This window comes from Lampetra fluviatilis, chromosome 69 (assembly GCF_964198595.1).
Source record: "Lampetra fluviatilis chromosome 69, kcLamFluv1.1, whole genome shotgun sequence".
NCBI lineage: Eukaryota > Metazoa > Chordata > Hyperoartia > Petromyzontiformes > Petromyzontidae > Lampetra > Lampetra fluviatilis.
In genome coordinates, this window is record NC_136343.1 from 3,451,171 (window position 1) to 3,512,118 (window position 60,948).

The 60,948-nt window shown below is 49.1% G+C and overlaps 1 protein-coding gene across 3 annotated transcripts; it reads right to left on the reverse strand.

The window, feature by feature from the left end:
* Positions 1–3,974: 3,974 nt before the first annotated feature.
* On the reverse strand, positions 3,975–56,946 carry LOC144952710 (uncharacterized). Of its 3 annotated transcripts, XM_078883196.1 has the most exons (4): positions 56,777–56,946; positions 46,162–46,251; positions 36,616–37,550; positions 3,975–4,043 (listed from the first exon to the last, which is right to left on the reverse strand). In XM_078883196.1, the coding sequence occupies exons 3-4, from the start codon at positions 37,507–37,509 to the stop codon at positions 3,984–3,986; spliced, it is 954 nt and encodes a 317-aa protein (XP_078739322.1). In that variant the 5' UTR covers positions 37,510–37,550; positions 46,162–46,251; positions 56,777–56,946; the 3' UTR covers positions 3,975–3,983. The 3 variants fall into 3 exon arrangements, with proteins under 3 accessions (XP_078739322.1, XP_078739320.1, XP_078739321.1); XM_078883194.1 differs by lacking the exon at positions 3,975–4,043 and having other exon boundaries at positions 34,971–37,550; XM_078883195.1 differs by lacking the exons at positions 3,975–4,043; positions 46,162–46,251 and having other exon boundaries at positions 34,971–37,550; positions 56,777–56,814.
* Positions 56,947–60,948: the final 4,002 nt, after the last annotated feature.

Here is a 60,948-nt window from a genome sequence, read left to right on the forward strand (position 1 = left end):
GAATGCGATCGAAACCGCTACCTAGCGTGTCCCAGGATTTAACAAAAACAAAAATGAATATTCGCCGTAGTTATGATGGATGAGAACCGATGTAACATGTAATATCGATGTTTAACGTTTTGTTTTATTTTCTTTGCTCATTTCAAATGTAACCATGTTAAGATTATGATACGTGCGCGCGCGTTGTAAGGAAGAACCACCGAAACCGCTACCTAGCGTTTCCCAGGATTTAACAAAAACAAAAATGAATATTCGCCTGAGTTATGATGGATGAGAACCAATGTAACATGTGATATCGATGTTAACGTTTTGTTTTATTTTCTTTGCTTATTTCAAATGTAACCATGTTAAGATTGTGATACGTACGCGCGCGTTGTAAGACATAATCGCCGAGAGTGAGGGCGGCTGATGGGATTCATAATGAAAAAAAAAGGGGGCATTAACTTTGTTTGAAAATTCGCCAGTGGCCAAATCGACCCCTGATCATTTTCAAAAGGGCGGACTGTTGTGTCTATACCCCCTTTTTATTTTATTTTATTATTTTTATTAAGAATAATTCTGCCAACATATATAATACATTTTTTTTAATAGACAAGGGGCAACTTGGGAGCGAACAAAAACCCATTCCCACTTCCACAGATGTGCGCGCACTTCGCCTCAAAGGCCAGAAAGCATGAAAGAGGGCAATAAAATGTCATAAAACACAAGAGGAACAAGGGAGGGGGAAATTGCAAGCGGGGGTTAGGATGACACCCATTCTTTAGAAAGCCTTTTACAAAAAACCAGGCCACGAAATATATAATTATATTCTTAACAAAGAAAACAACATTGACAACAAGAAGCACAGACGGGTTTTGAACCATGTTAGAAAAACAAAGTTACCAACTTAGCCATGAAGATTAAGCAAACATTATCTATCCTCACTCCAATTGGAAACCAGACTACAGTCTGCACCAGGGTCACGATCCATCATTTGTTAATTAAATACTGACATTATTTACCTTTAAATAATTTCTACACGGCCGGGCTGAAGCATCAAAGAATAATTATGGCATCAGGGTCGCTCCAAAACATAAAACAAATTCCCTAGCCCGGGATATCAGATTAAATAATCACAAGAAGTCAAATAATAAGTACGAAATTAAAGTGGATCTCCTAGGAGAGTTAAGGGCGGAGAAGTCTCTCAGAATTAACCAACACGCAACACTCCATGAGAAGCGAGCAGCTCACAGCCGTCTTTGTCTTCCCGAGAGGAACGACCACGGAGCAGGCACAATGCCAGGAAATGGCCCCATAAAGATCGTAGTGCGCGGGCGACAACTCGAGAAAGGAAATTAATAAATAAACACACGCGCAGGGTGTTCCGACGACAAAGCACAGCCGTCTTTGTCTCCCCGCAGCACGGACAGCAGGATTCTCGCACGCAAGCAGATAACATTTCCCATGGGAAGATCAAGTCACAATGAAACTGAGCGATAAATGGGTCGCATTTCAAATTCCAAACAAAGAACAACTTGAGCTGTGTGAGACAGAAGATATAACGCCCAGAGCGAGGGAGGGGATCATCAAGCTCGCTTAACGTGTAGGTTTTCGCGACAAATATTATTCATAATCAAAGACATGGATTATGATTTATAACTCGGTGCGAACGCGAATCGTCGGTCTGGTTAATGGATAACTTAGGTGTCGCTGTCGCAAGGAAACCCCACCCCTCCTTTCAGAATGATTACACAGCTGGTCTTTAAAGCTCCCATAAACACACACACGACACACACGGACGGACACGCACACAACGCACACGAACAAAGAGAAAAAGTTATATGACACAGCCTTTGAACAACTCGGAAAAACTGAGTGGATTTTCCCGATATAAGCCGAGGAAAAATCCATTCAACTCAGATCTTCAGGGCTACGGCCCCACCAGAGATCTTCAGGGCTACGGCCCCACCAGAGATCTTCAGGGCTACGACCCCACCAGAGATCTTCAGGGCTACGGCCCCACCAGAGATCTTCAGGGCTACGGCCCCACCAGAGATCTTCAGGGCTCCGGCCACCATTACGTCTCCGGGGCTTCAGCCCCCACCAGAGATCTCCGGGGCCCCTCTCATCTCAACGCTGACAACGAGGAAGCTCTTCCGTCATCCGAAATGACGATGTTCGCGGGGTAGCGACGTGCAACGAAAGCTGAGGTCTGCACCACCTAGGAAGAATCGCTACCCTGATTCGCCGAGCTGCGAGTGAAGCTGATGGAGATTCCAGCTATCACTCCCGAGCCAACAAAGACACCCAACGTCCACCCTGCAACGAACGAAGCATCGCTCATCGTCAGAGTGACGACCAGCGAACAACCCGCTGGAAGGGCGGAAATCGCCAAGTGAGCAAAACAGAGAGCGCGAAGCAGTGGAGAAAGCCTGATCGAACGGCTGTGAGGAGGAGGACTGCGCCATCGAATGCGCCGTGTGTTTAAACACACACCGACCAACAACCAGTGAGAACAGACAAGACGTCCAGAGCGACGGCGAGCATCGTGCCGACTCAACAATCGTGCAGCAATGGAGAAGCCGGGGGCTGCCACCAAGAGAGAGAAAGAGCTAACGAATGCGCAGTGTGTTTGATACACACACCAACACCCAGTGAGAACCACAAGACGTCCAGCAGCGAAGACGGAATCATCGCGCAACACGATGGCGAGCATCGTGCAAAAGCAATCGAGCAGTGGAGAAAGAGAGTCAAAGGCTTCCGAACGAGCGCCGCCAAGCGCCGCCGCTCACCTCGCAGCGGAGAAATTCTCGGCTGCAACCCGCACGGACAGAGGAATCATCCGGGTCGGTCGTATCACTTCCCCACACACAGACTCAAGGAAGCACCCAGAGAATATCTTGTCAAACTGGTTTCTTTGTCATAAGAGTCTCGCCGAAGAATTAATTAAAACAGAGCCAGATTCTCTCTCCCACCAACACACACGCCCTCACCCACCATTGTCTCAAACATTCCGTTAACAGATATAATCTTGCCAACGAATCAATTGAAGTATGCTTCGCTTTCGGGGTACAATAAGTGTTTTTATTGCCGCCATATGAATATTGTGTCATGCTTGTTTTCAAACTCGGCCAGTCGCCGATTATGATCGATACATGGGGGAACTAATGAGATGTTTGGTGGAAAGGTAGAGGTTACATGTTTGTTAGAATTAAAATTGCTTAACACCAACTGTTCGAGTGCTTCTTTCCAAGTCCATGCAAAACTGTCTTATTCCTAAGAACTTTATCCTGTGATGAGATATGAAACTGGAGACCTAACATAACATAAACACACTAGGATAATCAGTAAATGTTAATCAATGATAATCGTGTTATCCTGATTGATACAACTCTGGATAAACGAAACTAAGCCTAATTATCATAACTGCTCACATTAACATAATCGCAAGCATCCGCATAAATTACTACGATTATCTCCGTGATTATCATAATTTATGCATATAATTACACACACTATCATAATTTATGCATATAATCACACACTTTAACATAATTAATGCGATTTGCGCATTTTTCGGAAACTTATTAATTTTTATTATTTTTATCAAAATTTCATAATCCAACACATACAACACTGAACGTGACGAGACGATGTGGCGGGAACATTATACGCACGGTAACAATGTAACAGCATGGCTGAGAGTGAGAGTGCGGAAGATCCTGCCTGCCTTATGCCTCACTCAGCGGTATTCACCTACGTGACTTTACCGAAAAAACCTAAGAATATGAATCCTTGCAGTCACGAAAGCTTCCAATCTAGAATTCATCCACAACCTCACCGCGCTGGACTACTTGTGCTTAAATAACTAAGGCAAACATTTCCGCATGTTGATTTTTTTTACACGATTTATGGGAACATTTCCAAAAGGTTGGACTTCCGTAAGTCGGGTTTTCCGCTACCCGGGGACTTACCGTAATGTATGTGGCTAGAAGGAATTCCTGTCACACGCCAACTTGAACAGGAAACGGCTCCGAATCCTTGTCAAGCAGCATTTGCCGGACCTGCCCAAAATCACAAAAATCCTTAACGAATGTGAGCAGAGGGGCAGGGATATCAAAAACAAGGAAAAACCAAAACCCTAAGCCTCTTCAAGGTACTGAGGCCTTGATTACATCAATGAAGCAGGGATCTAGTTTCTGGAAGAAAAAATCTATACACCTGTGCTGTAGCAGATGAACAGAAAATACAGGAGACCTTTGAATATCGCAAGGGTTACTTTCTTGGAACGTGCCGAGAAAGCCAAAATGGCAATATTAAATACTTAAGCCTTACCTAAACAATAGGGTTAGGTAAACGGCAACCAAAAACATGCATCACAATTGAAATAAATAAGTAGAAACTCGATAGAAAAAACATTACAAGACAATAAATAGGATTATAAATACTGAAGAAAAACTCTACTTACAATGATGATGATGTGTGTGTGCGTGAGTGGGGAGTGGTCGTGCTTCGCGTGCTGCGCTATGAACCCAGTGACCCGAGTTCAATTTCCGCTCACGCCCAAAACCATGACAAATATCTAAAGTGGCCCTGGGCCTTCCCAGGTCGACTCAACCTCAAATAAGTACCTGGTGTGATGTGTAAACATCGCCACTGGTGAGAAAAAGGCGGCCGGGAATGGTGCTGGTAACCTATCCCCTTTGTGTGCCGTGCCGACCTTTATAGGTGCTACTTGCGAACAGCACTTGCCCTAACAGTCTGTTAAGGCTAAATGCTTGCATGGCAAAGGTTGAGGTGCCACCGATTTCTTCGCGTTCCTCACCCACCCCGCCCTCCTTCCCAGAACAGTATTACCCACTCAAGTGTAAATTGGAATGCTAAGAGGTTGCCCGTGCTAAGTCGAAACCGCAAAAAATAAACCCGTGATATTCAAGGGTCCACTGTATGACATTTGCGCAGAACTGCCCTGGCCTGAAACCACAATGGGGCTTTGCAAGCTTCTTGTCTGCAGGTCTAGCAAGCTGAATATTTATTATCTGGCAATCAGTGTGGTCGAACGATAGATCTTCAGTTTAACACGTAGGCTTTCGTGACAAATATCATCCATAAGAGGTTTTTGGGTTAGATCGCGTAAATATGTCGTTAAAACACGCCACCACCAGAAACAGCCAACTAGTAAGGGTTTTCACGTAAACAGAACATGCCAATTCATCACTAGTACAGCACACCGGTGTTGGAGAGCCAAGCCACAACATTTACAAACGGAGTACGACGTTTCGCCAGTAATTACAACTAGCTTCATCAGGCGACAGCCAGATTTGTGGAGAAGTCTTACTGTTTCGTTCCATATATAGAGGTGTAGATGTGTTGACCACCCTTCTGCACTGAGCAAAAAACCTCTATTACGTTAGATCTTCGTCCAATCCAGCAGAGATCCTTGTTCAGTCCATGTTGTTGTAATAATGTTCTGTACTGGAACCTGTGTAAAATCACCACCCTCCCTCAGCACCTTCCTATGGAAGTCCATTATGCCCGGCACTAAAACTGCTCTTAGACTCTGGGTTGCCCAAGCCGTGCAAATGTCACCAATCACAATATTCTGGGTTCACACTTTGTCACAAGATATTGCACTAGCCAACCACTGACAGAGTGTGCTTACTTCCTGGAATATTTAAGGCATAGCCAAAGCAACAAATACATATACACAAACACACGTTAAAATACAGAAACCCGTGTGCTAGCTACCCAGCACGTTAACACACTCCCAAAACACGCTCTACAAAACCAGTAATACTTAAGAGGCTAAAAATGCAAATAAAAAAACAAGGTTAAGTGTTAACTTACACTCGCAGTCAAATAAAATATATTAACACACATGAGCATATTCCAATGCACACACATACACACAGTTACCCGCAACAAAGACCCCCAATATAGCCTTAACAATAAGTTCAAGAGTGGGTGTATGGCCAGCACCACACCCGACCGCTTTTGTTTCCCCAGTGGCGATGTTTACACACTGCACAAGGCGCTCATATGAGGCTTTGCCGATCTAGGGATCGACTCCAGTTGGGACGGGTCAGAAAGTTACAAAAACAAACATGGTTGGTTACGTACGGTGTGAACGAAGTTCAAATGACATACAAAAAACGATAGGAGTGCAAATTAGATTAAAGGTAACCAATTCACACAAAAATGTATAGAAATTAATAAAGTACATAGTCCAATTTTCAAACAGATACCTATTCCAAGGCAAAATTAGGACTGCATTAACCACACATTCTTATGGTATATTTTACCACAAACATCAAGTCTGTATTTATCTTCTTGGTTCTTTCGGTAAAGTCACGTAGAAGGGAAGTAATAAAATAATAAAAATAAAACATAAAATAATTCTCACGACGTTTCGGCCACAACGCAAGCAGTTGTCCTCAGGTGAAAACCAGGTCTGTCGAGGCGACAGCGTCTGAATGAAACAGCACACGAGCTTGGAGCATATATATGACTTTACCGAAAACCAAGTAGATGAATCCCTGCAGTCACGAAAGCTTTAAATCGAAAAAGTCTGTATTTACCACGATATATCTATTTACAAGGCGATTTTTTCCGTAGAGTTGCTCTTTATTTGACCTGTTATTAAACCATTGGACTATCCGAAAAATGTGCGACGTGCATCTGATTGTCTGTGTCGCGTGTTTATTTGGAGTTTGCGTGTCTCTCTTTCTGCGTGGTTGCGTGGATTTGAACTCCGCTTTACCCCTCCAAATTTAGAAACATGAGTTTAGAGCATTTGGCTGCTGTAAATTTCCACACGATAAGCCACTTCGTTGTGGGCAGGTCGCTTCTGAAATATATATAGCTCAAAATATGAGAAATCTAAAAAAAAATGGTTTTAAAGTAGTCAGCCAGGTGAGGACAAATTAAAATGAACAAAATTAAAGCAAATACAATCAGGCGATGGCAGGAGGCAAGGCCAGCATGGCTAGGCCACACTTTGTAACGTTCCAACCTGGACATCGATGCCATTACTCGCTGCTATACTCAATTAATATCCCGAGGAGAACAATAGAAGACGCGAGGCTGCACCTAATTAAACAAAAACCACGACCACCACCACCACGATTTGAACTTCTCACCTCGGATCTCAGTTGAGTGGCGAGCAGCTTTCCGGGATCTCGTGACGTCACGATGAACCGCGCGGCGGGGAGATGACATGACGTCATACCTAGCTTACCCCACCGACTGAAAAAATTATGTTAATGAGTCAGGCCCTGACGTTGAGTGATTGGCCATGGCTGCTGAACAGGACACAATGAACTCGCAACAGATTTCATGGAAAATGTTATGAAGCAGGCCCTCATATGGAGTGATTGCGCGTGGCTTTGCCCAAATTATGATTTTACTGGTGACGTGATGTCACTAGCGGGGTACACACCCCCTAGCGTCTCGCGACGATGACTTCACGTGGAGTGGTAAAGTGCGAGAGCGAGCACGGTGAGGAATGGTATTAGAGTATAAGTTGATTTAGATTCCTTTTACATTTCTTCCTCTGTTGCACAGTTATCCCTTGGGTGGGTAATCTCAGCTACAACAACAAGAACGTGAACATTATTGCGTGTTAGTGTACACTGTGTGATACCACTACCATCATAAGCATCAACATAATCGGCACCATCATTATAATCATAAGCACCACCATCAGCTTCAGCACTATCATTATCAGCACTATCATTATCAGCACTATCATTATCAACACCATCATCAGCAGCACCATCATCATGAATCCCATCATCAGCACCACCATCAGCAACACCACTTTAATAATCATCAACACGATCATCATCAGCACTATCGTCATCACCACCACCATCGTCATCAACACCACCATAATCATCAACACCATCATCAGTATCAGCACCAACAACAACAACCGCAATTCGTCACTAAATGGCACTTGTTCCAGGCTAAGGCCACGTGAAATATCAAACGCCCGCGTGCATACCCAGGTGTCATGGGTTGACTGATTGAGATGACTGGCCGATGCACCACCTTGTGCCCCCTACTGTGCCAACTGTCTGTGCTTTAGCCACCCAGTGCTCCGCTCGTTGTGAGCGTCGCTCTTCCTTCCGTTGTTGCTGGAGGGCGACTGCCTCCAACTGCCCAGTAGTGTTCTTCACGAACCTCTTCCACAGAGGTCGATTTTGACACTACTGTTACCAGTCATGGGCAAGTCCACTCAGCTCCACATCCTCTATGGGCAGTATTGAATCTATGGGCAGTGTTGAGTCTACTGGCAGCGTTGGAGTGTATGGGAAGCGTTGAATATGTGGGTAGTGTTGAGTCTATGGACAGATTCCAAGAACACAGGATGAGATGTTACTATCCTTTGTGCAAGCACTTCCAAGAGTTCATGAACAGTGAGCCTGGTGAAATTTAGGGAGCGCATCGTCAGTAGTGTACCTTTGGTTCCTAGAGTGTTTCGGCCTTTCATACTATACACCCTCACCAAAGGCGGCCAGCGACAGGGTGATCAATCCTACGCTTGCGTCCCATTCCCAATTAGTCATAGGAGTTGCCTTGTTGTTGATAGCCAACATCCCATGGGACTATGCATGGTAGGGGCGTCCTCCTCCCTGAGTCAAGCATTGTTGACCGCATACCTCCTGGCCCTCTCACTTCGGGGCCCAGCTGGGGTCTTTCCTCTTCATCCACAGCCACTGACTGCTGCCTTCTGCCGCTTCCGATACAGCTCTGATTGCCGAACGCTGGCTCTGGCCCTTAATTCCCAGGTCTCTAAGCAGTCTGGTTGTAGATGTTGCCACAAAACCTCTGCAGCCCACCTCCACTGGTCGGACTTCTGTGTTCCAGCCATGATGCCGTGCTTCGGCAGCTAGATCGGCATAGCGCAGATGTTTTCGCTCATAAGCCTCATCTACTGAGTCCTCCCAGGGTACTGTGAGCTCGATGATGAAGACCTTCTTGAGCGAACGGGACCAGAGCACCATGTCAGGTCTTAGGGTGGTGGTTGCGATCTCCGGAGGAAACACAAGTTGCCGGCCAATGTCAGCTAGCATTTTCCAGTCGCGGGCCAAGCGCAGCTGGTCTCGCCCTAATGGTGTAGAGCCGCTCTTCGGTGGTTTAGCCCCTTCGCGGACAAAGGTCGTCCGTAAGGGGTGTGATGCTGCTGGGGGTGATAGGGAGTTGGTGGCAGCTCACTTGTCCTCCAGGGCGGACGCAAGGTTTTTAAGGACTTGGTTGTGACGCCAAGTGTAGCGTCCTTGGGTGAGGCTTGTTTTACACCCTGTGAGAATGTGCCTGAGGTTGGCTGGCATGGAACAGAGGGCACAGTCCGGATCTTCACCATACCATTGGTGAAGATTAACTGGTGTTGGAAGGACGTCATATGTTGCTCTGATGGAAAAGCTCAACCGCCTCGCTTCCATGGCCCACAGATCCTTCCAGCTGATCTTCCTCTTCTCCACACTGCCCCATCGAGTCCACTGTCCCTGTTTGGCAAGAGAGACTGCCTTGGCCCACCTTGCAGCCTCCTCCTGATGGCGTACTTCCTGCACTACCATCTTCCGCCGCTCTGGTGCTGTGGCCTTACTCCAAGAAGCACGGCTAGTTAGCCCAAGGCCTCCTCTCCCTTGTTGAACATGACCCACAATGTCAGCATGTCTGAGAGCTGCTCTTGCCTCCTGGACTGCTTTTCCTGGCCTCTATTTGCGCCCAGTTGCCAAGGTCGGCGCGTTGTTGCTCACCACTGAGTCTCGAGATTCATTCAGTGTCATCTGGAGCCTGGTTTTTGCACACTTGAATTCCTCTGTTAGACTGGTGAGGGGCAGCTTGAGGACACCATCTCCATAGAGGCCTATGGTGGTAAGGCATCGTGGAACTCCGAGCCACTTCTTTAAGTAGCCTGTGACTCCTTTTTCCATCTTCTCCACTGTTGAGATTGGAACCTCATACACTGCTAGGGGCCACAACACCCGGGGTAGGAGACCAAACTGCAGACAACAGGCCTTTAACTTTCCAGGTAGCTGGGTGTTGTCGATGGACTGAAGGCTACTACTGATGTCTTTGCGCAGCTGTTGCACCTGGTCTTTGTCCTTCAGGCTTGCATCATACCACCTTCCAAGGCTTTTTACCGGCTGCTCAGACACTGTTGGGATTTGGTCATCTCCGATGAAGAATTTCAGGTCAGAGAGTACTCCCTTCACAGTATTAAGTATATGGGCAGTCTTGAGTCTATGGGCAGTGTGAGTCTATGGGCAGTGTTGAATCTATGGGCAGTGTTGAATCTATGGGCAGTGTTGAATCTATGGGCAGCGTTGCGTCTATGGGCAGTGTTGAATCTATGGGCAGCGTTGCGTCTATGGGCAGTGCTAACCCTATCAGCAGAGTTGAGTCTATGGGCAGTGCTGTTTAATGTAAAAGAGAAGTTTATTCCAGTGGAGGTGTACAAGGAGGGAGAAGAACCAAATGGGATTGTGCACACGGATATTGTTATATAGGGTGGCCCAAAAGTCAGGAGACAGGGTTATTATTATACAGGGTGTGGCAAAACTCAAGGCACACATAGCTATTATACAGGGGGGCCGAAAAGTCAGGACACATACGGTTATTATACTGGGTGGCCCAAAATTCAGGATATACATGGTTATTATACAGGGTGGCCCAAAAGTCAGACACATTAGGTTTTTATTATATTGGGTGGCCCAAAGTCAGGACACATGGTTTAGTGTAATACATATTGGCCCAAAAGTCAGGACATATACTGTTATTTTATAGGGTGGCCCAAAGTCAGGACACATAGCGTTATTATTATACAGGGTGGCCCAAAAGTCAAAACACATAGGATTAATATACTGGGTGGGCCAAAATTCAGGAGACATAGGGTTAATGTTATAAAGGGTGGTTTAAAGTCAGGACACATACGTTACTGTTTATAGGGTGGCCCAAACGTCAGGACACAGGGTTATTATACTGGGTTGCCCAAAAGTCAGGAGATATAGGGTGAATGTTATACAGGGTGGCTCAAAAGTCAGGATACAGAGGGTAATTGTTTTACAGGGTAGCCCATAAGTCAAAACACATAGGGTTATTATTAGACAGTGTGGCCCAAAAGTCAGGACACATATGTTACTGTTATACATGTTGGCCCAAAGGTCAGGAAACGTACAATTATTGTACAGGGTGGCCCAATAGTGAGGTCACATAAGGTTATTATACAGGGTGGCACAAAAGTCAGGACACAAGGTTATTGTTACACGGATTGGCACAAAAGTTAGGACACAGGGTTATTGTTATAAAAGGTGGCCAAAACATCAGGGCACAGGATTATTGTTATATAGGTTTGCCCAAAAGCTCGGACACATAGGGTTATTCTACAAGGTGGCCCAACATTCAGGACACAAATATAACTATTATACAGAGTGGCCCAAAAGTCAGGACACACGTGGTTATACAGGGTGGCCCAAAAGGCAGGAGACATATGGTTATTGTTATACAGGGTGGCCCAAAAGTTTTGAAACATAGAGTTGTTGTTATACAAGTTGGCTTAAAAGTTAGGATGTAGAGTTATTGTTATACAAGGTGGCCAAAACGTCAGGACACCCAGGGTTATAACAATAGGGTGGCCCAAAAGTCAGAAGACATAGGGTTATTGTTCTACAGGGCTGCCAAAAAGTTAGAACACATAAGGGAGTTGTTATACAAGGTGGCCAAAAAGTCAGGACACATAGGGTTATTTTACAGGGTGGCCCAAAAGTGAGGACACACGAGAGTCGTTATACAGCGTGGCCTAAAAGTCAGAACACAGGATTTGTATACAGGGTGGTCCAAATGTAAGGACACACAGGATTATTATACAGGGTGGCCCCAAAGTCAATACTCATAACGTTATTATGCTACAGGTTGGTCAAAATGTCATGGCACATAAGGTTATTATTCAGGATGGCTCAAAAGTCAGGACACATAGGGTTATTATAAAGGGTGGCCCAAAAATAAAGTAACATTGGGGTGTTGTTATACAGGGTGGTCCAAAATTCAGGACACAGAAGGTTATTCTTTGACAAGGTAGACCAGAAGTCAAGACACATATGGTTATTATACAGTGTGGCCAACAAGTCAGAACACACACAGTTATTTTTAAAAAAGGTTGGTCCAATGTCAGGAGACATCGGGTTATTGTTATACAGTGTGTGAGAAAATTCAAGGAATACATAGCTATTATACAGGGGGAGGCAAAAGTCAGGACACACAGGGCTATTGTTATACAGCCTGGCGCAAAATCAAGTGTAGTGACATAGAATTGGTCACTACGTAGCATAGCGCTGTTTGTTGGCAGAGAAGGGGATCTGCAGTTGCAGCAGCCCTGGCTGACAGCAGGTCACGTGACAAACCAGAGAGAGGGATGTAGGGGAAAGGTTACAGAGGGGACACGTGAGGGAAGCCCGGGAACCTGCTAGTAGGTTCTAGAGGAGGGCTCGCGAACAGCAAATGTTGGGCAGTGCTGTGAACCTATATGAGTACATGAGCAGTGCATATCGAAGTCATCGAGTCCATAGACTCTTCAAGCTTTATAAACGCACTCCGGCGATTCTTTGCCATCAGAGGGCCAGCCAAGCAACTCCGTTCTGATTGTGGAACCAATTTCACTGGAGCATGTAAAGAGCTTAAGATCAATACGGAAAATGTTAAATATGATTCTGTAGGCAAATACATTTGTGACCAAGGCTGCACGTGAATCTTCAATCCTCCTCACTCTTCGCATATGGGAGGAGCCTGGGAACGCATAGTCGGGAATGCTCGACGCATTCTTGTCTCCATGCTGTGTGATGTCGGGTCCACAAGTTATCTCACGAGGTCTTGACCACTCTCGTGGCCGAGGTCTCAGCTATAATTAAAACCACTGATTCCCATCTCAACTGACCCAGTCACCATTCATCTTGACTCCTGCTACACTTCTTACCCAGAAGACATGCTCAGAGCACCCACCGAGGAGGTCAGCACAGCAGGCCTCTACAGACGCCAATGGAGACAAGTGCAGAGCTTCATCTACATGTTCTGGCATCACTGGAAAAACAAGTACCTTGCGACACTTCAAGTGCGCAGCAAGTGGCAGTCGAGCAGACCAGACATCCAAAAAGGTAACCTCGTCCTACTGAAGGACAACCAAGTCAAACGGAATGAGTGGCCAATGGGCCGCATCCTCAAGACGATTACCAGTGCCGATGGGGAAGCTTGAAAGCTTGAGGTTATGGTAGCGAAGCAAGGTGTCGCAAGAACTTTCGTTAGGCCTATAGGTGAGACAGTGCTACTTTTCGCTCGCAAAGATATGGACAAATAAGTTAACCCATTGAAGTTTGTTGCACATTTGTTTATGACATTTGTTTATAAATAGTGGTATCTCCTAGATACCAGACAGGGAGTGTTCTGCCCCACGGCAGATATGGGGGTGTGTTTACACAGGAACTTCCTGATATGATGGTGTTGAGTTTGGTCACGTGACCAAGAAGTTACGAGTTAAGGGTCTCTAAGTCATGAGGCCAGGCAGGGGTGTCAGCCATTACAGAGTACAAACAATTAACGTATCAGTGAAGACCGGTGCATTTTTGTCTACCAAGTGGCAATGCTTACACATCACACTAGGTACTCATTTGAGGCCGAGTTGACCTAAGAAAAGCCGAGAACCGGTTCAGATAATCGTCACTGGTGTTGACCAAACTCGGGTCTCTAGGTTCATAGTCCAGCACGGTACCCACTGCACTACCGCTCCCCACATTACACACACACAGTCCTCAGTAAACGTTCTGGGAATATACTTACTGATTTTATTCATGATTTTCTACAGAAATTAAAATCCAGTGAAACCGAGGCTATTATGAAATCGGTCATATTTTCACATTCTTGACCAGATGTGAGCTTGTTATTTATCTATCTCTCCAAAAACAAAAACATATTTTTACACGAACCTCTAGTCTTAACGGGTTTCTAGTCTCTCATAAGCAGCCAGGTTTCAACGCTTCCCAGATAGATGTGTATCAGCAACTACCATTTCTATTTCACAATACGTGGGTCCTAGTTTGATGCAAAACTATAGAACTCACTAGGAGGAAGTACCCAACTTTGCCCGGTGGAAAAAATATATAAATTTCAAAACTTGTCTTCACTTAAAAAAACACAACATAAACATACACAAATCCGTGAGTTTTTTTTGGGTTAGATCACGTGAATATATAATTATGCCATCCGACAAAGCCAACTAGTAAGGGTTGTGACTTAAACAGAACATGCCAATTTGCCAGTAATTACAAATAGCTTCATCAGGCAACAGCCAGATTTGTGGAGGTGTGATGCCGCCGCCACGAAGCCGCTCGGCGGGCGCCCCATCTACGACCTCACCACCACCAAGCGACGGAGCCAGCCCCGCTTCCCCCTCACCTCACGTAAACACACCCGCACGCATTTCCCCCCCCCCCCCCCCATAGAGCTCCGAGGGGAGGTCACCTGGCTGACCGGTTTTCACCCGAGAAGCCCTTACCGGGATAATCTTCACGGTTTCCTGCGGCCAGGGAATTGGACGACCTCCCCCGATGCTGATTCGCACCGCGGCGCTGTGACCGGCATTAAGATTGCATGGTCGCGGCGAGGGGCCACTCGGCCCCCGCGGTTGAAACGCACCCCACGCACGCATGTATCGATGGGGCAGGCAGAGGGGCATAAGTATAGGACTAATTTGAATACGCGCCGCGCATAAGCATTGTGATGGAGGAGCATAATTAGAATAAGCGCTGCGCATAAGCATTGTTATGGAGGAGCATAATTAGAATAAGCGCCGCAACACGCAGCGCATCTTATTAGCATAGCAAAGGTGCCCCGGAACCGCCGCACGCGCCCTGACTGGCGCACGCCTATTGTTAAAGAAAAACTGGGAGGGCACAACAACAGGCGGGGCGGCATCTCTTTGATGTAGGGACGATAAAAGGGGGGCGAAAACGGGTAGATCGCTCTCTTGTTCCAGAATCAGGCCACGAGACGCTCTCCAGCCCAGCGACCCGGACGTCCGTGCGACGCATCGAGGTACGCAGCAAGGACGGGATCAGCGGACCGCCGTGGGCACCTAATCGTAAGTGGAAAGGGGGTATTGGGAAAGAGACTAGAGAGTCTAGAGCCGCCTAGAACATATCCCTCCGATAGATCGGGTACAGACCCAGGGACGATAACGTAGGCCTGCCACGCCAATCGATACCGACCCAACAGTAAAGCGTAGTCGCGGAGAATAAACCATTAATAACCCAGCGCAGCCTCGAGTGGTCTTACGAGTGAGTGAAGCGCGTGGTGCTGTGTGCAGGTGTGTGCGCTCGTAGCGTGGGGGGGGGGGGGGGGGGTCGGTGCGTCCACAGGTACCCGCTCCGTCTATCGCCGCAGGGACTCGCACGGTGTGAGGGTAGCGTCATTCGCCCTCCGACCCCTGACCCCCGTTCAGAGCGTGGGATTGGTGGAGAGAGAACGCAGCGTTTACAGGTGAACGAGAGCGGGCGGCGAGCTATGCCTCTCACACGAGCTCACGGAGGGGCGGACCAGGGAGGGGAGCCGTTGGGCGATGAACCCAGCGACGGCAGCAGCTGGTCGCAGACCAGCGAAGGGTCGGTAAACGGCGGAGCCCCTGTCATCAGCACGCAGCCGGGAGGGACCTCGGGGACCAGCGGCCCCAACAGAGGTCTGTTTCGTTCCTTATATAGAGGCCTAGATGTGGTTGGTGACCACACCACTGCACTCTTGCGCAAGGTCGGGGAGGGGGGGGGATTACTGAGTCAATGTACATTATGCATATGCATTATGCGAGGTCCTTGATCTTGTCCTATTTTGTGTATTAAAATAGCCGTACCAACGGTAATCCCTTTTGAAGTATGCTGCCCTTTATAGGCATGCATTTAAATGTTTGATTTGATGATTCGCTTCCACGCAGCACTGAGGCGGTAGCTATCTGATCAAAGGGCTCACATAATGCACGTGCATAATGTACGTTGACTCAGTAATTCCCCCCCCCCCCACTTTGCGCAAGAGCGCAGAAGCGAAGTCACCACATCTAGGCCTCTATATAAGGAACGAAACAGACTTCTCCACAAATCTGGCTGTCGCCTGATGAAGCTAGTTGTAATTACTGGTGAAACGTCGTACTTAGATTGTAAATTTTGGCGGGTTTTAACGACACATATATTTACGCGATCCAACCCAAAAAAACGCTCTTTTGAATATTGGTCACGAAAGCCTATATGTTAAACTGACGTCCACAAATACTAAGCTATTATTAAAGCCCGGCGTTCCGTTTGTCTATTTGTCCATCAATAAAATTATAACAGCCTTTCTGAAGTCCTGAATCAAAAAGTAATATAAAGTGAGTGTAATTATTTTATTACGTTTTATTATTATTATTTTATTATTTCCCTTCTACGTGACTTTACCGAAAGATCCAAGAAGATGAGTGTAAAGAGTTTATATAAAGGTTTCCAAATGTTGTCGACACCCCCCCCCCCCCCTGCTCATTTTATTTATTTTGCAGGCATATATAGCTACACACCCTACATATGTAATAAAGGTCGTTGAGGCGACTTCTGGAATCCGGTCTTTTATTCAACTTGCATTACAGCTTTCCTTCACGCTGCTGACAGGCAGCGTGAGAGGGATAGATAGAGAGACGCACTGCCACGTGGCAACCCGGAGCCCTGCTCACACGTGGCCCCTTCCTCCGTTCGTTCCCGTTCTGACCACGTGTCGTTCGTTTCCACCCATATTTAATACCCGGGTCACATGGTACGTTTCCACCAATCCTGGTTAGCCTCCATGGAATATTCCAGGCTCCCTCGTAGGCTCCCGGGACCACGCCCCTGACTCATCTCCCCATTGGCTGTGGCCAAAGCCAGCAGAACCAATCCTCTACTTACAGCTGTCACCTTTCCATTACGTCAGGGCCACACCCCTAAGCTTCCCCCCATTGGCTATAGACCAGGACTGGCAGAGCCAATCATCATGACGAGTTGTGATACGTCATTGAGCCGGATAGATCCTCACATTACACATACAATAGAATAAGTAGTATTTAGAGACTCTACAGTCGTATCTCCTGACTATAGTAGTATCTACTGACTCTATAGTAGTATCTACTCATTCTAGTAGTATCTACTGAATATTGTAGTAAATGCACATTGGGGTGGAGGGGACATCACACTGTTCAGGATTTACCTCAGCGTGTGCTTGTGCAGCAGCAACTGTGCTTGATTTTTTTTAGCCATTTTCAACGCGAAGGAGAACCTCCCTCCTGTCGCCGCTAAGAAAGCTTGTTTACGTTGCTAGGGGGCAACCGCGAGTTGGCGTTTCCATGTGTAGTGGGTTCAACTGAGTCGCACACTTAAACTTGGAGGCAGTGCGTTTATTAATGAATAATTAACACAACGGGGTAACTCTACCCCTGAACGAGATAACAACCTAGGGTGGTGACCACCCCGGCTAACTACGCAGGTTATGGGATAACTAACAACTTCCGACCAGGACAGCTAACATGCTGCCTGTGCCGCGTGCCTGAAGACTGGAGACCGAAGATCCAAGACGAAGGGTTTGTTTCCCGGGAAGGACAGCCACGATCTCTCCCGGGACTCGGCTTATATCCCCTGCGACGTGGCCGGGCTCCACCCCTGGCCACGCCCCCTTCCAGAACCCTCCCAGGGAACCTCAGTCCCTATCACATGACCCTCACACCCCCCCCTCAACTCGTCCATTCAAGTGTCCTCTCGGGTCACCCAGGCTGCCATGACCTCACTTGACCTTCTCCTCAGGCTGGCACACACACACTGTACTCCTCTAAGCCCAGTACTGCACTACAGTATGTCACTACACATGCATGTGCAGAAGCGTTCTTTGGCACACATTAAAGTTATCATTATGATCAGCGTACATTGTTACAAAGTGTGATATTATTAGAAGCTTTCGTGACTGCAGGAATCCATACTCTTTGGTTCTTTTGGTAAAGTCACGTAGGTATAAAATAAGATAAATCACGACGTTTCGGGTGCAACACAAGCGTCCGTCATTAGGTGGGAAAGCATGGTCTGCTGTTGAGGCAGACTATTTGAAAAAGTTTGAAATGGGTGACTTTGTTGTATGTGTTGGGTTATGAAATTTTTGATGAAAATAATAAAAATTAATAATTTTCCGAAAAAATTCGCAAATCGCATTAATTATGTTAATGTGTGAGTTAATATGCATAAATTATGTTAGTGCGTGTGATTATATGCATAAATTATGATAATCACGGAGATAATCGTAGTAATTTATGCGGATGCTTGCGATTATGTTAATGTGTGCAGTTATGATAATTAGGCTCAGCTTCGTTTATCCAGAATTATCAATCAGGATAACACGATTATCATCGATTAAACGTTTACCGATTATCCTAGTGTGTGTTATGATATTTTAGGTCACCAGTTTCAGATCTCATCACAGGATACAGTACTCAAGAATAAGACAGTTTTACATGGACTTGGAAGGAACACTCGATATGCTTCTGTGATAACAATTTATTCTAACAAGCATGTGATATTCTATCATGCAGGTCAAACATGCGTCAATAATTCATGAGCAAGATTATGCAATGAACTAATATGAATGACAAAAATTTTACTTCTTCATTTGCGACATTATGCATTTAACTAAAATGAATGAATAAACACTTATGCATTTGCGAGACTATGCATTTACTAAATTGAATAACTCAAAACTCTTATGCATTTGCGATATTGTGCATTTAACGAACTGAATGGCTAAAAACCCTCCTAACAATCGTAACCTCTACCTTTCCACCAGGCATCTCATTAGTTCGTTTTTGTATCGATCACAATCGGCGACTGGCCGAGTTTGAAAACAAGCATGACACACTTCATTTTGCGGTAATAAAAAGCACTTATTGTATCCCAGAGGCGAAAGTATATGTCAATAGATTAATCGGCAAGTATAAAGTCCTTTTAACGGAATGTTTGATATAATGGTGGGTGAGGGCGTGTGTATGGGAGAGCGAATCTGGCTCTGTTTTAATTAATGCTTCGGCGAGACTCTATGACAAAGGAAACTGGTTGGACAAGATTTTCTCTGTGCTTCCTTGAGTCTGCATGTGGGGAGCGATACGACCTCTGTCCGCCCGAGTTGCAGCCGAGACTTTCTCCGCGGTGAGGTGAGCGGCGGCGCTCGTTCGGAAGACTTTGACTCTCTTTCTCCACGGTGGGATGACGAGTCGGTTTTGGTTGATGCTGGTCGATCTGGGTGTCGCTCGGTGTCGCTCGGTGTCGCTCGTTGTCGCTCGGTGGCGCTCGGTGGCGCTCGGTGGCGATCTCCGCCTTTCCTGCGGGTTGTTCGCTGGTCGTCACTCTGACGAGGAGCGATGCTTCGTTCGTGGCAGGGTGGACGTTGGCGTCTTTGTTGGCTTCACTCGCAGCTCGGCGACTCAGGGTAGCGATTCTTCTCAGGTGGTGCAGACCTCGGCTTGTAGCGGCACGTCGCTACCCCACGAACCTCGTCATTCTGGATGACGAAAACTTCTTGACGATCTCTGGTGGGGCCCGTGGCCCGGACGATCTGTGGTGGAGCCGGAGCCCTTGACGAGGTGGGGCTCAGAGCCCCTGGCGATCTGCTTTGGATGGATTTTCCTTCGGTTTATATTGGAAATCCCACTCAGTTTCCCGAGTTGTTCAAAAGGCGGTGTCATAAAACATTCCTGTGGGGGTGGACCATCTGCGTCCGTGTGTGTGTCGTGTGCGTGTCCGTCCGTGTGTTTCGCGTGCGTGTTTGTCCGTGTGTTTATTAGCTTTGAAGACACAGCTGTGTGTCGTTCTGGAAGAAGGGGTGGAGGGGGGGGCCTCGTGACGGCGCCACCTAAGTTCTCCATTAACCAAGCCCGATGATTCGCGTCGAGTTATATATATAAAAACAAAATATTCGAATCCATGTTTTTGTTACTGAATAATATTTGTCGCGAAAACCTACGCGTTAAGCGAGCTTAATTATTCCCTCCCTTGCTCGGGGATCATATCTTTTGTCTCACACAGCTTAAGTTGTTTTGGTTTGGAAGTTGAAATGCGACTTATTTGCTGCTTGGTTCCATTATGCCCAAGTTATGCCGAAACCGTGTTCACGATGTTTTATCGTGACCCGATCTCTCATGGAAATGTTATTTCCTCGCGTGTGCAATTTTTGCTGTCCGTGTTGTGGGGAGACAAAGACGGTTGTTTCCACGGTGGGAGCACCCGGCGCATGCGCTTATTTATTTATTTCCGAAGACGTGTTAATTTCCTTTGAGCCATTGCCCGGGAGCTTTATTGGTGTCATTTCCTGGCTTTCGGCGTGTTCGTGTGGAGATCCTCTCGGGAAGACAAAGATGGCCGTGAGTTGCTCGCTTCTCATGGGGTGTTGCGTTTGGTTGATTATGGGAGGCTTCCCCGCCCTTCATTCTCCGAGGGAATCCACTTTAATTCCGTACTTATTATTTGACTTCGTGATTATTTAATTTGGTATCCCGGCTAGGAATTTTGTTTTGGAGCGACTCAAGCCATAATTATTCTTTGGTGCTTCAGCCCGGCCGCGTAGAAATTATTTAAGGTAAGTAATGTCCGTATTTAATTAACAATTGATGAATCGCGACTCTGGTGTAGACTGTAGTCTGGTTTCCAATTGGAGTAAGGATAGATACTGTTTGCTTACTCTTCATGGCTAAGTTGGTAATTGTTTATCTAACATGGTTCAAAACCCGTCTGTGTTTTTTATCGTCAATGTTGTTTCCTTTGTTAAGAATATAATTATATATTTCGTGGCCTGGTTTTGTATTTATCAAAGGGTTTTTTTTTACAAAAGGATGTCCTCCTGACCCCCCCGCTTGCAATTCCCCCCTCCCTTGTTCCTCTTGTGTGAAATTCGGGGAGTTTTTATGACCTTGATTGCCCTCTTTCATGCCCTCTTTCCTTTGAAATGAGGTATGCGCGCATCTGTGGAAGTGTGGGGGCGTGTTCGTTCCACGTTGCCCCGTGTTTATTAAAAAAACGATATTATATCTGTTGGCAGAATAATTCTTTAAAAAAAAAAAAAAGGGGGTACATACACAACAACTTTACCAAAAGAACCAAAGAGTATGGATTTGTGCAGTTACGAAAGCTTCAAATCAAGATTGAACCGCCTCTACGGGGAGGGCTTCTGCACATCTGTTACAGCTTTTAACAGACTACGAGACAAGAAGGCTCACCTGATCGAGTCGCTAACCTTTCTCAAGAGATGCCGCGATAACAATACTGGTCGCATTTACACTCACATCTGCTACTGTCACGTCTCCTAAGGCTAAACGGATCTTGTTCAAAGCTAGCCTATCGCTGATCTCAGAGAGAATAAGATTTGAACTTGATAATTTAGACAAAACTCTCTTACAATCACACTTAAAATTAACAGATAAGATGTCCACATTTGATTGGGACCATGTAGATAACATGACAGCTTCTTCTGCCAATTCAATGTGAACCAAATGTAAAGTTAACTTGATCGCTAAATTCAACCTCCTGTCAAAAAAGCCAGAGCCGCACGTTAAAAAGTTAGCGGTTAACAAGATCGTCATCAATCAAAGTAACATCCCAATTTCCGACAGCTGAAAATTAGTACGAGCCAAAGGGTTGAATTTCGCAGTCACCCCTAAACACATCCCAGTGGATGATATAATTGCCCAGGTCGACGTAGCCCTCAATGGCTTGGGACACATCCCGGCAGACGTTGCTAGATCTGAATTCGCCATCCTCAAAAACGATAAGAAACCCATTAACAACATCGTCAAAAACGAGCGTTTTGAACTCTCTAAATAAAAAAGAAATGCCATTGTCATCCTCTCAGCCGACAAGGGCAATGCCACTGTCATCATGGATAAAACCTCTTACAAGAAAATTCAAGACCTTCTTAATGATGGCAGCTATACCAAAATCAACAGAGATCCCACCAACCGCCTAGCGACAAAAACCAACAATATCATCACTAAATCGACTTCTATAATCGATCAGTCCAAGCAGAGCTCTCTAAAACCTTCGGCTGCTAGACCACCCAGATTATATGGCCTTCCAAAAATCCACAAAGTAGGTACCCCGCTCCGTCCTATCGTCTCCACCATTAACTCACCCACGTACAAACTGGCCGGATTTCCTTCCGAGACCCTGCTTCCTTTCACGGGCAAGTCCACATCAGCTGTACTTAACTCAGTTCACTTGGTTTCTCTAATCAAGGACATCTCACTGTCTCCAAAAAATTTGCTTGTCAGTTTCGATGTAGTCTCTCTGTTCACCAATGTACCTGTATCTGACACCATTGCAATCATTGAAGACTTGGTCCAACAAGGGCGGAATCCAGATGTACCAACTTTGGTAAGGCACTGCCTTACCAACACATACTTCACCTGGAATGGTACATTTTACAAACAAACTGAAGGCACCCCAATGGATTCTCCCTTATCGCCAGTGGTAGCGAATGTTTTCATGGAGAAATTTGAGACAGATGCCATGCAGACATCCACCCTACGTCCTTCCTTGTGGAAGAGATACATGTGTAGGGCTGTTACGGAGGGGCTGTATGTGTAGGGCTGTATGCATAGGATCACACGGAATACAAACACAGTGGGCGGGGCTCCGGGAGTACACGGGGAGGTGCCCGCAACGACGTCCGCATCGGGCAGCCTGGGGGGGCTGCCCGGGGTTGTGATCCTCCGGGGGGGTATAAATGGGGATGAGCCGGAGAGCTCGGGGCTCAGTATTAGAACTAAGGAGGGAAGACTGAAGACCCGCTAGCTAGAGCCCTGGACTCCCCTGGGACGCCGCCCTTGTCAGGGCCGCGCAGGACCGAGCCAGCGGCGTGGTCCCGTGAACCAGAGGCAGCACTCTGGGACTCCGGGTACCGTAGCCCGACTTACCAGTGTCGGGCCAGACAGCCTCCCCTAGCCCGTTAGTGGAGGACTAGGAGGTAGGTCAGGGGTAGCTAGCAGTGTATCCCCAGCTATCCGGGTGAGGGGGCCGATACCCCCTCTAGTACTGTATGTCCCCTGTTGTGACCACTTGTACGAAATAAATACGTGTGCCTCAACATCGGTGTCAAAGCGTCCTCAACGGTACTTCATCTGGTGTCAGAACAACTACGAACATGGACACGCGCCAGACAGCTCGAGCCAGAGTACCGCAGGAGGAAGACACTGCTGAGATTGTCGAGCCCGAGACGGCTCAACAAGACATCGTGCAGCCGGGGCCGGACGCATTCTTACCGGGGCATCAGGATGAAGAGGAGCCACCATCAGACGGGCTGAGGCTGGCTCACGCGAGGCTGGCGGAGCTGCTTTACGCCGCTGCCGCCACACTCGAACACATCACGCGGCTGGGGGCTGGTGGACCACCACGGAGCGAGGACAACCGACGTCCGATGCGCCTTCCCGCCATTTCTACCGATTCAAACTTTGAATCTCCCGCCATCGCCGCAGCAGCTGCCGAGGGCGTGGCCGGCCTGAACCTCGGGTCCGACTTCGGGCTCGCTGGGGCTGCCGCGTCATCGCCGGCGGAGGGAGCGTCATCACGGCCGCGACAGGCGATACCATCAGCCGTTCGCGCCGAAGCGCAGCCGACTTACGAGGACAGCAGCCTGCGTGCTTCCACGGCGACCGCTGCGCTGCACCAAAGGCTACCTCCGCTAAAAGAGTTTGTTGGCGCGGAGGGCGACTGGGGCGGCTTCCAGCGACGCTTCCTCGCCCACCAAGAAATGGCACGGTGGTCGGACGCTGAAGCTCTCTGCGCGTTGCCGGCGCTCCTCGACAGCGACGCACTCGCCGCTCTTACATCGGCGCCGAGGGAGAAGCGCTCCACGCTACGGATGGCGCTGCAGTTGCTGGCCGGGGTCTACGGACCTTCAGCGGAATGCAGGCAGCAGTTTTACGATCGCCAGCGGGGTGCAAAGGAGTCGCCCCTGGCGTACAGAACGAGTCTCCTGGCGCTGGCGAAGACGGCCTTTCCTCGTATGGACAACGACGGCATGGACGCAATGGTCACTGAGAAAATCCTCCTGCTGGCAGACGACCTGGACATCGCCGTCGTTGCACAGGAGGACACGGAGATGACTTCCCTCCAGGCTGCGCGGCTCCTCCACGCCAACCTGCTGTCATGGCGACGGAAGGCCAGCAGGGCAGCGGCCGGGCGTGCGGTGGCTGCAGCCACCTTCCCGGAGGAGGAGGTTTACGCCGTCGACCGTCGACGGCAGCAGGGGACGGGGGCACGGTCGGCCCGGGATGGGTCGAGCCGCTTCGACCGTCCGTCATCGCCGCCAGCGCTCCCGCGTTGCTTCAACTGCGGCGTCCGGGGCCATGTCGCCTCGGGGTGCCGCTCTCCTCGACAGCGCGGGACGACGCCGCGACAGGACGCCGGCCCTCCTCCTCCCAAGCTCCATCAACATAATCCGGCGAGTCGCGGCACCCCTCATGTTTGGCCCAAGCACACACCCGTCACACACTCGCACACCGCAACGAACGGGGGGCCGACATTGCGCTGCGACGGGCCAACACGCATCACTATGGGGACTCAAATCGAACCCAAGCAGTGGTCCGTGTTAGCCCATCGCGTTGTGGCCGCGTCGTCGGGGTCGTCGGCCGTGGTGGGACACATTGACGGGGTAGAGGTACGCATCCTGGTTGATATGGGGGCATCGGCGACCATCATTTCCGAACTAATTTACAATATTCTACCTGTCCAGAGCCGTCCTTTACTGCCGGTTAACGTCCCATTCTATGCCGCTAACGGGGGCTCTCTTGGCATCATTGGACAGATTCGAGCGCAAATTTGTATCGGGGATATCAAATTGTCGGGCCCGATTTTTGTTTCCTCCTCGCTGGCGGTTCCGTGCCTGCTGGGGACGGATTTCTTGGGCAAAATGCCAATTTGTATTTTAATAGACCAGGGATGCATTGAGCTTCCGTCGGGACGACGCATGGCGTTCCTGCCTTCCCCTACTGCGGCTCGGACGGCGTTCGCAACAGTACCGGCATTCGTCGTAAAGACAGTTCGTGTGCCGCCGGGAGCTCAAATGTTGGTACCTCTAAAACTTCGTCGGCCCTTCGCTCAGGGCGTTGGGGACCAGGGAATTATGCTGGGACCATCTAGGGCCGGGGTTAGTGGACCTCATTTGATTCCGGCCCAGACTGTCGTAAGAGGGGACGGGGACCCTTTCATCGCGGTCCTCAATGTGGGGTCGCAGACAGTGGTAGTTCCTCAAGGGACGGTGCTTGCTCACGCGACGCCCGTGCCCTGCGAGGAACCTGTTGCGAATCACGTCGGCACCGCTTCCTGGCCGCACCCACATTCGGACAGCGATGAAGGGTGGCTCGATGCGCTTTGTGCGGGATCGACGGACCTGTCTAATTCAGAGCGCCAACAGCTTAGAACGCTACTGCGGGAATTTTCCGACGTTTTCAGTCGGGACAAGTACGATTTGGGTTGCACTCATCTGCTGCGTCACCATATTGACACGGGTGACAGCGCGCCAATACGCCAGAATCCGTTTCGGTTAAGTCCCGCCGAAAAGGACCATGTCAAATCGGCTATTGATGACATGTTAGCCGCCGACATCATTTCTCCCTCCACCAGCCCTTGGGGAGCGCCGATCGTCCTGGTTAAAAAGCAGGACGGCTCGTTGCGGTTTTGCGTCGATTTTCGGCGCCTCAACAAAATTTCGGTTGCCGACGCATACCTGCTCCCACGGATGGACGAATCGCTGGACGCCTTGGCGGGAGCGCGATTCTTCTCCACACTGGATTTACTTTCGGGATTCTGGCAGCTTCCTCTGGACGATGATTCAAAGCCTAAAACTGCTTTCCGTACACCGCACGGCCTGTTCCAATTCAACCGGTTGCCGATGGGCTTGCACTCAGCGCCGGCAACTTTCCAGCGGTTGATGGAATTGGTTTTGGCTGGATTGCAATGGGAGTCGTGCCTGATTTATTTGGATGACGTTATTGTCTTTAGTAGAACTTTTGACGAACATCTCCAGAGGTTGCGGGCGGTTTTCCTAAAGATGCGGGCTGCTAATTTGAAATTCAAACCCCAAAAATGTCATTTGTTACGCGAATCGGTGCGTTATTTGGGGCATATCGTGGGGCGCTCAGGTATTGCTACCGATCCCGCCAAAACGCAGTGTGTCAGCTCCTGGCCGACTCCCACCTCGGTGGGAGAGGTCAGGAGTTTCATTGGCTTCGCGTCGTATTACCGACGCTTCGTCGCTGATTTTGCAACGATAGCCAAACCCCTACACGCTTTAACATCAAAAGGGGTTCGGTTTCACTGGGGTCAGGAAGAGGAGGCTGCTTTTTGCTCCCTTCGGGACGCCCTGGTAAAAGCTCCTCCCCTGATTTACCCCAATTTTTCTAGACCGTTTTTGCTCGACACCGATGCGAGCAACACGGGTATTGGGGGTGAGCTTTCTCAGGTGGTTGACGGCGTGGAACGGGTGGTTGCGTACGGCAGTCGGGTGTTGTCTCCAGCGGAGCAAAGATATTGTGTCACCCGTAGGGAACTGTTGGCAATTGTCTATTTCATCCAACAGTATCGCCCATATCTGTACGGTCGGCATTTCCCCGTCCGCACAGATCATGCGGCACTGCAGTACGCCCTGCGGGTTCAACAGCCAGCGGGACAATTGTCCCGATGGTTGGAGGTCCTCCAGGATTTTGATTTCGAAACCACCTACCGTAAGGGCGTTCGCCACACCAACGCGGACGCTCTGTCGCGCATGCCAACCGCCTCCGAATGTGCATGCCTCCTGGGGTCGGGGCGTTGCAAGCCAGCAGGGGACATGCCGATTCCGGTCCTGGCGGCCGCCGCCGACGACAAAACATTGGTTCACGAGTCTATCGCAGAACAGGGGAAAGATTCCCTGCTGGGGTTGCCCGTTGATGAATGGGGGCGCCTCCAGATGGAGGATACCTCCCTCCTCGCGTTGCGTCGTCGCGCCGGGGAGAGGGGGCAGGGGACGGGTGATGCCGACGCATGGGAAATGCACGCGGGGTTGCTGATGCATTGGAACGGGAAATCCCATCGACACCGGCTGGTGGTCCCTTCTGGGTTACGGGGTAAGGTGGTGTGGGCTGCTCATGAGCGCCTCCTCCACCTGGGTACCCAAAAGACCCTCGCCTTGCTCCAACTTGATTTTTTTTGGCCGGGCATGACGAGGGATGTCGCAGATCTGTTGGCATCATGCCCTCGGTGTGCGCAGCGAAAACCACCAGCACGGGAGTCAAACCCGCCTTTGCAGTCTATCAGGGTCTCCAGAGTGAACGAACTTGTCGCGCTGGATATTCTGGGGCCATTCCCCGCCACCCCTAGGGGCAATAGATATTTGTTGACCGGGGTGGAATACTTTACGCGCTGGCCTATGGCCTGGCCCCTGGCCAACCAGTCGGCAGCAGCCATCGTGGAGGCCTTTGTCCAAGGTTACGTCATGGACAAAGGTGCTCCGGAGCGGCTGCTGATTGACCAGGGGAAAAATTTTTCCGGCAAACTCCTCCAACAGGTCTGTGAGCTCCTGGGAACGAAAAAAATTCGTACCTCTCCCTATCACCCGCAAACTGACGGGATGGTCGAGCGTCTGCATCGCACCATAACGTCTATGTTGTCGCAGCAGGTTTCAGACTCACAGACCGATTGGGACTTGCAAATTCAAGGGGTCCTGGCAGCATACAGATTGGCCCCCCATGCTGCGACGGGATTTTCACCCTTCTTCCTCATGTATGGCCGCGGACCTGACCCACCTGTTCGGGCACAGCTGCAGATCCCCGCGCCGCTGGGAAAAACTAAATTGGCCGACCATGTTAAATTTAACCTTGCGAAATTGACTGAGGCGCGGGATGCTGCCATGCTAAATTCCGACAGGCGTCAAAAAGCGAATGAGCGCCTCAGACTGGGTCGCGCGCACGTGCTACAGTGGAAGCCGGGGGACAGGGCATGGCTGCACTGTCCCCAGGTACCACTCGCGACCTCCTCAAAACTGGTGCGGCCGTGGCGGGGCCCCGTCGAGGTGGTCGAGGTTTTGCGGCCTCAGTGCATTCGCATCAAATGGGGGAAGCGCCGGTGGTTTGTGCACCCCTCTAGGCTGAAACCTAGAGGGGTGCAAGGCCCCACTCCACACACGCGTGGCCGAACATGTGGGGGGTCGACCGACTCAAAGGGTCCGTCTCTGCTGCCCTCGCCTGACGTGTTGCCGGCTGTCCCGCCCCCAGGTGCACCAGGAATGACGGGCTCACGCCCAACAACCCCTACGGGGGATGCCGAGGGTCTCGCGACATCAGGCGCGGACTCACTTCGAAATGGACAGCTGCCACCGGATGGTCCGCCATCCGGGGTTGCCCCGTGTGACGGGCCTGCGGCAAGGACGCGCGCAAGAATGCGCAGACTCTTGTAATGCACAAAAAGAATTTTTTTTTTTTTATATTTTCACGTGTTATGGTTACTGTGCGCTGCGTTGGTGGTGTGCTCCTGGCACATTGTGTGTGTTGTGTGTGTGCTGGGGGTTCCTGGCGATTTGTATATACGTTGCTTTTACGGAATTCGTATTTATTCGGGGGGGGGGGTGCATCGGGTTATTTTCCCTTCAGGGTTTTATGGTTATTGTTGTTGTTCTCTTCGCGTTATGTTGAAAAAATTGAGGCACACACGAGGGTAAATAAACCTTTATTGAAATTGTTGCAGCCGGGACGGCTGCGAGCTGTACGGGGGGGGTGATGTAGGGCTGTTACGGAGGGGCTGTATGTGTAGGGCTGTATGCATAGGATCACACGGAATACAAACACAGTGGGCGGGGCTCCGGGAGTACACGGGGAGGTGCCCGCAACGACGTCCGCATCGGGCAGCCTGGGGGGGCTGCCCGGGGTTGTGATCCTCCGGGGGGGTATAAATGGGGATGAGCCGGAGAGCTCGGGGCTCAGTATTAGAACTAAGGAGGGAAGACTGAAGACCCGCTAGCTAGAGCCCTGGACTCCCCTGGGACGCCGCCCTTGTCAGGGCCGCGCAGGACCGAGCCAGCGGCATGGTCCCGTGAACCAGAGGCAGCACTCTGGGACTCCGGGTACCGTAGCCCGACTTACCAGTGTCGGGCCAGACAGCCTCCCCTAGCCCGTTAGTGGAGGACTAGGAGGTAGGTCAGGGGTAGCTAGCAGTGTATCCCCAGCTATCCGGGTGAGGGGGCCGATACCCCCTCTAGTACTGTATGTCCCCTGTTGTGACCACTTGTACGAAATAAATACGTGTGCCTCAACATCGGTGTCAAAGCGTCCTCAACGGTACTTCATCTGGTGTCAGAACAACTACGAACATGGACACGCGCCAGACAGCTCGAGCCAGAGTACCGCAGGAGGAAGACACTGCTGAGATTGTCGAGCCCGAGACGGCTCAACAAGACATCGTGCAGCCGGGGCCGGACGCATTCTTACCGGGGCATCAGGATGAAGAGGAACCACCATCAGACGGGCTGAGGCTGGCTCACGCGAGGCTGGCGGAGCTGCTTTACGCCGCTGCCGCCACACTCGAACACATCACGCGGCTGGGGGCTGGTGGACCACCACGGGGCGAGGACAACCGACGTCCGATGCGCCTTCCCGCCATTTCTACCGATTCAAACTTTGAATCTCCCGCCATCGCCGCAGCAGCTGCCGAGGGCGTGGCCGGCCTGAACCTCGGGTCCGACTTCGGGCTCGCTGGGGCTGCCGCGTCATCGCCGGCGGAGGGAGCGTCATCACGGCCGCGACAGGCGATACCATCAGCCGTTCGCGCCGAAGCGCAGCCGACTTACGAGGACAGCAGCCTGCGTGCTTCCACGGCGACCGCTGCGCTGCACCAAAGGCTACCTCCGCTAAAAGAGTTTGTTGGCGCGGAGGGCGACTGGGGCGGCTTCCAGCGACGCTTCCTCGCCCACCAAGAAATGGCACGGTGGTCGGACGCTGAAGCTCTCTGCGCGTTGCCGGCGCTCCTCGACAGCGACGCACTCGCCGCTCTTACATCGGCGCCGAGGGAGAAGCGCTCCACGCTACGGATGGCGCTGCAGTTGCTGGCCGGGGTCTACGGACCTTCAGCGGAATGCAGGCAGCAGTTTTACGATCGCCAGCGGGGTGCAAAGGAGTCGCCCCTGGCGTACAGAACGAGTCTCCTGGCGCTGGCGAAGACGGCCTTTCCTCGTATGGACAACGACGGCATGGACGCAATGGTCACTGAGAAAATCCTCCTGCTGGCAGACGACCTGGACATCGCCGTCGTTGCACAGGAGGACACGGAGATGACTTCCCTCCAGGCTGCGCGGCTCCTCCACGCCAACCTGCTGTCATGGCGACGGAAGGCCAGCAGGGCAGCGGCCGGGCGTGCGGTGGCTGCAGCCACCTTCCCGGAGGAGGAGGTTTACGCCGTCGACCGTCGACGGCAGCAGGGGACGGGGGCACGGTCGGCCCGGGATGGGTCGAGCCGCTTCGACCGTCCGTCATCGCCGCCGGCGCTCCCGCGTTGCTTCAACTGCGGCGTCCGGGGCCATGTCGCCTCGGGGTGCCGCTCTCCTCGACAGCGCGGGACGACGCCGCGACAGGACGCCGGCCCTCCTCCTCCCAAGCTCCATCAACATAATCCGGCGAGTCGCGGCACCCCTCATGTTTGGCCCAAGCACACACCCGTACAATCCGCAAAGCTGTCTCCCCACCCATGCGGAGACAACCTTCTGAGGATCCAACCAAAACCATCACTTTACCGTACATAGCAGGCGTTACCAAAATCTGAAACAAACACAAGATCCAGGTTCGTTTCAACACAGTACACAAAATCGGTGATTTAATCCCATCTGTAAAGGATGTGATTCCTGACATACAATACCCAGGTGTCTGCAAACTGAGTTGTGGTTGTGGCAGCAGTTACATTGGGGAAACAAAACATGTCTCGGACCGCGTTCATGAACACAAGGCAGATCTGAAACACGGTAGGACAAATACCTCTGCCGTTGCCGATCATTGTTTTAATGCTGCCTTCAGAGATTTGTTCATGAAGCTATCCAGATATATAAACACAGACACAACTTCAACCGAGAGGATGGGTACAAACTGAGCAATTGGAAGGACGTTATTAACCAGGTAAAGTCTGAACTGACTGTGATGATTCCATCCTACCTGCCTATGTCAGCTGTTATTTCTGACTGTCTCTCTCAGATGTCTCATGCTTACATGTCCTTTGCATTTCACTCTCATGCCTTTGGATTGCACTCTCATACTCACCTGTGCTTTTGATTGCACTCTCATACTCACCTGTCCTTTGGATTGCACCCGTTAGGTTGCACTCATGCCTTTGGATTGCACCACTCTTCGATTTTACATTAACATGCTAATCTCTCACATTAACATAGCCACTTCCGTGCCCTCGTCTAGGAGGCCGCTTTGGATTGCACCACTCTTCGATTTCACATTAACATGCTAATCTCTCACATTAACATAGCCACTTCCGTGCCCTCGTCGAGGAGGCCGCTCTCCTATCTTACAGTTACATGCTAATTTATCACATTAACATCACTAGCCCCGGACACTTTGATTCTTGGGATACACCCATTTCAAATATTTTAAAAGTCTGCCTCAGCAGCAGACCATGCTTTCACACCTGATGATGGACGCTTGTGTTGCGCCCGAAACGTCGTGATTTATTGTATTTTATATCTACGTGACTTTACCGAAAGAACCAAAGAGTTTGTGATTGTATTAGTTTACATTGGACCAATTAGGCCTCAGCAAGGTAAGTTACCATTTTTACTGGGTAAAAGGGTAAAGGTGTCGACATGCCAAGGGGTAAGGTAAAGGGTAGGGTAAAGGTAGCTCAAAATAATTACCCAGTAGGGTAAAGGTAGCGCAAAGTATTACCCGGTAAATACGGTACCTTGTTTACCGCTAAAAGCTCCTTTTTTAAAACACGCTTTTATGAAATGTACCGTATTAGTAATGGCAGAACTCTATGACTCCAGAAAGTGGCCCCAAAGCTTGCCATAACGTAAGGGAGCGTGGCCAATTACAGTCAATGTCAGTTGACCCAAGGGTAATTTGACCCAAGCCAAAACATAACATATAAAAAAGAATGTTTAAAAACATATATTTTTTTATGATAGAATATATTGTCATCAGTATGCCATAAGTATACCAAGATTGCAGTCGATACCACATTTGGAAGTGGGTTAAAATTGACTTACAAGATTTGAGGATACGACAACAGAGCGAGTTAAAATAAAGCGTGTAAAATTGGAATCATCAAGAGCATTCTATTTGTATAAAGCGCTCTCACTAGCATTGACCGTTATAAAAAAATTGTTTAGTAGTACCCCAGTAATTACCCTGTAATCGGGTAATTTGTATGGTGTAAGGGTAAAAGGTAGGGTAAAGGTAGGCTCGTTGCATTTTATCTTTTACCTTACCTGCTAAAGGGTAAAAGGTAGGGTAGAGTGATTGTATTGTGGTAAGGTAAAAGGTAAGGTAAAGGTAGGCTTGTTTTTTTTACATTTTAACTTTTACCTTACCGTGCCGAGGCCTAGGACCAAGGGCAAAAACAAATAGCGAGTTTTCGTCCGGGGGCTTAGTTTGTTGTATCCGTGTACTTTGCGCGGGGGGGGGGGGGGCTTAGTTTGTTGTACTTGTGTACTTTGTTGAAACGTAAACCCAACAATTCGTCAGTTAAAAGTTACGATAGGCGTATGCAAACAGACAGCCAGACAAAAAAAACACGTTTATTAGTTAAGATAATATAACATAATTAGCTTGGCAGATCACTGTTACAATTCAGTGGGCTCACATGACATTGATTTCTCCAAGACAGAGGTTCTCTGCAAGCCATCTGGCTACCATGAGAGATTCGTTCATGAGGCGATCCACATATACAAACACAGAGACAATTTCAACCGAGAAGATGGATTCTGGCTCAGCAATCATTGGAAGGACGTAATAAACCATTTCGGATCTTAACTGTGTTCACGTTTACGGTGACTTTCAGACCGCAGTCCACTCACTGGCATTGACTAAATATATTTTGTATTCTCCGCAGGGAATGGAGTCTTTGCTCCGCTGCAAGTCTCCTGCCACCACTCTCCCATTGACATATTTCGCTGCTTCCTCTTAGTACCTTTCACGTGACGGTCAATGGTATAGTGTATAGCAAATTGTATAATAATAAATAGTATAAAAGTGTAATGTTTAATATAATGTATAAGGTAATATATAGTATCGTAATTGTATAGTGAATATACAGCAGTGTGGTATACAGTAGGGTGGGTAGAATAATACATAGTGTAATATTACAATGTATAGTCTAAGGTATAGGGTGGTGTAAAGTAATGCAGTATATAATTTAATGTTGGGTTTGTCTATGGCAATATATAGTACGGGGTAGATCCGTGTGATGTAAGGAAAAAGTTTAGCTGGAGGCATATTATATTTTTTGCGACATAGAATTGTAATGTATGACTTACTGTTAATAGCTCAGCTTATTGGAGAGTATATTTAGCATATTGATGATACTGATGTAGTTTATATTTAAATTTTTTACGTGGTGGTTTAGCTGCTGCAGCTCCTTACAATTAAAATTCCTTCCCTTTATTACTGCTAAAACTACTCCCTCCCTTTGATGCTGCAAATCCTACATAATGCACGGGCATATGACTTTGAGACCCCCCCCCACCTCCTACACATTCTACAAGCAGTGACTAATCCCATATCTGCATTTCCATAAATATGCTAAATTCCTCTTGATATGCAAATTCCTTTGTCAATGCGCCCTTCCCCCTCTAACCCAGCTTAAATATACGCTGCCAAGCATGGTGGTGCTCATTCAGACACTGTCTTTCCGACAGACCTGTTCTTCACCTGACGGCTGCTTGCGTTGTGGCCGAAACATCGTGAGAATTGTATTGTATTGTTTTATTTTTATTATTTTATTATTTCCCTTCTACGTGACTTTACCGAAAGAACCAAGAAGAAAAAACATAATTAGCGTTTTGGAGAAAATATCTCCTTTATGTAACATTTCAGTCTTTCCCTTGTGTGTACTATATTCGTGATTTCGAAGACAAACAATGAGTTGGAGGATAATGTTCCTAAGCTACAAAAAATACCTTCGACTCTGTATCACATGAGCAACAGCAGTCACGTAAATGTTCCGCACAGGTTACTGTCAAAAGAAACGTTCGTCTAGTTAGGAGATTCCATTTTTGACAATTTTATACCAAATGGTACGTACAGCAAAATCTCTATCACGTACGTTACCATCCGGAATGCTCTATTAACTGGCATCTGTCAAACGGCAATATAAATATTCCTTCACGTATCGAGAAATATTCTGGCATCTCTCAGCGTGTATTAGGACATTGCCGAGTGGTGGCACAAATGGAGTCGCAATTTCAATCATCTGCCGCCATTGTGATCGTGTTGTGGGCTGCCTAACCTAATTGTTTCACTGTACTTGTACATACAGTACTGCACTACTGTACACTGTAATCTGCTTCTCTACAATAAACTTAAAATCCTGTTCAAATGACTGGTGAGTACCTCTGTAAAAGAGTTAATTGTTTTGAATAGCACAGTTAAAATGTACGCTTAATTTCTTCGTTGAAAATGTTTTAATACTTGAGAAATTTGAACCATAAAGTATACCTCTCAGATAACCGGCACATTTGATGAACTGGCACCCTCGATTCCCCATGAATGCTGGATAAGAGCTTTTGATGTATATGCTCAAAATCAGAACATGTGTTAAAATTCTAATTCTAAATAATCAAGAGACACATCGCCAACATTGAATTATTGCATTGAAATATATACTGCATCACATTACATCACAGTTACTGTACACTGATCTCTGAATGTATGCCTACACCTGCATGCATTCTTAGAATGAGAGAAGCCAAGTGAGAGCACGGTTCATATCTGTCCGGCAGCCCTCATGATTACTGCAGCAATATTGACCATCTGCTTAACAGTGGATGTTCAATATTCATGGTCAAAATTTGCCAGATTCGAAAGATTTGCCACAAACTACCCAACTGGGGTTACACATCAATCATCGGTCCACCCTACTGGCAGACTCATGTCCACATGCAGGTCGGTACTGAGTCACCTTGTACCACAAAGGGTCAGCTGCCACTTGGGCGAGTCGTCGAACGATTGAGATGAAATATGATGCAAGCCGCTGTTAGTTGCTGAAGCATTTCACCTTTGATTAGCAAGATTGGCTACGTACAGTGAGAAAGAAAGAAAATATTTATGCAAGCGCCAATTATGAATGTAAATATTATTATAACACGTTGAATGCTGTGGAGATTTTTTGTCTCCCGCTCCTGCTTACAGATCTACCCAGCCTCCAAGTCCACACATACTGGCCGCTCCTACTCTACATCCTCCAAAAAGTCCACCTAACACAAACTGCTGGGTTTCATTTCACTCTCTCTCAGTCCGCAGCCTCCTCCAGCTTCACTCTGACTTCTTGGAGGTTAAAACCTTGCAATGGGAAAGGTACAAATCTGGCTGTCACCTGATGAAGCTCGTTGTAATGACTGGCGAAACATCGTACTCAGATTGTAAATGTGGCTTGGCTCTCCAACACACCGGTGTGTTGTACTGGTGACGAATTAGCATGTTCTGTTTACGTGACAACCCTTACTAGTTGGCTGTGTCGGGTGGTGGCGGGTTTTAATGACAAATGTATATATTTATGCGATCTAACCAAAAAAAACTCTTATGGGAAAGGCCTGTGAATGAAATGGAACTTGTTTATCTTCAGGTCAATGATATACATCTACTTGGTCTCCATTTGACTCAGGATTGCCTAAAAAATCCACCCACACCTCCACATCCACAAATTGCTGGGAGTTGCCTCGCTCTGCCTCAACGTCCACAGTCTCCTCCAGCTTCACGCTGCCTCCATCGGCGTGAAGGTCGGATTTTGGAGTTGAATCTTCTACGTCACATTTCACTATCACTTCACTCTTTACCATCACTTCTTCGCTCTTCACCGATTCAAATGTAATTTTCACTTCTTGACATTTCGCCTTCACTCCTGGCCACGTTTCATATCCCAAATGTTTTTCTGGTTCTTGTTTCATGAGGGACGGACTCATTGCAGCACTTTGTCTTTCACAAGCCGATTTCAGATTAATTTCCTGATGAATGGTTTGCTGCTTGTTTCGATCCCCTAACTGTCTAAAACCCTTCCCATACACAGTGCACTTTAAGGGTTTGTCTCCTGTGTGTATTCTCTGGTGTGTTTTAAGATGTGATGACTGTGCAAATGCCTTGCCACACAAAGTACATTTGAAGGGTTTTTCTCCTGTGTGTGTTCTCTGGTGTCTTTTAAGATGCCCTAACTGTACAAATGCCTTCCCACACACAGTGCACTTGAAGGATTTCTCTCCCATGTGTGTTCTCTGGTGGCCCTGAAGAATTGATGAATGTGCAAACGCCTTCCCAAACAAAGTACATTTGAAGGGTCTGACTCCTGGGTGTATTCTCTGGTGTATTTTAAGATGCGATGACTCAGCAAATGCCTTCCCACACACAGTGCACTTGAAGGGTTTCTCCCCCGTGTGTGTTCTCTGGTGGCCCTGAAGAGTTGATGACCGTGCAAATGCCTTGCCACACAAAGTACACTTGAAGGGTTTTTCTCCTGTGTGTTTTCTCTGGTGTCTTTTAAGACGTGATGAATGTGCAAACGCCTTCCCACACACAGTGCACTTGAAGGGTGTTGCTCCTGTGTGTATTCTCTGGTGTCTTTTAAGAAGTGATGACTGTGCAAAGGCCTTCCCACACATAGTGCACTTGAAAGGTGTTTCTGTGTGTATTCTCTGGTGTGTTTTAAGATTTGATGACTGTGCAAAGGCCTTCTGACACACAGTGCACTTGAAGGGTGTTTCTCCTGTGTGTATTCTCTGGTGTCTTTTAAGATGTGATGAATGTGCAAACGCCTTCCCACACACAGTGCACTTGAAGGGTGCTTCTCCTGTGTGTATTCTCTGGTGTGTTTTAAGATGTGATGACATTGCAAATGATATCCCACACACAGTGCACTTGAAGGGTGTTTCTCCTGTATGTATTCTCTGGTGTCTTTTAAGAAGTGATGAATATGCAAATGCCATCCCACACTCAGTGCACTTGAAGGGTGTTTCTCCTGTGTGTATTCTCTGGTGTGTTTTAAGATGTGATGACTGTACAAATGCCTTCCCACACACAGTGCACTTGAAGAGTGTTTCTCCTGTGTGTATTCTCTGGTGTGTTTTAAGATGTGATGACATTGCAAATGCCTTCCCACACACAGTGCACTTGAAGGGTTTCTCTCCCGTGTGTGTTCTCTGGTGGACCTGAAGAATTGATGAATGTGCAAACGCCTTCCCACATACAGTGCACTTGAATGGTTTCTCTCCCGCTGATTGTCTTTGCTCCATCTGACCAATTCTGTACAGCAAAGTGGCAGAGGAACTGGCAGCTGCAGACAGAAAACAGTAATATCCACACAATGTAAGCATAGAAATGTATATATATATACACAATCACATGTGATATTCACATATTACATAGACAAGAACACTCAAACATTAACGAGAAAAAAAAAATCACCCCCAATTCATCACACAAGCTGATTTAAGGCACTTGCTACTATAGCAGGCAAGTGGTCAGTATAATGCCTGGAGGCCCTACTATATTTAAAATCAATGATAACCCATAACTCTACATACAGAATTTCGGTTGTATCTGGCTACTGAAGAAATATTAACTATTGCAAAAGTCTCATAAAAATAGCTAATGGTGTTAAAAATAAAACTATTTGGATTGGTCAGAACTATTATAAAATAGACGTTAATGTTCAATTGCAACTTGGAAGTCAGAGGTCAGGCTCAGATTTGCTTGAATGCTCGGAGGGACAGATGTAATTTCAGCTTTATGAGCTGTGTTTTCCATGCTTATAAAACGTTCCCTGTGTCGGGGACTGTACAAGAGAAGGTTCTAGAAGGCGTGTGTTGTGATGATTGGAAACAGGTGACCGGAAGGCACTGTAAGCATTATTCAATTAAGGACATGTTATAGTAAAGTGAGGGGGGGGGGCGGGGCCGAGCGAGTATATCAGGGGGAGCGAGGCCCGCGGTCGGGGCGCATACTCGCAGAGGTGTGGACTCGAGTCATGTGACTTGGACTCGAGTCAGACTCGAGTCATGAATTTGATGACTTGCGACTCGACTTGGACTTGCATAACAATGACTTTGTCCCACCTATGAGATGTGGACTCGAGTCATGTGACTTGGACTCGAGTCAGACTCGAGTCATGAATTTGATGACTTGCGACTCGACTTGGACTTGCATAACAATGACTTTGTCCCACCTCTGCATACTCGGGGACTAATTGACGACCAAAGGAGAAGTGGACGACATTGGGGCCGACCATGGAAACCATTGGGGTTGACTATTCAGCTATCAACTTGCAGGAAAGCATCGGGGCTGAAGATAGCCATAGCAATTACGATTGTGCAGTCGTTACACTTGGACTGTATATACGTTCGGAGAAGTAAAGGTTTACTCCCCTGAAAATGGATGTCTCCAAGGAGCTTCTTTCCAGGTGTAATAAAAAAACTATTGCTTTGATTAAACCTAGGTGTTTAAAATGGTCATTATACTTTACATCAAATAAAAACTTTACACTCTCATGCACTGGAACAGTGAAGAAGGTGGTGTTGTGGCTATAACCATGCCTGGCTGCCTTAATCTGCTCAGTACAGATGCTCATACTCTTCACCAAGTACTTAACAACCTAGGAACAATCAATGAAGCAGAGGCCTACAATAAGTTAAGCTATCACTTGTCAATCATGTCTGCTGTCTTACCTATTGTCATTTTTTGTCTGTTTTTTTTTATGTGTGTGTGGCCGAAAGTTGCGAAGGATATGGCTCGCAAACCGTGGGGTTTACTTTTAAGAAAGTACCCAGGTAGCACGCCATAAGCCTCATGCTGAGCCAGCGCTATTCCGATTTCGCGTCCGTCACCTTTAAAGTAGTTCAATTAGCGATTTAGTGCTATTTTGGGTTATTTATTTCTTACATAGCGCATGCTCGACCCTACCAACTCACACGCGTTCGGTGGGGGGGAGGGGGCAATTCTCTTTCGTGTGGACACCATAGGTGGGACAAAGTCATTGTTATGCAAGTCCAAGTCGAGTCGCAAGTCATCAAATTCATGACTCGAGTCTGACTCGAGTCCAAGTCACATGACTCGAGTCCACATCTCATAGGTGGGACAAAGTCATTGTTATGCAAGTCTAAGTCGAGTCGCAAGTCATCAAATTCATGACTCGAGTCTGACTCGAGTCCAAGTCACATGACTCGAGTCCACACCTCTGGTGGACACTGCGCAAGGTAACACACACAGATTTACAGCTCCCTTCAAACATTTATTACCATCACTTTTTACTCATTACAAATTGCTTTTTATAGGTTCGATTTTATGACAGGGATTAACCAATGTTTTATGACAGTTACCACAAGTAACATGATTTTTCTCTCCGACTACTAAGTGCTACTTTGAAATTGTTATGTACAAAATGCCTATTATTCCCCACTATCTTTGCTTTAACGACCACGTCTTTACGTGAGGGCATGACACTTATGCTCACGTTTTCTCTTTGAAAATAGGCACATTTCTAAATATCACTGTCCTGCTCACAAAAAACAGGTTTGAGGGGAAGAATAGCCTTTTTCTGTACTCTTGAGACGTAAGCAGCCACATAATAGCACTTATTGCACAGGGGCAAACCAATAAATATACTCATTGCTATTACATCTTCATACCTACTATAATCACCCAAGAATGTCCTTAACGCTCATGACATCACTCCACATCGACCAGCCCCCCTAATTAATATTCATGAGCAGGTGACGTCCTCCAAATGGACACCCCCCCACCCCTCCTCATTAATAATCATGAGCAGGTCACGTCCTCCACATGGGCCCACCCCTCATTAATAATCATGAGCGGGTGACGTCACTCCGCATGGAGAACTCCCCCTCAATAATCATGAAGAGGTGACGTCCTCCAAATGGACAACCCCTCCATTAATAATAATTAGCAGGTGACGTCACTCCACATTGGGGGCGAGGTGCCTCCTCCCCCCTCCTCGGCGTCAACTTACAACCCTCACAACAAAGGCAGAACCCTCACGTCACCGCGATCTCCGGAACGCTATTGAGACATCAAAGTAAAAAGGAAGTCATGATGAACAAGGGATTATAACCTTAAAATGAAATAGGTCTGTGTCTGCCCTTACAAATTGCACGCACATTAATGCAATGAATATTAAGTCGTGGTCTGCTGTTCGCTTGCAAGTTTCAGATTTACTGCAATACACCCATCCATGGACGGGCAAAAGGCTAGTTCTATCATATTTACACTTGCCCCCTCAGTACGGGGGTTGAGCAGTGTTATGTCAATTACACTTGATTGGTGCGCATCTGCTCATAGTTACAAGTAGGTTAGGCTCATTTCGTATTTGTTCACTTTCATAAATTTGCCGCTCTTGCTCACGGCAAATGTTTGTACTAAAATGGTGGAACACCCTCGTAGTCGCTCCAAATTTCTTATTTATTATATACGCATGCATTTTCCCTCTCCCTTGCTTCTTTCGCTAAAGTCACGTACAAAGAAAACTATTATTTACAAACGTATTTAGTCATTATAAATGTTAGACTGTGCGTGTGTAGGTCCATGTGTACTTGTGAGTACATATATGTGTGCGTTGTGTCTGTGGGAGTACATGTGTGTGTGCGTCAATGTGTGTGTGTGACAGGCGCTGTGTTTGTTTGTGTACGTCCATGTGTGTGTGCGCTGTGTAAGTCGATGTGTGTGTGTCAGTCGATGTGTGTGTAAGTCCATGTGTGTGTGTTAGTCGATGTGTGTGTGTGCGTTGTTCCATGTGCGTGTGAGTCTATGTATGTGTGTGTTTAAGTCGATGTGTTTCAGACGATGTGTGTTTGTGGGTCCAGGTGTGTCAGTCGATGTGTGTGTACGTCGAAATGTGTGCGTGTCCATATGTGCGTGTAAGTCGATGTGTGTCTGTGTGGGAGTCCATGTGTGTGTGAGTCGATGTGTGTGTGTAAGTTGATGTGTGTGTGTGAGTCCATGTATGTGTGTGCGTCGATGGGTGTGTGTAAGTCCATATGTGTGTGCGAGTCAATATGTGCATGTGTAAGTCGACGTGTGTGTGTCGCTGTGTGTGTATAAGTTGTGTGGCAAAACAACCCCCTACCTCCTCGTGTTGCCCGTGGACAGTGCCGTGGGGGGAGGGCCAATTCCGATTGGCTGTTCCCCTCAGGGCGTTTGTAGCCACCACATCGGCTAAATTGGGGCTCTGGACGGGTGCGAGGGGCTGGTAACCCCTCCACCTTCAATAAATTACCACTTAAACCACGTGTAAAATATCTAATTAAAAAGCTTGTGCCGGAGGCCCCGGGGGGACAGGCGTCTATGAAGTCTCCTGGCCAAACCCCATTTGGCGGAGCCAGGAGATTAAATCTTTACCCTCGGAGCTCCTCCAGAAACAACAAAAAGCCACGACGGTTGGCCACGTGGAATGTTCGAACGCTCACTGCGGAGGAGAGGCTGCCACTCCTCTGTCGGGAGCTGGACCGGTACCGCCTGGATCTCTGTGGCATTCAGGAGGTCCGGTGGACCGGCTCTGGCTCCTGCCACCATGAGGGGTGGACAGTCCTCTACTCGGGGTAGGAGACTGCCAAACAACAGGGTGTGGCTCTTCTTCCGAACAAAAGAATGAAGGGGGCGTGGGAGCGTGGTGGTGAGGTGTGGGAAGCTGTAAGCCCCAGGCTACCTTGGGCTCGCCTTCCCATCAACCGGAGGCGAGGAGTGGTGGTCATGATTACTTATGCCCCCACCGTAGATGAACATCCGTGGAGGGATGCAGGCAAGGCCGATGAGTCAGATGCCTTCTATGACCTCCTGTCACAGGTGCTGGCTAAAGTGGCCCCTCGGGATAGAGTCATCTTGTTGGGTGACTTCAATGCCCGAGTTGGTCATGATGCTGGCACCTGGTCTGGAGCGATTGGAAGGCATGGGCCAGATCAGCTCAATGACAACGGTAGGAGGATGCTAGATTTTTGTGCAGCCCATGGGCTTGTAATTACCAACACGCTGTTCCAGCATCGGCACATGCACACAACATCATGGATGCATGCCAGGTCCAAGCAAGAACATCTACTGGACTACATAGTGACGGACCAGCGGATGCAAGCCAGGACCTACCGTGGAGCTGATCTGCCCTCTGACCATCAACTTGTCATCTGTAAGATGCGCCTGCCATTCTTCCACTCCGGTGGTGGGTGTACACCCAGGACCCCATTCCAACCTAAGGTGGCCTGGTCTCAGCTAACTGATGGAAGTTGCAAGCGAGAATTTAATCATCGCTTGCGGCTGGGGTTGGCATTGTCAACCACTCCTGATGTCAAGGGTAAATGGGCGAGGTTTAGGACTGTGACTCATGCAGCAGGAAATGGCTGCTTTGGGTACGCGGTCTAGACCTCCCCAGAGACCCTGGCTGACAGAGGGGGAATCCCTCAGCCTGGAAAACATCATGGAACAAAGTGGAGATGCCCCTGATGAGGCTGCGGTGCCTCAATAATTGGAGGAGGAAGTCACCCCCTGTGAGTGGCTGACTGAGGTGCCATCCGTTGAGGAAGTACTGAAGGCGATCCAGAGTCTGAGAATAGGAAAGGCACCGGGCAGAGATGATCTCCGAAGCAAAATGCTGAGAGAGGGTGGCGTTTGTGCGCAGACTGCCCTACATGGCATCATAACAACAGTCTGGGCCACTGGACGGGTTCCGCAGGATTGGAAGGATGCCCTAGTGGTCCCCCTCTTTAAGAAGGGGGGCTGCAGACTGTAACAACTACAGGGGCAACTCACTCCTCAGTGTGCCGGGAAAGGTCCTGGCAAAGATTATTCAACATTGCCTTGCTAGGCACGCTAAGGAGAGGCTTGTGGAGCCCCAATGCGGTTTCAGGAAAGGGCGGTCCTGCACAGATGCCATATTTTCTGTCCGTCTGCTACAGCAGAGGTGTAGGGAATTCCAACAAGGCCTACATCTCTGCTTTATTGACCTGGTCAAGGCCTATGATACCATCAGTAGGCCTGGGCTCTGGGTTGTTCTTCGTGCTTTCAGTCACTGACCCTTTGCTCACGCTCGTTAAGGACATTGATGATGGTAAGTAGGCCCGGATAAAACTAAGTGGTCGGGAGTCAGAGCCATTCCCTGTACACCTTGGGGTGCGACAGGGATGTCCTCTGGCTCCAACAATATTTAACATCTATCTCGACCATGTAGTTCGTGAAAGCCTTCAGTAGCTGTACCAGAGGAATTTCCATCTGGTACAGATACAATGGGAGGCTGATCGATGCCCGGGTGCGGTCAAGGGATGGCTCCCTATTGGTCAACCACATTATGTATGTCGACGACCTGGTAATTGCGGCTCACTCAGAGGAGGAGTTGGAGGAACTGCTGCTGAAACTGGAGTGTGCCACTAAGAGGTGGGGCCTTACCATCAGCCCCATCAAAACGAAGCACCTGCCTGGGTATTTTGTACCATCGGGCTTTCCACCCCCACAACTCCAAATCGGTGATGGGGCAGTTGTGGAGAGAGTGGAGAGTTTCCCATATCTGGGCAGTGTGCTCATGACCGCCTCCGGTTTAACAGCAGAGGTCTCACTCCGAATCAGTCGAGCGGCATTATCTCTTCATCGGTTGCGTAACGCTATGTGGAAGCTACCTGGTCTGTCGCTTCGCACAAAGCTTCGGGTCTTCTTGGCCACAGTCATTCCCTCCCTTCTCTACACTTGCGAAAATGGAACATCTTCACTGGTTAGAAACATTAAGGCTGGCCTGCCTACGAACCAACCTGGGTTTAAACAGGCTAGATTGTATGAGCTCACAAATCCTTGAAAGATCTGGACAAAATCCCATCGGTGAGCTCCTCCGGCAGGCAAGGCTGCATTGGCTGGGCCATGTAGCCCGCATGCCCAGCCACCGCATGCCTAAACAGCTTTTGTTTGGCCGGATCGAGGGGGCTAAACGGGCGCGGTACGGGCTAGAGAAGAGATGGAGTGATGTGGTACAGGAGGACGTGGAGCTGAGTGGACTTGCCGATGACTGGTACCAGCGGTGTCAAGATCGGCCTCTGTAGAGGAGGCCCGTGAAGGACGCTACTGGGCAGTTGGAGGCAATCGCTAACCAACAACAAGAGAGGGCGGAGGAGCGACGCTCACAACAGCGAGCGGATGCACCACCTGTGCTACCCACTGTGCCAACTTGCTGAATTTTAACCACCCAGCGCTCCATCCATTGATGTGTGTCCCTCCTCTGACCTCATTGTTGCAGAATGAATGTCTCCAACAACCCTGCAGCATCCTTCACGGGCCTCCTCCACAGAGGCCGATCTTCACACTCCTGGTACCAGTCATTGGCAAGTCCGATGACCTCCACATCTTCCAATCTCTTTTCTAGCCCATGCCATACCAGTTTAGTCCCTCATATCTGAACTAACTTACGCTGCGTGAGCATGCAGTTTCTGAGCATGTGGGATTCATGACCAACGAATGCAGCCTCGCCTGCAAAAGAGGCTCACCGATATATTCTGTACGGATATCTCAGGGATTTGTAAGCTTCGAATACTATCAAGTCTGGCTCAATAGAGGATGAATCATAGGCAGGCCAGCCTTAATTGTACAAGCCAGCACAGATGGTTCTTTAAACGAGTCCATATTTTACATCCACAGAAAAAGGGGTCATAGCTGAAGGCAAGAAGATTAAGTGATTTGTATGGAGCAACGGTCCAGGCAGCTTCCTCACCATGTTAGACAGTCTAATTAAAGAATGGTGCTCGACTAATTTGCATTGAGACTTTAGCTTCCAAACCAGAGCTGGTCGTGAACACATTAACCAAGTATGGGAGCTCCTCCACCACCTGTAGAACTGCCTGATAACTCATTAAGAGGCGGGCGGAATGTTTGATGACATGAAATACCCAGGCAGGTGCTTTATTTTTTTGGAGCATATGTAAGGCTCTTCCTCATGATGAAATTCTCCAGGTACAGAACAAGAGTCCCTAACTCAATCGCATTGAGTATCCATTACCAGATCATCAACATACATAACACGGTTTACCATCAAGAAACGATCCATTAACTATAACCAGCCATCGATTAGCCTCTCATTGTAACTGTACCAAATGCATTTTTGTAGGTTATGGAAGAGTTAGGTTCCCAGGAACGATCCGTAACCCGAATATCCCATGTCGGAAACTGAACAATTTCCCCCCAAAATCAAGACTAAATCCCATTTCTATCGCGACCTGTATCGTATTGCTGTACATACGTTATGCACTTCCTATGATTCTTTCATTTCATAGAATATCGATCCTAATACTACCCATGATTAAACTAATGCAATATATACTTATACAATTATTTATGAACACCATGAGACATTATAATATTAATTGTTAACAGAAAACAGTGACTTCTGAATATTCGTTTACCGGAAAATAGGCTAGGCCTAGACCTCTCCGATGGCTGTTGACCGAGAACATAAGCAATCAAAGTGTAATTGTGTTAAATAAAGTACATAACGTAAATAACTTATGAAATAAACTTCAAATGAAAACTATAAAGAGAAACATGGGAAAAACAAGATAGTTCTAAGCACAGAAAAACAAAATTATGTAATTCTACAAAGAAAAAGAATTAGGTAATGCTACAAAACAATTTCATTTAGCTGAATCTTTTCCAGTCATTATTGCAATGCAATTAAAAGTGAGATTCCACTTAAAGTTACGAACGGCTATACACCACCGCCTTGGGGAAGATGCTGTCTGCCTTACGCCTTGCTCCGTGGTATTCATCTACAACCTCAACGCGCTGGACTACTTACACTTAAGTAACTAAGGCAAACATTTCCGCATGTAGATATTTTATTTACATAATTTATGGGAGCATTTCCGTAAGGTTGGATTTCCATAAGTCGGGTCTTCCGCGACCCGGGGACTAACCGTAATGTATGTGGCCAGAGGGAATTCCTGTCACACGCCACCTTGAACAGGAAACGGCTCCAAATCCTTGTCACGCAGCATTTGCCAGGCCTGCCCAAAATCATAAAAATCCTTAACGAATGTGAGCAGAGGGGCAGCGATATCGAAAACAAGGAACAACCAAAAGCCAAAGACTCTTCATGGTACTTAGGCCTTGATTCCATCAATAAAGCAGAGATCTAGTTTCTGATTAAAAAAAAATCGATACATTTTTGCTGTCGCAGATGAACAGAAAATACAGGAGACCTTTAGATATCACGGAGTTTACGTTCTTGAAACGTGCCAAGAAAGCCAAAACGGCGACATTCAATACTTAAGCCTTACCTAAACAATGGGGTTAGGTAAACGGCAACCAAAAATACGCATCACAATTGAATTAAGCACTGTACTACATGCCACCTTAAATAAAAACAAAACAATTGAAATAAACAAGAAGAAACTCTATAGAAAAAAACATTCCAAGACAATAAATAGGATTATACATACTGAATACTCAACTTACAATGATGACGATGTGTGTACGTGAGTGGAGAGTGGTAGTGCTTCGGTTAGCGTGCTACGATATGAACCCAGCGACCAAAGTTCAATTTCCGCTCACGCCCAAAACCATGACGATTATCTGAATTGGCCCTGGGCCTTCCCAGGTCGACTCAACCTCAAATAAGTACCTGGTGTGTTGTGGAAACATCGCCACTGGGGAGACAAAGGCAGCCAGGAATGGTGCTCGTAACCTATCCCCTTTGTGTGCCGTGCCGACCTTTATAGGTGCTACTTGCGAATAGCACTTGCCCTAACAGTCTGTTAAGGCTAAACGCTTGCATGGCAAAGGTTGAGGTGCCACCGATTTCTTCGCGTTCCTCACCCACCCCGCCCTCCTTCCCAGAACAGTATACCCACGTAAGTGTAAATTGGTATGCAAAGAGGTTTCCCGTGATAGGTCGAAGCTGCAAAAAATAAACCCATTATATTCAAGGATCTACTATATGACATTTGTGCAGAACTGCCCTGGCCTGAAACTACAAAGGGGCTTTGCAAGCTTCTTATCTGCCGGTCTGGCAAGCTGAATATTCATTATCTGCCAATCAGTGTGGTCGAGCATTAGATCTTCGTCCAATTCAGCAGAGATCATCGTTTAGTCCATGTTGTTGTAATAATGATCTGTATTGCAACCTGTGTAAAATTACCACCCTCTCTAAGCACCTTCCTTTGGAAGTCCATGTTGTCCTGAACTAAAACTGCTCTTAATACTCTGAGTTGTCCAAGCCGTGTAAATGTCACCAATCACAGTATTCTGGGTTCACACTTTGTCACCAGAAGGTGCACCAGCCAACCACTGGCCGAGTGTGGTCACTTCCTGGAATATTTAAGGCATAGCAAAAGCAACAAATACATATCCACAAACACACACATTAAAATACACAAACCCGTGTGTTAGCTACCCAACACGTTAACACACTCCCAAAACACGCTATACAAAACCAGTAATACTAACAGAGGCTAAAAATGCAAATAAAACAACAAAGGAAAGTGTTAACTTACACTCGCAGTCAAATAAAATACATTAACACACATGAGCATATTCCAATGCACACAAATACACACAGTTACCCGCAACAGACCCCCAATATAACCTTAACAATAAGTTCAAGAGTGGGTGTATGGCCAGCACCACACCCGAACGCTTTTGTTTCCCCAGTGGCGATGTTTACACACTGCACCAGGAACTCATTTGAGGCCGAGTCGATCTAGGGGAGGCCCAAGTCTGGTTCAGATAGTCACTGGTGTTGGTGGTGGTGAGTGGGAATCGAACTCGTGTTGCTTGGTTCGTAGCACAGCGCGCTATATGTTACCTTATCGCACACAACAACAGCCACCATTCGCCACGAAGTGAGCTATACCAGTGTAGAGGTGTAATTGTAAAGATGTATGGGCACGGATGGGTAACAAACACAAGGAGCGTGGTTAGGGCCGTACACAGAGGAGGTGCTCACACCGACGTCCGCACCTGCATCCCCCACGGCCCCCCCCCCCCCCCCGGGGGCTGATTGCTATAAAAGGTGGTGAGCCGGAGGGCTCGAGGTCGAGTGTTAGCTTTAACCAGCGAAGAGTGAAGACCAGCTAGAATAGGCCCCGGAGCTCCCCTGGCTCGCTGTCCTTGTCAGGACCGACCAGGGCAAGCCGGTGGCGTGGCCCCGAGAGCCCAGACTGACGTTCTTATAAGAGCCGGTCTGGAGACTCCGGGTGCCGGGATCCCAGCTTGACCAGGGCTGGGATAGGTAGCCTCCCCTAGCTCCGTAGTGGAGGACCCGGACGTAAATTAGCGGGGTTAGACATTGGGTTCTCCCTGTTAGACGGGTGAAGGGGCCGATACCCCTTCAAGTGCTGTGTATTCCCGTCGCTGTACATAAGTTGGTATTAATAAATAAGTGTGCCTCCAACTACGTCGTCCGAGCCTCCTGCAACTTACTACATCTGGGGTCAGAAGTGATCGTTCAACGATGGACACACGAGGGACGACTCGTACCAGGGGGCCGGAGATGGAGGACACCTCGGCTGACTCGGCACCAGAGATGGCCGAAGTCGGATCCGAGCAGCCGGGGCCGAGTACACCCGCGCCGCAACGACAGGAAGGGTGGGGAGCGTCGGCCGAGGGACTTCGGCTGGCTCACTCCCGCCTGGCGGAGCTGCTCTACGCTGCGGCCACCACGTTGGAGGAGATCACGCGGCTGGGGGCTGGAGAAGCTGCACAGGACGACGGCGGCCGACGCGCAGCGCCGTTTCCCGCCACCCCGACGCGGCTCGCAGTCAAATTTCCCGCCATCGCTACAGTGGGAGCAGAGGGCGGGGCTGGCCCGCGTCAGGTGACCGCCGAGGGCCAAGCAGAAGCCGCGACGTCATCAACACCGGCCAGCGCGTCGCCAACGGAGCGACCGGCGATGCCATATGCGCAGCCCGCCCACACTGTCCCGAGTGCCGGGAACGACGGAGCGCGATCCACGACCACGGTCGTCGCGTTACAGCAGCGACTACCGCCTCTCAAAGAGTTCGTGGGCGCGGACGGGGACAGGGGTGGCTTCAAGAGACGGTTCCTCGCTCATCAGTAGATGGCGAATTGGACGGACAGCGAAGCACTACGCGCGCTGCCGGCGATGCTGGACAACGACGCCCTGGCTACCCTTACCTCGGCGCTTAAGGAAAAGCGCGCCACGCTGCAGTTGGCGCTGCAGCTTCTGTCCGCTGTTTACGGCCCGCCTTCGGACTGCAGGCAGCTGTTCCACGATCGCCATCGGGGCGCCAATGAATCGCCTCTGGCTTTCCGGACGGCTCTCCTGGCCCTGGCGAAGGCAGCTTTTCCGCGGATGGACGAGGAGGGAGTGGACGCCATGGTGGCGGAAAAGCTGTTGCTACTCGCGGACGAGCTGGACGTCGCCGTCTTGGCACAAGACGACACAGAGATGTCTTCCTTGCTGGTCGCGCGCCACATCCACGCGTGCTTGCGGTCCCTGCGTCGCAAGGCCGGCAAGGGGGTGGCCGGCCATGCCATGGCGGCTACCACCCTCCCATCGGAGGAGGTCTGCAGGGTGGAGCGGCGGGGGGAGTGGAGATCTGCGGGACCACAGGCTCGGAACGGACCGAGCCGCCAGGAGCAGCCCAGGTCATCTGGGGCACTCACACGCTGCTACAACTGTGGCCTTTAAGGCCACGTGGCTTCAGGATGCCGGGCTCCTCGACAGCGCGGAGCGACACCTCGTCCGGACGCCGCGCCGCCTCCACCCAAGCTCCAGCAGAGAAATACGGCGAGTTGTGGCACCTCACAAGTTTGGACCATGCACACATCTGTCACACACTCACTCGCTGAAACAAACAGGGCTCGAAAATCGCCGGGCGTTGCGTCGGAATGTTCTGAAACGCGGCGAGCGCTCCAACCGGGCCAGTGGTCGGAGCTCGCCCATCGTGCATCGTGTCGGTCGTGGTCGGTCACATTGATGGGGTTGAGGTGCGTATTTTAATTGACACGGGAGCATCGACGACCATTATATCTGATTTGATTTATAATATCCTTCCCGTTCAAAGCCGTCCTTTGCTCCCCGTTAATGTGCCATGCTATGCTGCTAACGGGGGCTCGCTGGGCATCATTGGGCAGATCCGCGCGAAAATTTGCATTGGGGACATCAAATTATCCGGGCCGGTATTGGTTTCCTCCTCGCTGGCGGTTCCGTGCCTGTTGGGGACGGATTTCTTGGCCAAAATGCCTATCCATATATTGATCGACCAGGGGTGCATCAAACTCCCGTCGGGCCGACGTGTAATGTTTTTGTCTTCCTCCGCCGCAGAGCGTCGGGCATTTGCGACGGTGCAGGCGCTCGTGGCAAGGACTGTACGCGTACCCCCAGGAGCTCAGATGCTCGTCCCTCTTAGGTTGCGTCGGCCGTTTGCTAAGGGGGTTGCGGATCGGGGGGTCTTGTTGGGACCATCTCGAGCCGGGGTCAATGGACCCGATTTGCTAGCGGCTCAGACCATGGTAAAAGGGGATGGGGACCCCTTCATTGCAGTCCTTAATGTGGGATTGCGTACGGCCGAGGTTCCTCAAGGGACCGTGCTTGCACACGCGACGCCGGCACCCTGTGAGGAACCGCTCGTGGGTCAGGTAAGCACCGATCCTCCGTCACGACCGCATTCGGACCGTGATGACGGATGGCTGGATGCGCTTTGCGCGGGATCAGTGGACCTGTCCGACTCACAGCGTGAGAGGCTGCGAGTTCTCCTGAAAGAGTTTGCCGACGTTTTTAGTCAACACAAATTTGATATTGGTTGTACTAAATTGCTGCGACACCACAGTGACACGGGTGACAGCGCGCCAATCCGCCAAAATCCCTTTCGGTTGAGTCCCGCCGAAAAGGATCATGTCAAATCGGCCGTTGACAACATGCTAGCCGCCGATATCATATCCCCGTCCAACAGCCCTTGGGGCGCACCGATCGTTTTAGTAAAAAAACACGACGGCTCACTGCGGTTTTGTGTCGACTTTCGGCGGTTGAACAAAATTTCAGTAGCCGACGCGTACCCGCTTCCTCGAATGGATGAGTCGCTTGATGCCTTGGAGGGGGCGCGATTCTTTTCCACCCTGGATTTACTTTCTGGATTCTGGCAGCTTCCTCTGGATGACGAATCTAAACCTAAGACTGCTTTCCGTACACCGCATGGCCTTTTCCAATTTAACCGCTTGCCGATGGGGTTACATTCTGCGCCGGCAACTTTTCAGCGGTTAATGGAACTGGTCTTGGCGGGCTTGCAATGGGATTCGTGTTTAATTTACTTGGACGATGTCATTGTCTTTAGCAAAACATTCGATAAACACCTCCAGAGGTTGCGTGCTGTTTTCCTCAAAATGCGGGCTGCCAATTTGAAATTTAAACCGCAAAAGTGCCATTTGCTCCGCGAATCGGTGCGGTATTTGGGTCATATTGTTGGACGCTCGGGGATATCCACTGATCCCGCCAAAACGAAATGTGTCAGCTCCTGGCCGACTCCCACCTCAGTGGGGGAGGTCAGGAGTTTCATTGGGTTCGCGTCGTACTACCGACGGTTTGTGGCTGACTTCGCTAAAATCGCGAAACCCTTGCATGCCTTGACGTCCAAGGGAGTCAAGTTTCGTTGGGGACCGCAAGAGGAGGCTGCTTTTCGCTCCCTCCGGGATGCCCTGGTAGGGGCTCCGCCGTTGAATTATCCCGATTTCTCACAACCCTTCTTGCTCGATACAGACGCAAGTAACACGGGCATTGGGGGCGTGCTGTCGCAGCTCATTGGTGGCGTAGAACATGTGGTGGCTTACGGTAGTCGGGTGTTGTCTCCGGCTGAACAACGGTACTGCGTTACCCGTCGAGAACTATTGCCGATCGTTTATTTCATTCAGCAGTACCGCCCATATCTGTACGGTCGACGTTTCACCGTCCGTACAGATCATGCGGCGCTGCAGTACGCCTTGCGGATTCAACAACCATCGGGACAGTTGTCTCGATGGTTGGAGATTCTCCAAGACTACGATTTTGTCACCACATATCGTAAGGGCGTCCACCACACGAACGCTGACGCTCTGTCGCGGTTGCCGCCCACTTCAGAGTGCGCTTGCCTCTTGGGTTCGGGGCGTTGTAGGCCTCCGAACGTGATTGCTAATTCGGTCCTTGTGGCCGCCGCCGATGGGCCTTCAACTTTGGGTCCTATCGAGCAAGAAGGGAGGGATTCCTTGCTGGGGTTGTCCGTTGCGGAGTGGGGACGCCTCCAAATGGAGGACACCTCCCTCCTCGCTTTGCGCCGTCGCATCGGGGGGGTTGGTCAGGGGGCGGCGAACGTTGACTCGTGGGGGTTGTTCCAGGGGCTTTTAATGCACTGGGATGGGAGATCCCGCCGCCAACAGCTGGTGGTGCCTTCAGCATTGAGGGGTAAAGTGGTGTGGGCTGCGCATGAGCGGCTCCTTCACCTGGGGACACACAAGACCCTTGCCATGCTCCAGCTCGATTTCTTCTGGCCGGGCATGGCAAAGGACGTGGGGGATCTCCTGGGGTCGTGCACTCAATGCGTGCAGCGGAAGCCACCAGCGAGGGGGTCCAACCCTCCGCTGCAGTCGATAAAGGTTTCTCGGATTAACGAGCTCGTTGCACTGGATATTTTCGGGCCATTTCCCGCTACACCCAGGGGAAATAGGTACTTATTGACAGGGGTCAAATACTTTCACGAGATGGCCCATGGCCTGGCCCATGGCCTGGCCCCTGGCCAACCAGTCGGCAGCAGCCGTCGCAGAGGCCTTTGTCCAGGGCTACGTCCTCGACAAAGGTGCTCCGGAACGGCTTCTGACCGACCAGGGTAAAACATTTTCGAGGAAACTCCTCCGCGAGGTGTGCGACCTCTTGGGTACAGAGAAGATTCGAACCTCCCCATATCACCCGCAAACTGACGGGATGGTGGAACGGCTGCATCGGACTATCACGTCCATGCTGTCCCAGCAGGTATCGGAATCCCAGACCGATTGGGACCTTCACATTGCGGGTGTTTTGCAAGCCTACAGGATGGCTCCCCATGCGGCCACCGGATTTTCACCTTTCTTCTTAATGTATGGCCGCGAGGCTAACCCGCCTGTGGCGACTCAGCTGAAGCTCTCGACGCCGCAGGCAAACTCAAAATTGTCCGACCACGTTAAATTTAACATCGGGAAATTAACGGAGGCGCGGGAAGCGGCCATGCAAAATTCTGAACTCCGCCAAAGGGCGAATGAGAGGCTTAGGCTGGGGCGGGCACATGTGCTCCAATGGAAACCGGGGGACAGGGCATGGTTGCACTGTCCCCAGGTGCCACTGGCGACCTCGTCGAAGCTGGTGCGGCCGTGGCGGGGGCCCGTGAAGGTCATACAGGTCTTGCGGCCGCAATGTGTACGCGTCAAGTGGGGGAAGCGTCGTTGGTACATGCACCCCTCCAGATTGAAACCGTTCATTACGCCGCCCCGTGTTCCTCACACACACACGCGTGGCCAAACGTGTGAGGGGTCCGCCGACTCCCCGACTTCGCTGCTTTCGCCTAACCTGACACCGACTGTTCCACCTCCAGGTGCACCAGGAGTGACGTGCCCACGACCGCCAACCCCTCCCGGGGGGATCGGGGGTCGCTCAGCAGTGAAGCCAGACACTCTCACACCCGGACTGTCGACACCCGCCACTGGGCAAGCCGGGGTTGCCCCTTGTGACGGGCCCGCCGCAAGAACGCGCGTCAAAACGCGCAGACTTTTGTGAGGTCGGCCGTTGGGAGGCCCTTGCGGAAGGGGGGGGGGGGCGTCCTGGGTACGTGTATATATGTTGGTTTTACGGGATGGGGTATTTATTCAGGGGGGGTGCGTCGGGTTATTTTTCTCTTTCCTGTTGTTAATGTTGTTGTTGTTCTTGTTAAAATTACGCGAGGCACACACGGATTTGGGGGGGATGCACCTTTATTGTGATTTTGTTGCAGCCGGGGACGGCTGCGGGCTGTACAGGGGGGGTAATGTAGAGGTGTAATTGTAAAGATGTATGGGCACGGATGGGTAACAAACACAAGGGGCGTGGTTAGGGCCGTACACAGAGGAGGTGCTCACACCGACGTCCGCACCTGCATCCCCCACGGCCCCCCACCCGCCCCCCCCCCGGGGGCCGATTGCTATAAAAGGTGGTGAGCCGGAGGGCTCGAGGTCGAGTGTTAGCTTTAACCAGCGAAGAGTGAAGACCAGCTAGAATAGGCCCCGGAGCTCCCCTGGCTCGCTGTCCTTGTCAGGACCGACCAGGGCAAGCCGGTGGCGTGGCCCCGAGAGCCCAGACTGACGTTCTTATAAGAGCCGGTCTGGAGACTCCGGGTGCCGGGATCCCAGCTTGACCAGGGCTGGGATAGGTAGCCTCCCCTAGCTCCGTAGTGGAGGACCCGGACGTAAATTAGCGGGGTTAGACATTGGGTTCTCCCTGTTAGACGGGTGAAGGGGCCGATACCCCTTCAAGTGCTGTGTATTCCCGTCGCTGTACATAAGTTGGTATTAATAAATAAGTGTGCCTCCAACTACGTCGTCCGAGCCTCCTGCAACTTACTACACCAGTATGAGTGCAAGGGAACCCACACCGACTGCAGAAGCTACCGGTCAAACTGCCTCCTCTCCCAGTTCCAGAGAGGATTTTGCCCACGCATTGCAAATGTCACCAATCACAATATTCCGGGTTCACCACTCTGGCAAACTGTAGCGGCCACTGTGATTAGTAAGACAATCAGAGTTTTTGAATATATTTAAGTCTGTCTTTAAAACTCACCTCTGTAAACTGGTCTTCAATCTCCGCCTAGTTTCGCCGATTACCTGAGCGAGTGGTTGAGTGATTGCATCACCGAGTGGGTGAGGAGGTGACTGATTGCGTAGGGAGTGGGTCATCCAGTGAGTTAGTGATTGAGTTAGTGGGTAAATGATGCTTTACCCGCACTCGAGTTCTGGCTGTTTACCCTGCAGCGTGTGTATATTTTGTACTTTTGATACACGGCACGGACTGGTGGGATCCACGGATAAATTGCAGCACTTTACAAATGCTAATTGTATTATGAATATTGCAGGGATATTATACACACCAACATGCACCAGATGCTTATATATAGATGTTAAAGTAATTTTTTCTCACGTTATTTTTCACGAATAGGCCAGTGTGTACTGGCGTCATGGTTGAAATGTATGATGATACAACTATTTGATGAAAGAAAAGGCTTGAACCATTTCGACAATGAGACAGGTGTTAAGATCAGAATCTTTAAAATCAGAATCCGTCTTATGGAGGAATGTCAGATGTCCAGTTGGGGCGGGTGAGAAAATTACAAAAACGAAAATGGTTGGTTACGTACGGTGTGAAAGAAGGTCAACTGACATACAAAAAACGATAGGAGTGCAAAATAGATTAAAGGTAACCAATTCACACAAAAATGTATAGAAATGAATAAAGCACAAAATTAAGTCTGCATTAACCACACATTCTTGTGGTATATTTTACCACAAACATCAAGTCTGTATTTACCACATGATATATTTATTTACAAGGCGATTTTTCCGTCGAGTTGCTCTTTATTTGACTTGTTATTAAACCATTGAACTATCCGAAAAATCTGCGACGTGAATCTGATTGTCTGTGAGTCTGTAGGTCTATGTGTGAGTCTATGGGACTGTGCGAGTCTGGGTCACGTATAGTTTTTTAGCATCTCAATGCTGCCATCTATAACCTCATTTAAACTGGCTATTTTCGATTTAAAGCTTTCGTGACTGCAGTGATTCATCTTCTTGGTTTTTTCGGTAGTCACGTAGAAGGAAAATAATAAAATAATAAAACATAATAAAATAATTCTCACGACGTTTCGGCCACAACGCAAGCAGCCGTCTTCAGGTGGAGAACAGGTCTGTCGAGAAGGCAGACACACTTTGAGTCTCTTTACTTCAGTTCAGGAGCGTCCTGCCGAGTTGGTTTGGCAGTCGGGGGGAGGGGCGATGCTTATTCGCGTATTCCAGATTGAGTAAACTGGAGGCATTTGTTCAGCATTGCAATATTTGGACGATACCAGTCCAGAAGTGTATTTCAGGGTCTGAATAAGTTTGTTTCCCGAGTGAAGTCCATTGAACTAAGAAGCTTATTTTTAAGGGCGACTGAGCCGGCAGACATCAAGCTCACTCACTGGCCCACTCACTCATCCGTCCACTCATCTCCTCATCCACCCTCCCACCCACCCACTCTAGAACTCTCTCACTCATCCATCCACTCGCCCACACAAGCACAGTCACCTAATCACACACTTTCTTACCCTCGCACTCACCCACACTCATTGGCCACTCACCCACCCAATAACAATCAGGCGATGGCAGGAGGCAAGGCCAGCATGGCTAGGCCACACTTTGTAACGTTCCAACCTGGACATCGATTCCATACTCGCTGCTACACTCAGTGATATCCCGAGGAGAACAATAGAAGAAGCGAGGCTGCACCTCAATAAACAAAAACCACCACCAAAAACCACGACCACTACCACGATGTGAACTTCTCACCTCAGATCTCAGTTGAATGGCGAGCAGCTTTTCGGGATTTCCTGACGTCACGCGGCGGGGGAGATGACATTACGTCACTAGCGAGTTTACCCCCTCCCACTGAATAAATTATGTTCATGATTTAGGCCCTGACATTGAGTCTTTGGGCGTGGCTGCTGAAGTGAACACAATGAACTCGCGACAGATTTAATGGTTAATGACATTTATGAAGCAGGCCCTTATTAATGGGAGTGATTGCGCGTGGCTTTGCCTAAATTATGATTTTACTGGTTACATGACGTCACTAGCGGGGTACACACCCCCTAGCGTCTCGCCACGATGACGTAACGTGGAGTGGTAAAGTGAGAGGGCGAGCAGGGTGAGGACTGGGATTCGATTTTGACTGCAGGAATTCACACAGGGTTATTATTAATATTATTATACAGGGTGGCCAAAAAGTGCGGACCCATAGGGTTTTTAGACAGGGTGGCCCAAATGTCAGGACACACAGGATTATTATGTAGGGTGGCACAACAGAAAACACACAGGATTATTATACAGGGTGGCCCAAAAGTCATTATGATACAGTTTGATCAAATCGTCATTGCACATAAGGTTATTATAAAGGACTAGCGGGATGTACCCGGCATTGCCCGGGCGAAAAAGACACACACATCGACTTAGACACACACAGACATCGACCCACACACACAAACACATCAACTTACACACACACATATGGAGTCAAACACACACGTCGACTCACACACACACATCGACTTACACACATGGATTCAAACACACGTCGACTCACACAGACACATCGACTTAGAGACACACACAGCCATCGACCTACACACACAAACACATCAATGCAACTCAATTTGTAGACTCCAGGATATTGAGTTGCATTTACAGTTGCATACAAATTGAGTTGCATTTGTGGTGATTGCTACATTGGAGAAACGAAACGTCATGTTGCTGATCGTGTCCGCGAGCACAAGTCAGATCTGAAACACGGCAGAACTGATTCTTCGGCCGTTGCCGATCATTGCTACAACTCGGTGGGCTCTCAATAAATTGTCTTTTCCGAGACCAAGGTTCTCTGCAAACCTCCTGGCTACCATCAAAGGTTTGTACACGAAGCCATACAAATATACAAACACAGACATCATTTCAACCGTGATGATGGGTACAAACTTAGTAATCATTGGAAAGATGTTATTAACCACGCAAAAAAGACTTAATTACACTTTTTTGGACCATCTTATCTGACAGGCACTATTTTACTTTACTTTACCGAGTGTTAACATCCCCAGTGTTTAACAGTAATCCCTTCATTGTTCAGCCAGCATTGGTATAAACATGCGCATTTTCTTTTCTTTTCTATCATGTGTATCAGGCCTCCCCCTCCCCCCTCTCTGTCCAATGCGTTGGCGTGTGCAGCAGTTTGTCGCTTGCGCACAATCGCTTCCACGCCGTCGCCCACCCTTTTGGCCCCGCCCCCCTCCCTCCCGATACGTTCCATTCATTGGCTACCACATTCTGATGAGCCCCCCCTCTCCTCCCCCCTCAACTCGCTTTTAAGGGATTACATCTTGAATCATTGCCTCACTTGATGCAGCTAATCTGGCTGTGACGGTCCCACCTGATGACGGAGACTTGTGTTGCCTCCGAAACGTCGTGATCTTTATTTTATTTTATTTTTATTAATTTTGATGTTTTACCTACGTGACTTTACCGAAAAAAACCTAAGAATATGAATCCTTGCAGTCAGGAAAGCTTCAAATCTAGAATTAACACGCTATTGAAGGTGACCGGCAGAATAGCCACTCCAAATCTAAAGCAGCCTGATTACAGCACAGTTAAAATGTCATGCTCTTGGCCTATCTTGTGCTAGCCTGGCGCATGCCTCTCCATTCAAACTTTTATGCCTACTTCTGCATTGGAGTTTTCCATCTCATAACACGATTTATAGGCATCATATCCAAGGAACACGATTCAACAATACGACTGTTTGACGGAATATTCTGAAGCCTCTGTTGGTATCCAGAAGCACCACAGCGGCCGTAGCTCACCCTCTTAAACTGGCTGCTGACCTATTCCCTCAAGGGCATGTGCAGTTGTTTTTGGTGTTGCGCTTGTAAAAAAAAAGAAATCCCAAACACGAGGATACGTGGCTTCACGTCCACGGAGGGCCTCAACTGCAGTTCAAGTGAAGCCCCTTGCGTGCACTCTGTCCTCAGTATCTGCAGGCGCCGCCTCTGATGTGCTTGGGAGAGGATGACCACTTTTACCTGACGGGGCTCGCAAGCTGGAACTCGCATTGTGAGACCCTGCCCACGGTGAGAGTCTTCTCCAGACTGGACGAGTTCCTTCACTTTATTGAAGAAACGATCTACTGAGCCAAACCTTGCTCGCGGACGTCTGCTGCGTTGATACTTCTCTCGCATCTCTGTCCATGAGTGCAATATTTGCAATGTGTATGCTTATAAATCTAAGATAGTGAATGTGATTCATGCGTAGTTTCTTTAGAGCCAATTTAATCAAGTTACCATATGTCTAAATTTACCAATGAATTCAGTTTTTCAGCAAACTGGAATGGTTGACAATTTTATACATTTGTAGTGGTGGTTATTCACGCGGACAACTTCTTTTTATCCTGTGTCACTTTATTCGAAGCCTTTTACACGGATGCTCCTCACATTCCACCACACGTATTCTTCTCGCAAACTCTCCCTCTCTTGCTCCCGTAGCCTGCTACTCAGCACTCTACTAGCCTGCAGAGGTCGCAATTGGGTACCCGATACACGTACCCTACCCGATACCCGGCTTCCCGTACCCGGCCGAATACGGGTACCCGTTTGCGACCCTGGTGCGGCCGGGTACGGGTACGGGTAGGCCGCGAGTCACTGGTGAGTAACCGTTTGTCACTCATTTCCCAACGTCTTGTTTCTTCTCACAATTCAAGTTCCTAGAATCAACCCACCCGCGCCTGCAACATGGCTTCATCCCAGAGGTCGCAATCGGGTACCCGATACCCGTACCCTACCCGATACCCGGCTACCCGTACCCGGCCGGGTATCGAGTAGAGTACGGGTACGGGTACCCGTACCCGGCCGGGTATCGGGTAGAGACCTTTGCTAGCCTGTCATGGACGCTGTCTCTCTGGCTTTGCTAGCCTGTCCTCCGCCAGCCTCTTACTGTACACTCTGCTGGCTTTTCACTCCACTAACCTCTTACTGAATCTCCTGCTAGCCTATTCTCCGCTAGCCTAACACACTCACTCTAAGGATTCCGCTAACCTTTCACTCCGCTAGCCTCTTACGACACCCACACCTCCAACCTCGCCCGTGCCCCCAGCGGGGGTTCAGCCAACACCGCTGTGGAGGACGAGGTGTGGAGGGCGAGGTCCCGGACTTCTCTTGTGTCGATTCTTCACTTCTTCATCTCCAAACAACTCCCCTCGTTGATTCACACATCCCCTTATATCCCCCTCCTCATTCAGTGCCCTCATGTGGCCCTCGCTAAGCCGGCGTTCTCCGGCGTCAGTTGCACATGCTCCCCCCCCCTTATCGCCTCTATCTCTCGCCTCCATGGCGCCTACCCATGTTTGCATTTGCAGCCAGCCAATCACTGCCTCTTTCCCTAATTGCTGGCGTCTCTCTGTCTGCTGTCTCCCAGGCCCCACGCTCGCACCCGCCCATCCTGACCTGACCTCACTGTTTGCAACCCCGTACATGAATGCAACTGGTGTTTGCAAACCCTGTGCGCGTTACACCACTGAACATCCATAATAATAAATAAATAAATTGTTGGGTTATATCGCATAAGTATAAGTGTGTCATTACCCCATCATCACCCGACAGCCAACTAGTAAGGTTTGTCACGTAAACAAAACGTGCAAATAAGTTACTATATCAACACACCAGAATGTTGGAGAGTAAACCCACTACAACATTTACAATTTGAGTACTGTGACGTTTCGCTAGTGATTACAACAAACAGCTTCATCAGGCAATTTGCCAGAATTGGCAAATAGTTTTTAGTTTCGCAATGACTAGGCCTAGTTGGGGCTTAGTCTTACATCTCTGGCCCGCCGGTAGGGTTACGACCACGCACAGTCCACTGATGGTCTCCCAGGGGAAGTTGCAGCCTCTTCCGGGGTGCCTCTGAGCCATAGGGAAAGCGTG

Bases quoted from the DNA above. Each gene is read 5' to 3' on its own strand.
- LOC144952710 (XM_078883194.1), bottom strand. From the start codon at position 37,509: ATGGAGCAAAGACAATCAGCGGGAGAGAAACCATTCAAGTGCACTGTA.